Source organism: Phyllobates terribilis, unplaced genomic scaffold (assembly GCF_046119375.1).
Source record: "Phyllobates terribilis strain yellow unplaced genomic scaffold, ASM4611937v1 Scaffold_11__3_contigs__length_659146591, whole genome shotgun sequence".
Taxonomy (NCBI): Eukaryota; Metazoa; Chordata; class Amphibia; order Anura; family Dendrobatidae; genus Phyllobates; species Phyllobates terribilis.
In genome coordinates, this window is record NW_027362771.1 from 332,862,490 (window position 1) to 332,934,578 (window position 72,089).

At 44.3% G+C, this 72,089-nt stretch overlaps 1 protein-coding gene across 1 annotated transcript; it reads left to right on the forward strand.

Annotated features, from left to right (window-relative positions):
* The first annotated feature begins 16,188 nt into the window (after positions 1 to 16,188).
* Positions 16,189 to 51,776, forward strand: CA12 (carbonic anhydrase 12). Its single transcript, XM_073650777.1, has 10 exons — positions 16,189 to 16,328; positions 17,433 to 17,453; positions 32,630 to 32,809; positions 32,892 to 33,034; positions 38,460 to 38,552; positions 38,663 to 38,726; positions 41,437 to 41,594; positions 49,491 to 49,617; positions 49,701 to 49,788; positions 50,280 to 51,776. Exons 1-10 carry the CDS (start codon positions 16,238 to 16,240, stop codon positions 50,347 to 50,349), a joined length of 1,035 nt encoding a protein of 344 aa, XP_073506878.1. The 5' UTR covers positions 16,189 to 16,237; the 3' UTR covers positions 50,350 to 51,776.
* The last annotated feature ends 20,313 nt before the right edge of the window (positions 51,777 to 72,089 follow it).

The following is a 72,089-nucleotide window of genomic DNA, read 5'->3' on the forward strand; positions in this document are numbered from 1 at the left end:
GACTGTAGGAGAGCAGAGCAGCACCGACCCGTTGGTCAGGAGCCTGCTGGAAACAACGACCCCACTAGGCCTAGTGGAGGTCCTAGCACAGCTCCCCCGAGACCGGGAGTGTGCACAGACCGCTCTGGAGGGCCTCGCAAGGAGGATGGCCCGGGTGCAGCGAGAGACGTTGGCGGAGTGGAGCCGTGAGATGGCCCAGCAGACCGAGACCTGTCAGCGGAGCACGCCACCCGAGACGAGGAGACAGACCGCCTCTGAGGATGGCGCGGGAGGACCAAAGGCCGGAGACGGCGCCGAGAAGGGAGCCGAACGCATGGAGGCAGGTAAAGGGGACGCCTATACCCCAAGCCGGGAAACCGCCCACCTGTTCCAGCTCCCCGTCGCAGAGCCCGAAGTCTATCCTGCCGTGCCCGTCGCTGCAACGTCACCGCCGCAGACTAGGCCCCGACCGGAAGCCGCCGCAGCGACCCCTGTGACGTCACGCGCCTCGACCCGGAGCGTGACAAAGCAGGAAATACCACCAGCCTGGTCGCAAGGCCTAGTACCCCCGGGCGCCGCATCACCAACAGCGCCCCCTACCTCCGCGGAGCCTCCGGCCTGGCCGCAAGGCCAGGTAGCCCAGGGCGCCGCCGTCCTAACGGTGCCCTTCACCTTCCAGGTGCCCCAGGCCTGGCCGCAAGGCCTGGGCAACCCGGGCGCCACCACCACCGCGCCCGCGCCCGTAAAACCAAGGGTGCCACACCTGGGGGAGGACTTGTTCAGCCAGCTCACATGGCCGGACGGGCGGCCCTTCATCTGGCCCGAAGAATTCCATGAGCTGGAACGGCAGCAGAGACTAGGGCCCTTGTGTGAGCCCCTGATTCCGGCTCCGACGCCCGTGGCACGGATCTCGCCCCCGCTTGAAGAGGCCCAATTTGAGTGGGACCCCACCGGAGAAGACCTAATGGGGTTCACTCAGGAAACCAGGGCAGCTGCAGCGGAGCGTGCTGAGTGTTGCCGACAGCAGCTCGAAGAGTTTGCGAGGGAGCGGAGAGAGAGGCGGGTCCGGGAACAGCAGGCCCAAGTACGGAGTGCCGAGCAGAAGAGCCGGACCAGGAGGGACCCCCGTGCAGCGCATTGTCCCCGCACCATCGGGACAGTGATCAAGTTCAACCAGCAGCATGGGTGGGGCTTCATTAGAGACAACAACACCCCCGGCGACGTCTTTGTCACGCGCAGAGACGTGGAGTCCCATCTGCCGGAGGGGCACAGAGGTCGTGACCTCTACATCGGAGACGAGGTCACCTTCACCCGGCACAAGTGTGCCAAAGGACCTTACGCCCTCCACGTACACCGCCTGACGGAGGAGGAGTTGCGGTGCGAGGAGGAGGAGCAAGAGGACCCGGACGGGTCTGAAGTTACAACCAGCTACAAGCAAAGAGCAGGAGGAAGACACCGTTGAGTGCGGCAGAGCAGTAGATGTAAATAGTTACCCGACCGGGTACTAAAGAAACTGTTGCTACATATATAGTCCCCGTTGGGACCAGCATGAGTGAACTATTTACCCGTTATTCCGTAATCCATACCAGGCTGAGGACTGTGAGCAGCCATTCCCTTCCCTTTACCTGGCCGAGGACTGAGAGCGGCCAACTTCCCCTGTAAATAGTTGCGCTTCCTAAGGCGCCCCCTACTGGTTTTATGGGAAAACCAGTTTTCCAGAGAGACTGTCGCGCTTTGCCCGGTCACGCGTTGCACAGTGACCGGAGGAGGAGCCAGAGGCGACGAGAATGTTTTATTTGCTAATATATGTTGTTTTATATGTGTATGAAAAAAAAAAAAAAAAATGTATGTTTGGTGTTTATGTCTTACAGCCCGAGGACGTGCTGTGATTTACCAGGGGGGAATGTAGCACCCTGAGGATTCGGCTGCTACAGGGGTATTGCACCTCAACCCAGAGGTGTGATATTCCACTCCCGGGTAAGGAAGGAGTGTGGAACTGAGCTCGGTAGGCTGCATGCACTACATACATCCCATTTCCGAGGAGCAGACCGACGGTACTCCCACTTAGAAATGTGCAGGTACGACCGAGTCTGTTCCTGGCTGGAGTGGGAGGGGGGTGGTACATCCCAAGTAGTGTAGGGGCAGATAGGGGGAGCAGCCTGGGTAAAGATAGGAGCTCATTGGGTGCTGGTCACCTGAGCTCACACATAGAGGGTGTATATAAGGTGGGCACCATCAAAGAACAGGGTCAGATGCAGAGAACAAGTCAGTTGCAGAGAGGAAGTCAGCAAGCAGAGGAGAAGAGAGACCCAGAGTGAGAGAGGAGAAGAGAGAGAGAGACCCAGAGGGGGAAACAGCAGAAAAGGACTCCAAGATCCCAACTTAAATCCCCGGGTGAAGAGTCGGCATCAGGGTACCGGAACCCAAGCTGGTGGGGGCAAAAACACACCCCAGCCAGAGACCGGAGGCCGTGGGCAGCGTCTGCCACGGCCACCCATCACATCCACCCCGAAGGCACACCACATGAAGGGTCAGGGAACCCAAGGCCAAGGGTGTCCCAACAGAAGGCCCGAGGGAGCTGGACCTAGGTGGATCACTGGTGGGGACGGCCAGAGAACGGGACAGAAGGAGAGCTCAGGGCCACGCTCCGGACTTGTTTGGGGGTTGGCTGGATCCAGGACCTGGTGGACGCAGCACGGCTCGGGTGGTCACTCGAAGCTGGAGTGACCAGTACAACATCTGCAGTAAGTAAACATCCTAAACTGCACAACCCGACTCTGTCTTCATTGCCGTCTGCACTGCACCACCACAACCCCCATCCTCTGCACCTGTACCCCCTGAGGCTATACCCCTCCCGTTGGGGGTTATTCCACCAAGCTGCGCACCCACCATCAGCCTCAGCGGACCCTGCTGCAGCGGCGGCCACAGTGACCGCATCACAACGGGTGGCGTAGTCGACACAAAAGAACTCTTAATAACATCTGTAGGACTGCCACATAACACTGAGTTTGACGCCCTGGGCACGGGCCGGGTCACAGCCGCTCGGAGACTACAACCCCCCATCTGATCCGGTGCCGGGTATTCCCCTCAAAAAGGAATATGTCCCAGGGGGCGCGTCACTATCGCCTGGAAAGCGCTTGTCAATCTGCATGCGGAAACGCATGTGAATCCGCATGTGGATCCGCATGTATTCTGCAGGAAAACGCATGCACAATCTGCATGCGTTTTTTCTGCCAGGGAGATGCAGAAATGCTGCAGAAATTTTCTGCTTCATTTCTGCATCGTGGGCACATAGCTTTAGTCTAATATCCCGGGATCAGAACCCTGTCTCACTCTAGCTGCGGTTGAACTACAATTTCCAACATTAGACCCCTGGTCTAAGCTATGGAATTAATATAAAAGTTGCAGAAAATACTGTATATTGGTTTAAGTAATAGGTGCAGAAATGGTGCAGAAATTCTGCAGTGTCAAAAGCACACCAAAAGCTCATCGTGGGAACATAGCCTTACAGTCTGTTATCTGTTGTCCATGCAAACAAATATTTCTATGATGGCTTTCTTCGGTAGTGGATTGCTAGATTCCAATTCTATCCACAAGTCTAATTGTGAAGAATTTCTATTCCATGTTTATCACATAAGGTAATATAGATCAGCTCTTTCAGCCAGGTGAAGCTAGTATTTTATTACTCTGGTCGGGTACATGATCTTGCATATAATTAGCTAGTGAATAAAAGTGTCCTGAACACAGTTGAGAACCAAGCAACGCGGAATGGAGTTTTAAGCATCTAGTTCTGGTTCTCTATTACTAAGTATTACTATCCAAAAGAAAAAAAATACTTCATTAAGATGGAAATTACCCGTTAATATTAGATCGGTGAATGTCCAACAATCGGTATCCCATCTAATCAGCAGTTTGTAGAGGCTGTGGATTTACTGTGGCTACAGCCTAGTTCATTCAAGATATTGTAGCAATGTTACATTTGGTCAATATCTTGAATGATTGCTATAAAAAAAATGTGGTGTGGGTTAGAACGAACCAGCCTGTAGCTGAGCTAAACATTGAAAAGGCTGCAGCTATAGCCTATAAAACAGCTGATCAGACGGCATGTATCACGATGGTGTTAGGACTATGGGCACTAACCAGGTCCCTAGAACTAAGGGCACCCTGGTATATCCCTGTCCCCTGGATTGCTCCTGGAAATGGAGACGCCGGGTTCACGTGCCTTTCTTTGCTTCAATATCAAACCTTATCTGTCCCCTCCCCCACACAGGGTAGTGGGAAGCTGAAGTGTATAGGAACAAACTAATCAGACAAACTAGGGAAGACGGACAGGGATAAATGAAAATACCAACCGTATAAAATTCACACACGAAACAACAGAGTAGGACACGGGAGTTTAAGAAAGGAGAAATTAAATAGGAGTAGATGAGGAAGTGCACACAAACAAAACTCCAAGCAACAGTCTTCTGAACTATCTCCAAACGCCAACTCCAACCACAAACTACACCTCCAACTCCAGAACTAGGCAGTAAGAACTAACACTGGAAATCCCTAAGTGCCAGAGGCGAGCATATATAGCAGAGGGGAGTGGCCAACACTGAACAGCTGATAAAGTCCAGATAGGAAAGCTCCAGGAGATTCAACTGAACGGATTAATCTTTGAACTGCTGGCAAGTAAAAAACCTGCACTGTTTAATACGATGGTGAAGTACTTCTAACCAGTGGTGGAGTTTGTGAAACTGCGGTCTTCTGGCCCCTCTCTGTTGTGGTATCCCTGTGTCAGCATGTTGATAGACCACACCAAGCTAACACTGATTGCTTATTCTAAGAATAAGCCATCATCTTTTAAAGGATGATTAATTAATTTAAAGGAGTTGTCTCATGATAAGTGTCTGATTAGTGGAGATCCCACCACTCGGACCCCTACTAATCATGAGAACATGGTTCATGTAACACTTTTAATTGGAGTGGTGGTCAAACATTCAAGCTACCTCTCCATTTATTGTCTATGGGATGGGACTGATGGCGATAACTAAGCCATGGGATACAGGACCTCTTTCACCTGTTTGGCGACCATCCAGGTAGTAGGACCTGGCGCATTTTTCCTGCAATTTCAGAAAAATATGACTCACCCCCTGGGCCGTGGGGTACTCGAAACCGGGTCTTCTGGTGTACGGTGCTGATGGGGGTAGTAGTGGCAAACCGGTCCCGTGGCTCAGGGTGGTCAGACCAATGTTGTGGCAGCCTATTTATAGATTTGTGAATGTCCGACTACGCCACCCGTGGATTGCAGTCAAGGATAACCGCCGCTGCTAGGCAGACCGCTGAGGCTGGTGTTGGTGTGCAGCTCAAGGGTAGGATAACTCCCCACAGGAGAAGTGTGGCCTCAGGGCAGTGTAGGTGGATGCTGGGGGCGATAGTGCCGGCCGCAATAGTAAAAGTTCAGAGCCCGTTTCAAAACATTTCTGGGTCTTTATTGTAGATGTTATTAATAACCCAACAGTAGTACTGGTTAGGAATGGGCCTGGGTGTCTGAGAGCATTCGGGGGAGCCCCACTGGTCAGGGTGAGTGTGTAGGCCTACCGTTCTCTCTATGCTCTTTCTGACTATCCCCCTCTTCGTGGTGTAATAGCCCACGTCCCTGAGCTTGTCGTGTACTTCTCGCCTGTATGGCTTGCGACTCGGGCCTTGGGTACCTTTTGCTTCCTCCTCGCTGTACTGGTCCCTCTGTGTGGCGGAGCCTCCAGGCTTCTTAGGCCAAGGGACCTGAAATCCCTCTCGGATTGGTTCTTTGCTGCTGGGAATGATAACCCGGACAGCCTCGGACCCCAATGTCCGGTTAGATTGATTCTCTGCCAGGACCGGCTCTCGTCGCCTCTGTCCCTGGCTTGCAGTCTCTCCTCTGCCTCACGGACTCCTCAGCTGCTGCTGTCCTGTCCGTTCCTCTAAGAAACCCTTCTGGTCACTTCAGAAGTGGGTTCTGGTGTCTCTAACCCTGCCCCAGTTCCATCTTTTATAGGGCAGCCAGCTCACCCTACTGGCCTGGGACAGGAGGTGCTGCATGCTAATTGTCCCTAACCAGGGAACCTCCCTCCTGCTCTCAGACGCAGATTAATCACATTTGTGGCAACCAGGCCAGGGGTGCCACAAATACAATGAAGTTTCAACATGTGAGCACAGCGTTACAGCAGGCGAAATATTGTTATTGGGAGTACTATAAAATGGCTCGATGAGCAAATTAAAAATCACTTTGCAATAGTGCATGCTGTCTTCGGTAATATTGCAGGAAGCAGCAAGCACATCTGCTCTTTCTTGGAGCCCTTGTAGTTTTCTATTAGTGGTTGCAACAATGACATCATGCTATGATGTAACAGAATCACAAAGTGTGATGTTTACAATGCACAATATCACTTCTGAGCCTTGGGGATTTGTAGATAATGTAAGATACCTAAATTATTACCTTTGGTCTGCCCTAACTGCTGATACACAGAAATACACATAGAATATTGTATGAATAATTACGTACGTACGAGCGCCATCACTGGATCATGGTGTGAGGCATAATCTGCATGTAGATGACATCATTTACATTCACCTTATGGTATATAAATCTCTCCAGCTCGTCCTGTCAGCGCAATTTCCCTAGAATAACACTAAAGCTGGCACTCTGCCTGGAGAGGGCTTTACTGGATCACTGGTTGTGTCTACAACATATAGAAGTCTTGTGATCCCATACAATTATAACAGCTTCAGTGTTCCTTTTTAAGGATTTTTTTGTTTATAAATTGTAGCCTTCAAATGTTAAAATACAAAAAAAAAGGTTTCACAAATTTCAAATGTAATATGTTTGGTTCATATATACTGACAAAGAGTTTTTTTGGGGGACTTTTCCCAAACTCTACGACTTAGATATCCAAGTCTTTTACAGTTCAGTACAGTCTCAGCGTATAATACAGCCCTAATACAGCATCCATGGATAACTGTGGGTCCTACTATACCTTATTATGCTTCCGATTTCATTTGGAGACATATATAAGTTTTCATACAGATATGGATAAAAAAATGAATTGCCCAAAGTTCCAGATTCTGTATGTATAGGGAAGTATTCTCCACTAAAAGGCATTGCTACTGGGATTTCATTGTCACGCTAGGTATGGAGAGAACCCAGTGTATAAAACGGGAAGAGAGGAGGGAGCCCTACAACTAGGGAAAGGGGGAGTGGAGATCCCTAAAAAGATCTGACGACAAACCCTGACTCCCCTGTAGACCCAAAATAGGTTCTGCACCTATCCCAGAGCAGGAAACCTGGCCCTAGCTGACCCTAAGACTAGGCCCCAGGTAGGGAGCGGGAGGGGTGAGCGCTAAGTCAGCCCCACTACAACTAAAGTACACACAGGAGAAACAAACAGGGGAATACACATAGCTCCAAGATGACACCAGAAAAAGCACGGCAACAATTCACAAAGGAACTCCAAGGTAATGCTAGTCGACTACTAGAATCCCAGACCTGAATAGGTATACACGCTATCACCTGCAACTCTCTGCGGGTCTGAGTGTATTTAAGGACACAAGAAGGAAGTGCTGATTAACAGCAGAAAGGTGAGGATAACTCAGGGTACTAAAGAGAAAGGTATAATCCCCAAGCAAGGTGAGGATCACCGCTGGGTCCTAAAAAGAGAGCAATAAAGAAAAGCTCAGGGAGATGTTTGTAAGGCCAAACGCACTGACCTTCTACAGCCGGTCACCGTATGACTGTCTATCAACCCTGACATGAGTGGTCCCCGGACACTTAGGACCAAGTTTATCTGGATGAGAGGCATGGAATGAACGAACCAATCTAGGGGCATTCACCTCCGATGCTGAAACCCACATCCTCTCCTCTGGACAATAACCCCTCCAGTGCACTAAGTACTGAAGGGAACGATGCTGAAGACTAGAATCCACAATCTTTGATATGTAGAACTCTAAATTGCCATCAACCATGATTGGGGGTGGCAGCAAGGGGGACTCAAGAGGTACCACATACTTCTTAAGCAGAGACCTGTGAACCCATTGTGGATTCTAAGAGCCTGAGGTAACTCCAGACGAAACGCTGCTGGGTTAATGACGGTGGTTATTTTATAGGGACCAATAAATCTCCATAAAGGAATAAAGAAAATCTCAGGAAGATGTTTGTAAGGCTAAATGCAGTCACCTTCTCCAGGCAGACACCGTATGACTGTCTGTCAACCCTAACACACCGTGACATCCTTACAGCATTGTGCACTATCTTGGTATGTTCACATGTGGGGATTTTGCCATAGTTTTGGTACTGCTGTAATTTACTCTGTCAGTCAGGTATATCTTTGTAATGATGTTATAAAATCTGAATGACACAATGCATCTGGTGCGAAATGATGCAATATTTTTTAAAGCTGAGAAATGCAGTATGCGTTATGATTGTAACACAATTTTTCTATGCATTATTTCAGTTCTTGGCCCAGTAATTAATTTTTTGTTAATGATTTTTAAATTGATGATTGATATTGACTTCATTCTATATAAATAAGATTTTTCTTAGATTACACAATGATGATAAGGCAACAGTCCTCCAACATCTCTTGCAAAGGTAAATAAGGAATGGGAAGGCAGGATTGTACAGTCATGGCCAAAAGTATTGAGAATGTGACAAATAGTAATTTTTCCTAAGTTTACTGCTTCATTTTTTGTAATGGCAATTTGCATATACTCCTGAATGTCAAAGAGTGATCAGCTTAACAGCAATTACTGTACTTGCAAAGTCAATATTTGCCCAGAAAATGAACTTTAACCTCCAAAACACATTTCAACATCATTGCAGTCCTGCCTTAAAAGGAGCAGCTAACATCGTTTTAGTGATTGATCCATTAACACAGGTGTGGGTGTTGATGAGGACAGGGCTGGCGATCAATCAGTCATGATTAAGTAAGAATGACATCACTGGACACTTTAAAAGGAGGCTGGTTCTTGGTATCATTGTTTCTCTTCAGTTAACCATGGTTATCTCTAAAGAAACACGTGCAGCCATCATTGCACTGCACAAAAATGGCCTAACAGGGAAGAGTATCGCAGCTACAAAGATTGCACCTCAGTCAACAATCTATCGCATCATCAAGAACTTCAAGGAGAGAGCTTCCATTGTTGTCAAAAAGGCTCCAGGGCGCCCAAGAAAGACCAGCAAGCGCCAGGACCGTATCTTAAAACTGTTTCAGCTGCGGGATCGGACTACCAGCAGTGCCGAGCTTGCTCAGGAATGGCAGCAGGCTGGTGTGAGTGCTTCTGCACGCACTGTGAGGTGGAGACTCTTTGAGCAAGGGCTGGTTTCAAGGAGGGCAGCAAAGAAGCCACTTCTCTCCAGAAAAAACATCAGGGACCGACTGATATTCTGCAAAAGGTACAGGGAGTGGACTGCTGAGGACTTGGGCAAAGTCATTTTCTCTGATGAATCCCCTTTTCGATTGTTTGGGACATCTGGAAACAGCTTATTCGGAGAAGAAGAGGTAAACGCTACCACCAGTCTTGTCTCATGCCAACTGTAAAGCATCCTGAAACCATTCATGTGTGGGGTTGCTTCTCAGCCAAGGGAATCGGCTCACTCACAGTCTTGCCTAAAAACACAGCCATGAATAAAGAATGGTACCAGAATGTCCTCCAAGAGCAACTTCTCCCAACCGTCCAAGAGCAGTTTGGCGCCCAACAATGCCTTTTCCAGCATGATGGAGCACCTTGCCATAAAGCAAAGGTGATAACTAAATGGCTCATGGAACAAAACATAGAGATTTTGGGTCCATGGCCTGGAAACTCCCCAGATCTTAATCCCATTGAGAACTTGTGGTCAATCATCAAGAGACGGGTGGACAAACAAAAACCAACAAATTCTGGCTAAATGCAAGCATTGATAATGCAAGAATGGACTGCTATCAGTCAGGATTTGGTCCAAAAGTTGATTGAGAGCATGCCAGGGAGAATTACAGAGGTCTTGAAGAAGAAGGGGCAACACTGCAAATATTGACTTGCTGCATTAACTCATTCTAACTGTCAATATAACCTATTGGTACTCATAATATGATTGCAATTATATTTCTGTATGTGATATAAACATCAGACAAACACTAATAAAAAACAGAGGCCAGCTGATCATGTGAAAATATAATTTTGGTGTCATTCTCAAAACTTTTGGCCATGACTGTACCTTGTATGATGCTTTGTAGTCCAAGAAGACTAGATTTCAGATGCCATCTATATATATGGGAAACATTTTATAATGGTGTGGCCACCAATTAGCCAAGAAATGGGTGCAACGTGTTTGAAAATGTCCCTGAGTTTTAACACAAAATGGTGTAGTTTTCATATTGATTGTTAATGACCGCACATTGGCTGTTAACAATGCATTAACACTGTACAAATTGGCAGGAAGATGACAGGCTATGTGTGGCAATACCTTAGTAGTCTTAAAGGGATTGTACCACAAACAAAGTGCAGATCTTGGACTAATAAGTTCCACAATTTGATGTATTAAAAAAAATGTTCCTGTACTGAGAAAATCTTATCAATGTACCCCTGCTATGTACTGTTATTTCCTGTATCTAACCATGTAGAGCTGCTCCATTTCAAGTTCAGTGGTCAGGACATATCACAGCTCCTGGCCAGGAAAGGAACTATAAATCACTTATGATAAGTGAGTATACAGACGAAACAACAGGGACTTGTTTATAAGGCCACATTCACACACAAACAGCATCAGGATTATGGTTCATTTAGACGTCCGTGTTTCACATGCATGGTCAGTGTTTTTTACGAATAGAAAATATATCCATTATATTCTATGGGTATGTTCACTTTTTTGTTTTCTTTTTTTCAAACAATTATCCTAAAGAAATAAAGACATGTTCAATTTTGATGTGATTTGCGGATTGGATCCCCATAGACTTTAATGGTTGATTCTGATCTGCAAAATCAAAAAGATGCCAGTATGGCGTTGAAACACGTGCAGATAAAGAACCTTCAATGTTTACTTCAGCAAGAGACTTTCCAGCAGCACAGCCAATTTTTTTTATGTTTTTACTCTTATTTGTTTAATTTCATAGATTCCTTCCCCAGCCATAGGGTAGCAGCAGCTGGCATTTGATATTCTTACAGTGGTTGTATCTTGGATTCTTGGATCTGTGAATTTAACAGATGTAAATACATCCATTGTAATCTATGGGTCCAAATGCTGTATATTAAAAATTCGCAATCAAAAGTGTCACATAGATGTGTGAATGAAGCTTTAGTCATTTGCGATCTGGCAGACCGTTTTGTGCAGAACATGCAATCAAACTGACAGTATCGCTGTTAGGCCACAACCCCACTATCAGTATTTGGTCAGTATTCGGTCAGTATTTTTTCTCCAGGAGTGGGATCGAAAACCAGGAGTGGATGATAAATGCAGAATTGGTGACTTGTTTCTATTATACCTTTTCTCTGACTGTTCTTCACCTGGTTTTGGCTTACAAATGCTGAGGTAATACCGTGGCCTTAAAGGTAATATCATCCTGCTGTGACTGAGATGAGTGATGCGCCATCATAGGCAGATTATAATGAGGGCAATCTGGGCTACCGCCCGGGGCCTCGGGCCTCCATGGCCAGATTGCCCTCATTATATGTGCGGCGCCGCGGCACATACTGGCAGACAGTGGCGGGGGGGCCCGCGGACCGCTCCCCCAGCAGCAGCGCACGGACGCTGCTTCTTCTCCGGCCGGGCCAACACTGCAGCTGTTAACTTCCCTCTGCTGGCTCGGCCGCGTCACTGCTAGGAGACACAGCGGAATTGTGCGGCCTGCCCGGGGCCCTTGCTACTCTTAATCCACCCCTGTGCGCCATATATTCTATAATGCCCTCTGTTTCTTTCATATGAGTACTCTTGTCAAAGGCAAAGAAGGTCAATTCTGGCTAGTCATGCAGGTGTGTCGGAGCAGTTTTTGACACTGCTCACAGAACTCTCATTGCTGTTAGCGATGACTGTAATATAAAATGTTTTATATTTTATTATCGATTTATTTTTACATTTTTTTTTTTTCACAGCATACAGACTCTGGCTGAGGAGACTACTTCTCCCCTCAGCCGTGCCTGCTTTCGCTATTGTCAGAGGGAGCAGCCATAGGATGATGGGAGGAGTAGTCTCCCACGGGCAATTCTTTGTGCGTTTTTGCAGTGTTTTTGACTCATTGACTAGAATTGAGTCAGTCAAATACGCAGCAAACATCCGCAGCAAATCTGCAAGTATTTTTATCCCTGCGTTTTTGCTGTGGATTTGACTGGCTCAATTGAAGTCAATGGGTGAAAAATGCTGCAGAAACGCACAAAGAATTGACATGCTGCAGATTTATGACAATCCTGACAGAAATATTCCTGATCATGTGCACAGCACTTCAGGATTGTCAGTGCATTAGCTGGCACACGGATTGCCTAGCATTTTTGGCCCATTTCCGCGTGGAGAAAACGCACCAAAAACGCACCGTGTGCACATAGCCTAAAGGTTGTCCAATTGGACTAGTAAAACAGGAGTTCAAAAACAGATATGCACAGTTAGCGCATGTGCTATGGATGAGCGTATCGATCCAGGAAATTCACTGTTCAACATGAGTTCAAACACTTTAAGATTTGGTTCACAATTGGCAAACAAAAACCCTTGCCTGGTAGCATTTCCCACACTGCTGAAGCATCAGTGAGCCGGCTAATGGTGTTTAGTGTGGCAGCCTAGGTTGCCGGATTCCCCATAATGGCCTGCAGCTGTGATTTAGCTTGCACATTGGTGCCCTTATTATTATCATTATCATATTATCATGCCTTGTACATTGGTGGTCAGTACCTGGGTCATCAGAAATCAGCGGTTCCTATTGGAGCACAGGACTGGCAGTGTTGGTTTCCATCTCCAGATTCCAGAAGTAAGTGAAATATACATATACTATGGAAATTACTCTCCCACTCCCTCGCCATCACTTTTCCATTACTGAGATCCAAGCTGATTTATTCCCCACAAATTAAATTTTTGGGAAACATTTTTTGAAGCCGGTGAATTTGAAATTCAAAAGATCCGTTCAGTATGTGCACTCGTCTTTTTCAGACAGGTGAACTGCCGTGTTTTTCAAGAGGAAGATGCGTTAAGAAATGCCGGCGTTTTTTTCTTGGGCTTTTTTTTGACCACCAGCATGAGTTTTTTTAGGTGTTTTTACAGCATTTTTGTCGTGTCTTTATGGCGTTTTTTTTTTGTTTTTTTTTTAACTTCGCTCAGTACTAAAGAAATTGTTAGCCGTTTTTATAGTAAAAACACTGGCAAACCGCTAAAAAAAGATGCCCAGCCGTCTTCTCAGCTTACCTATTTGCTTCTATTAAAAGTATAGAGTGTCTTCAGAGTGGAAGATGCATGAAGAATACTCAGCTCACCTCTTTTACCAACTCGACATATTTAGAAACTTGAAACTTTTAAAATATGCTGAAAAGAGAGAATGTATGAACAGCTAGTCATTTTTTCATAGAAATGCATATGTTCATTTTTGGACCATTTAGGTAGCGCTTTTTCCAGCGGTTACTGAGCGAAATCCTATTGCAATAGATGTTGTGTGCACATACCCTTAACTGGCGACATTTTTTACATTTTTATTTTCAACAGAATGTAATATCCTTGCTAAAAAATACATAATAAGAAATGATACTTAGGTACATCACCAGAAAGCCAGCACCTGCAACATGGTTCTGTATTAGGGTGGTATGTACGGATGTAATATTTGACTAGTAAAACATGCAGTTCTTTGTGAGACAGTTGCAGTTAGATATCTTGATTTTTGGGGAAATTTATTTTGTATTTTAAAAATGAGTTATTCCCCTCTTATCAAAAATGATGGCACAAGAACTGCAAAAACTCAGCTGAGTTGCTTGAGACTTCCAAGCACACAGTTTGACATTCATTTAAGATTTTTACTATTTTTTTCTATATTGTACTGTTTTGTTTCTGCTGTTTAGTGCATGAATAATGTGTAATTGTAATGCAAATGCAGCTGGACAGATGCCAGCTACACAATATCACTGATCAATCACACTGTGTCTCACCTTGCTGCTGACACCTCCCCCATCTCTCTCCCAAACTATCAACTGAAACTCTGTATTATGCGCATACTACTACTCTCATCTTCTTCACTGCTGCAGTTTTTCAGCATATTATTGTCTGGAGTATTTGTTTAATGTTCCAGGCTTTGTCTCCCCATGTCTATTCATGCGCTGTAAACTCTGCCTTTCTCTCACTATCCGTAATCACCCTAAAATGTCTGGTTTATTCCCTGCTTAGGCTTTTATACAGGCTTCCTCCTGATTGTCTGCTCTATACTATTTGATGTGACAACAGCAAGGCATTATGGGTAATCCCGCACAACCTCACCTCAGAGCCTCATGAATATTCTTGACTACCTGGCAGCAGGTTTACTAGTCCTCTACTGATAAAACTGCTGTTTTATCAGCAATAGATTATCAAAACTACACAAAGCAAACCAGTAAGTGATACATCACTGGAATCAGGATCTTTGTATCTACATTATGTTGCTCTCAGATTAAGGATTTTTAAAGATTATCCAGGAAAACCTTGTGGTGAAACTCTGTATTTGCTCTCATGAAGTCGTCTCTTTTATGGTTGCCTTAGATACTGAAACACCTACTTCCTGGAGAGTGTTCTTCACTTGAGTGGATGTTGTCAAGCTGTTTTTCTTTACCATGGGAAGGATTCTGTGATCATCCACCACTGTTGTCTTCCTTGGAATGTCTAGGCCCTTTTTTAGTTCCCAACTCACCAGTGTGCCCTTTGTTATGCAAAAATTTTCCAAACTGCTGATTTGACAAGACATAGGATTTTTGCTATCTCTCTTCTTTTTTTTCAGCCTAAGGAAGGTCTGTTTCTCCTCCATTGAGGGTTCCTTTGACTGCATGTTGTGGTTTCACAGCAACTGCTTTCAAATGCAAATGCCACACCTGGAATCAGCTCTAGAACTTGCTTAATTGATGATGGATTAATGAGGGAATAGCCCATGCAACCCATTAAAGAGCTTTTGATATAATTGTCCAATTACTTTTGGTCCCTTGGAAAAGAGGCTACATATTTAATAGCTGTAATTCCTAAACCCTTACTCAAGTTATGAGGTGAATACCGTCAAATAAGGACCAGGGTCACACTTCCGTCGATTCTCTTATGCGAGAGAATTGGGCCAATTATGTAAATGACACTCGGCTCAAACTCTGTCAGAGTAATTTCTCCAATAGCCAGCATCCGTGGTAATCGGACGTCACTCAGATGACATCCGAGTGCAGTCCGATGTTTCACACGCACCCATAGACTTGTATGGGGGCGTGCAATCCGATTCTCAGATGCACTTGCTGCTTGCTGCAATTGTTTTCTCATGCCGAAACTGGCATGAGAAAATAATCGCTGATCTGCACTGCCCCATAGCATAACATTGGGTGAAGTGCTATCCGATAAAACATCGGATATTACTCACCTGTATTATACGGCAGTGTGAACGAGCTCTAAAGCTGAGGGTCTGCACTTTTAGCGAATAATTATTATATAACTGTATCTTGAATATGTTTTGGTAAACAGCTAAAATGGCAAAGTTTGTGTCCAAATATCTCTGGACCTAACTGTACTTGGCATGAGTAGGATTGCAGACTAATATATTATTAAGTGCTGTTAAAAATGGAAATTAGTTAAGGTCAATAGACACTTGGATCAGTTTTTTACATTTCTTTCCTATTAATTTTGATGATGAAAGTCATATTACAACAAAACAAAAACATTTTTTACGTTAATCACTAAATTAATTTTTAATCAATTGCAGAGAAAAAGGGTCTGACAATGTCAGCTCCAGCTTTGTATATGTTGTCATATGCGATAGACTTTGAACTTTTGCTGTATCGATTACTTTTTACATGATGAATGACCATTTTCTTTCTCACCGTTTCTATAACCGTTCATCAATGCAGAACAATGTTCAGGTTGTAAAGTTCAGCGTCTCTCAGGTGTGATCATTCTTTAGAGATGTAGAGGAGGTAGGAAGGAGGAGTCCGAGGCTGTGCCAGGTAACAAGCTGTGCTGTGTTATTGGTGACCGAAGACCCTGGGCTGAGCCTGACTGCATAGTCACTTGTATGAAACTGAGAGGTTATTGTGCAGGGACTGTGTATGAAGGAGGAATAGTGCCCAGAACAGAAGGGAATCAATGGCCCTACTGCTGTCACTGAAACTTGCACAGATGTACAGACTGCTCTTCTCCTTACTGGCATTGCCTGCTGCACAGGCTGCTTCTGAAGGTAAGGCATATCACTACTGATCTAAACTTACTTATGACTTTAAAATTATGGAGTTGTGTATATGTTGTTTTTTTGTTTTTTTTAAGTTTTCTTGAAAAAAAAAAATCGACAAATGTTGGAACACAGAAATATATCTGAACGTAACAAGATACTATTACTATAACTACTACTCAAATGCATTGAGGTTATTAGTAGTCCTATGTAAAGTTGGATTCAAACATAGATTATATTATAAAACTAAAAAAAAACGCCCGAAAAAATACACATTCAAAATGTGTTTAAAAAATTAATAAATCTCAGAATTTGAAATTCAAGGCATTTTTTTAACCCTGTTTAAAAGTGTTGAAATCAAATTTCTATATAACGGAGCTGTAAAACTATTGATCAGGCTGCATTCACACATCCATGTCTATTTTTATCTCGATGTCACTATATTTTTTATATCTATGTGACCATTTTTCTCTTGTGTCATATATATTGCCTTTTTGCTGCATCCGAGTTTTAAAAACTAAAGGAGGCATAAACTGTCTGAACTTTTATCCATTGGTTCTTTACAATGGATTAGTGAAAAATGAATGAAAAACTATGGAACATGGAAGGATAAAGTACATCTTCTGTGTTTTTTTACTGATCCCAATAGACTTTAATGGCCGAGTCTGATCCGCAAAACGAGATAACAGGACATGTTATGAGTCTCACGGATCTATTAGTCCATGTGCTGTTTTTTTTTCTCGGACAGGATAAGTGTGTGAATGTAGATTTACTCAAGATTTTTTTAAATCCCAAGCAGTGAAGAACAAAATCTTGAAATGTAAAATTTGTTACAGTCTCCATCACAAATTTCATCATATTTCCAAGGAGAAAAATTGTAAACAGTCAATGTGATAGAAACCTGATGGATGCAATTCTAGTCAATGGCACTACCATAAATGTAATTCTTCAGGTTTGTAATGCAACAGAATTGAATAGTGCAAATGTGACCAAGCTCAACAAGAAGAAACAATCTGTGCACAGCGAAGAGAAATTGTGCATTTCCTTGTAGTTTGTAAATGTATAACAAATCTGATGAGATGACAAAAATAACTAGTTCTCTTTTCTTTGCAGGACATAGTTGGTCATATACTGGTAAGTACCAACCTGGCATGGTTGTAGTGGTTCTAATATTACATCATAAAAATACTTAATTTGATATCGTTTTCAGACTATGAAAGTTAAAGAAGCACTCCCCTATACAGTGGGGAAAACAAGCATTTGAAAGACTGCTGATTTTGCAAGTTTTCCCACCTACAAAGAATGGAGGAGTCCGTGATTTTATCGTAGATACACTTCAATTGTGAGAGACAGAATCTAAAAATAAACTAAAAAAAACCCAGAAAATCACACTGTATGATTTTTAAATAATTAAATTGCAGTTTATTGCATGAAATAGGTATCTGAACACCTACCAACCAGCAAGTATTCTGGCTTTCACAGACCTGTTAGTTTTTGTTTAAGAAGCCCTCCTACTCTGTACTTATTACCTGTATTAATTGCACCTGTTTGAACTTGCTACCTGAACTCATTACCTGTATAAAAGACACCTGTCCACACACTCAATCAATCACACTCCAACCTCTTCACCATGGCCAAGACCACAAAGCTATCTAAGTACACCATGGACCAAATTGTAGACCTGAACAAGGCTGGGATGGGCTAGAGGACAATAGGCAAGCAGCTTGTTAAGAAGGCAACAACTGTTGGCACAATTATTAGAAAATGTAAGAAACACAAGATGACTGTCAATCTTCCTTGGTCTGGGGCTCCATGCAAGATCTCGCCTCGTGGGGTAAGGATGATTCTGACAAAGGTCAGGAATGAGCCCAGAACTACACGGGATTATCTGGTCAATGACCTGAAGAGAGCTGGGACCACAGTCTCAAATATTACCGTTAGTAACACACTACGCTGTCGTGAATTAATATCCTGCAGGGCACGCAAGGTCCCTCTGCTCACACCAGCACATGTCCAGGCCTGTTTGAAGTTTGCAAATGACCATCTGGATGATCCAGAGGAGGCATGGGAGAAGGTCATGTGGTCAAATGAGACCAAAATAGAACTTTTTGGTATCAACTCCAGTCGCCATGTTTGGAGGAAGAAAAAGGATGAGTACAACTCCAAGAACACTGTCCCAAACATGAAGCATGGTAGGGGAAACCTCATACTTTGGGGGTGCTTTTCTGCAAAGGGGACAGGACAACTACACCATATTAAGGGGAGGATGGATGGGGTCATGTATCGTGATATTTTGACCAGCAACATCCTTCCCTCAGTAAGAGCATTGAAGATGGGTCGTGACTTGGTCTTCCAGCAAGACAATGACCCAAAACACATAGCCAACTAAGGAGTTGCTCCGTAAGAAGCATTTCAAGGTCCTGGAGTGACCTAGCCAGTCTCCAGTCTTGAACCCAATAGAAAATCTTTGGAGGGAGCAGAAACTCAATGTTGCCCAGCAACACTCCCAAAACCTGAGGGCCAAAATCCCTGTTGCAGTGTGTGCAAACTTGGTCAAGAACTACAGGAAACATCTGACCTCTGTAATTGCAAGCAAAGTTTTCCATACCAAATATTATTTTCGGTTTTTCTATTGTATCAAATACTTATTTCATGCAATAAAATGCAAATTAATTATGTAAAAATCATACAATGTGATTTTCTAGATTCTGTCTCTCACAGTTGAAGTGTACCTTCTGTAAAAATTACAGACTCCATTTTTTGTAGGTGGGAAAACTGTCAAAATTGGCAGTGTATCAAATATTTATTTTCCTCATTGTATATATATTTTTTATTAAGTGTAAGTGTATTAATATACTCACTTACCGCTCTTCACTCCGGTATCTAGCGATGTTATTCTCCTCTTCTCAGTGATGTCCCAGCTCTTCAGACTTTCCGGCTCATGTTGCGCTCTGCGTGACCCAGAAGGGGCTTTTACAATGTAACCCTATTGAGCATCAGAACAAAACTCCATAGACTTACACTGTAAATGAGACTTCCGTCTCATGCATAGAGTATAGAGGGAGTCGGCTAGTCACAATTGCTTTGACATCATTGAGAAGCGAAGCAGAATGGTGCTCTACACTGGAGGGAGCAGCGATAGGTGACTATATTAACACATGCACATATACACACATTTAATAACAAAATATAGATGGAAGAGCTTCTTTAAGGCGATTTGAACAGCTGTAGTATTCTACCTTTGTATATCTGTTTCTTTTTTTTATGCACCCTGTGTAAGGCTGAAATCGCATTCAGATTGTTGCTGCGGTTTTTCATAGCCTTAATTTCTTTTAGACCAAAATACTGCAGCTAAAAGTTACTTTGTAGTATAAATTGAAAAGCCTACATACAAAGGGGCCGATTTATCAAACTGATTTCACCAAAAACTGTTTGAAATGTTATAAAATTATATATATTTTTTATGCTAGTTCCTGGAAGTTTTGCAAACTTTTTGAAAAGCCGAGACAGAGCATGGCCGAGAGCGCCAGATACATTCCTCATACACTTGATTGGAGTAGACTTCTTGTGGTGGCGTATGGCAGCAAACTATTAATACGGGCATAAAAAACACCAATCTTGATGAATCAGGGCCAAAGTGTTTTGGTTTGTGGCGTTTGTAGGGCAAGTAGTGAGGTTGTGTGAAGGAGGCCATTGACAGCTTTCCCTCTATCATAATATTGTAAATTGCTTTTTTCTGAGGAGGGCCCTCAGTATTTGTGAGCTAAAACCCAAAATAGGTTCAAGATATGGCATGAATAAAAATCTTTGCATTATAGCTTTTCTTTTTCATGTTCCACCCACTCCTTATTTTGGTTTATAAATTTTTATGCAAAAAACTAATTGAAATACTGAAGTGGCACAAATGAAAGCGAGCATAATTTTATCTACTAATTGTATGTTGGCCGGTTCCTAATTTCGACTCTCGTTTTATATTTGGCACTTCTATCTTGGTAACATTTGCCATTCACTGTATTCTGCATACACAAATCAAAACTTTCAAAGCATCCTGAGAGTTGTAGCTTCACAACAGTCAGAGTGTCGCAGGCTGCTGACAGCTAGTACAGGTAAACAGAGTGCCGTGTTGGGCAGAAGTCCTGTTCAAACTATGGCCTTTTTGAATTTTGGTGTTTGGCTAAAAAGGATCATGCTTTAGAAATATGACTCAATCTATAGTAATGACAATGGCACTTAAGGCCTCTTTAATCTTCTGTTGTATTTACACAAGGTTGTTAATTACATCCATATGCAAACATACCTTACATTTGGAAATGCTCCTAATTGATTCTGGATCCGTTAGAATCTAGATGATCATTATTTGTAGACCATCTGGTAATATATCTAACTTCTTAGCAGACGGGTTTATGGGCACCTTGTACTGTTATGGAGGATTAAGTGGCTGCAAAGTACAATGAAATGTGACCACTTTTGTAAGAGGACGATTTCACAAGACCTTTACCTAAGACCACAATTGTTTGTTTTGTCTATATGTGATGGTGTGTCTTCCATTGTATAGCAAGTAAGTGTCAGTATAAAATCCGGGAAGGATTATAATCTAGAGAAAGCTATCTAGTAATATACACTCCTATAAAACATGACAATGCACTTAGCCAGTGTTGGTATGATTAGCCAACAATTGTTGTGTTTTTGGCATTAGTCCCAAACTGTACTTGCACACAAGCTGAACATACGTGTTTTACATCACATTATTTCCTTTGGTCTGTGTTAGCCTCCTAATGGGGTTATCTGGGACTAAATTATTTTTTTTACTATGGGCCTAAGAACTAACCGTCAGGTGGCTGCTAACTTCCTGCCTTTTCTACTTGCCGCTGATCTCTGCCGGCTCTGAGTGGTCACAGGCCACTCCTGCTGGCGATCCAGCTGCTCCCGCTGATGTCACGTTGACTGGCGTGACTGTCAATGTCTTGCTGATATGCAGTGGGGAGCCGGCTGCCAAACTAAAAGAAGCTGACTGTCAATCAGCATGACGTTAGCAGTAATGCCCCATCAACAGAGCAACCCAGAAGAAGAAGAGCTGCTCTGTTAACGTGAGCAGCAGGATCATTGGTGCTGGGTAGAACAGACAGGTAGTTAACAATGACCTACCTGTCAGTTCTTAAGGCCATAGTAAAAAAAATAAAATTGTCCCGGAAAAACCCTTTTAAGTAATAAAGAAGTATTGATGGCATAACAATCAACTTCATTTTCTTACCTTGATGAAATCTGATCTCAAAACATAATTCCCTTTTATATACGAACACATGTGACCAATGGAGCTAATTATTTATTGGGGATACCTAGACATATAACTGTGAAATGCTGGTAACAGGGGCCATCATATGTTTGCCTAATTTATTAATACACATTCTCTAATCTCTCTTGTAGTGTCTAGGAATAGTAAGGGCTCAAGCACATGTCCATATTAGAGCTCTCAAGATCTCAGTAGTATCAAGCCATAATACAGCAATCACAGCCATCGATGAGTCTATACTTGGCCATCTATGAGGCTATACTGGGCCATCTAGGACAGAAATTATTCATGGGAAAATATAGCATGTGTGTGGTCTATTATATATCCAATTATAGAATAATATGTATTACATGCAAGTAATAAAATAGGACTCTTTTTAAACATGGCAGGACAAATCATCAAATAAGATACTTAGCACAAAAAGAGGAAAAAACACCGATCAAATGTCCCCAGTAATAGTCAAAATACAAAAGTTTATTGAAAGACCAGAAGTAGGAGTAGGGGATCTATCATTGTCTTTAATGTTTTCTACATTACATTCATCAAATTGCATTGGTGCCTTAAAAGGTTTTTCTCAAATCTGGAAGTTCTCCTATCTGTAGCACTCGGCTATCTCCAGCACTCCGATAAGAATGAATACAGTGTCAGTGCGCATGATCAACCACCATTCAATTCACATTCATAGCGCCAGTTCTCAAGATTGGTGGAAGTCCCAGAGATTGGAACCTCAGCGATCGGAAACTTATTTCCATAAAATGGATATTGGATGACTTCCAAACTTGAGAACTTAAGAAGACCTTCACCCAATATTTTTTTTTATTTAAAAAATTAAGCTACCGGTATTTATTTCATATGTTCTCCACTAAGTTTTTGATTTTTTTTTTCTTATTCATTACATTTGTAACATTCATTTTTTTCTAAGAAAAACACCAGAGAAAAATACCATACCTATTACGTGCTGTGTCTTATTTTCCAAAAAGCACCAAACACAAATAAAAAAACATTTTAATGTGTTTTAAATTTAATTTTGATGTAATATCTGCCGTGGTACTTTTTTTATTTAAAAAATAGCACAAAAACGCTCCCATTTTACCTCAAATGCTCTAAATCCAGTATGTACAGTATTTTAAGCAATTAAATTCATGGAAAAACTGACAGTTTTACAGTACACTATATAATATGCCTATGTACTGTAATAAAAAGTGCTCATAGATGAGAGAATAGCTTTCGTGTTATACAGTAACTCATCTCATAGACCGAACTTCTGTTATGCATCTCTTCCAGGTTTATATATTAACAGCGTGCATAAAACAGTGGGGTATGCCAGTCGTGAACTAAAAGCATGCGTGTGTAAACTTACTAAGAGACACCCACCTCCTAATAAATTGAATTGCCCGTGTGCTAGAAAATAAAATATGAGGCAGCTATTACACAGTGAATGTCGCAAAGTGACTAATAACACCCCCTTTTGCTAAACTCTACCTAGTTGTAGAAAAATGGCAGCAAAAAGTTGCAAGATTTCAAAAACTGTGCGGATTCCTTCTTGCACCTGGTTAAAACTTCTGAGAGCAATCAATCAAAATGTCAATGCAAATACACTTTTTGACACCAGAAAACTGATGTATAAGGCAGCGCAAGTCCCCTCCTCACTATGTTCTAAGGCATTCTTCTTATACTTAGACAACATAGGGGCCCAAGAGGTAAGGGGGTCCACTTTATCTTTCAAATCAGCAAGAAGGTCCTGTCACAGACACAAAAAGGGGCCCATATTCTTTTCTTGCACAGGATCCCTTTTCTATCTGTGGCCGCCTCAAACCAAAATGCTCTATTGCTGGGATGACGTCAGTCCCGACTCCCATTTTGGCACAATGCCTTGGTCTGTTTCATTAGGTGTCCTCTCTTGCTGTTTTTGACACCTAACTTTTACTGTTGTACCCATGCTTAGACCATGACTTTTTATCAAATAAAGATTTTTTTCTGCATTGATTATTGTTTTGGGCTTATTGTTATTACCATTCTCTTTTCTTTGTTTTTAAAGTACAGAAAGTGTCTAAAAAAAATATTTTGTTTTGCGGATAGAACACATAGCCATTAGGCTATGTTCCCACGATGAGCTTTTGGTGAGTTTTTGATGTTGCAGATTTTCTGCATAATTTCTGCACCCATTAAGTAAAATAGCTTTACTTTCATTTCTTTGAAAATACGCAGCGTAAAAAAAATCACCAAAAACTCATTGTGGGAATGTAGCTTTAAGCCACGTGCACACGCTGAGAATTTGTTCCACTCCCGGTTTTAGCTTACAAATACTGAGGTAAAAAAACCTCATCAAATACTCAACGTCTGCACATGGCCTTATAGTCTATGTGGATATTCACATCTCCATGTTTTTTTGTGGACCGTGTGTCCATGCAAAAATCAAGGAGATATGTCCATTTTTTTCCGCCATCATGGATAAAAAGTACCAATACAAGTGTATCGGTTCGTGATTAACATTACAGTGGATAGGAGATCTTTATAATTTATTTAGTTATCCATACAAGAAAATTCCTGATGAAACACTGATGGGAAAAACTGACACCGACCAAGAACAAATGAAAGTCAGATCCAAATCACTAATGAGCATTTTTGTATATGTGTATTTGACCAAACACAGATATCTGATTTAAGCCTTAAGGCCCCGTCACACTAAGCGATGCAGCAGCGATCCCGACAACGATACGACCTGTCAGGGATCGTTGCTGCGTCGCTAATACATCGCTGGTGAGCTGTCAAACAGGCAGGCTCACCAGCGATCAGGGGAGCAGCGACATCGTGGAAAGAATCGTTCCACGATGTCCTGCTCCCGGTTACCAGCCTGCTGCTGAAGCAGGAGCAGGCTCGTAACCATGATAAACATCGGGTTACTAAGTGCGCGTGTGCCCCTAGTAACCCGATGTTTACCATGGATACCACTCTGCTACGGTGCGCGGGAGGTTACCGTTCACCTTAGCAGAGCCGTATCCATGATAAACATCGGGTTACTAGGGGCATGCGCGCACTTAGTAACCCGATGTTTATCATGGATACGACTCTGCTACCGTGAGCGGTAACCTCCCGCGCACCGTAGCAGAGTGGTATCCATGGTAAACAGCGGGTTACTAAGTGCGCGCGTGCCCCTAGTAACCCGATGTTTACCATGGATACCAGCCTGATCGTTGTTCCCGCTGGTCACACACACAGCGACGTGTGCTCGCCAGCGGGAGGCCAACGACCAAAAATTGGTCCAGGACACTTTGCAGCGATCAGCGACCTCACAGCAGGGGCCTGATCGCTGCAAAGTGTCACACATAGCGACATCGCTGGTGAGGTCGCTGTTGCGTCACCAAAACCGTGACACAGCAGCGATCTCGCTAGCGATATCGCTATGTGAGACGGGGCCTTTAGGCTATGTGCACACGAAGTGATTTTAATGCGTTTTTGCAGCGTAGTTTCAATGTGAAAACGCATTAAAATTGCTTGTAATAAGTCTGCCATTTACTGCAATGCAAATCATGTGCTGTGCAAATCATGCAGAAATTTCCGCTGCGAATTCACATTGTGGTAAAAACCGCAGAAGACCAATTCTAGTGCGATTTCGCTGCAAAATCGCCGCCATTGACTTGCATTGGATCGCATAAGATCCGCATGACTACATGCGATTAATGCGCGGATAGTACCCGGGTCTGGAGAAGAGGAGACTCTCCTCCAGACCTGGGTACCATAGTACCTGTAGGTAAAAAATTAAAATAAAAAATAACCTTATACTCACCTTCCGATGGCCCCCGCTCTGCTCCCGACGTCGCTGCTGGCTCTGTGGCGGGTACCGTTAATGTAAAAGGACCTTCCATGACATCAGCGGTCATGTCATAGGTCACGTGACCGCTGACGTTGGCGGTCGCGTGACCTTTCATATGACCGCTGACATCATGGAAGGTCCTTTTACATTACCGGTACCCGCCACGGAGCCAGCAGCGACGTGGGGAGCAGACCGAAGCCGCCGGAAAGGTGAGTATAAGATTATTTTTTACGTTATAATTCTTTTTTTTTCTTTTAACATTATGTTGGTCACACAATATAAATCCATGCCGGTTGCATGGATTTATATTGTGTGACCAACTTTCAAGCACTTTATGCTAAAAACACTTGACAAGCGCTTAACCCTGGCAGAAAAAACGCATGTACAATCCGCATGCGTTTTTTTCTGCCAGGGAGATGCGGAAACGCTCAGGAAAAATCCGGAGCATTTCTGTATCGTGGGCACATAGCCTTAGACATTGTACTTAATGAAGATTGAAGTTTCCCTCCAGATACCCTACAGTATCCCTTTTTTCTCATTAATGTAATTTACCTTTCCTAGGAAAACCATGGCTCTTTTGTATTTATGGCTAATGATATTTTATACCAATGACTTGTCAGAAGTTGCTTTAAGGTGGAACTTCCTTTTAAAATCCCCCTACAAAGGTGACAGAAAATCAGTTTATAGAATTACTCAATGGGGTATTATATAATGGGAAAAATATCCATATAGATTGAAATAGAAAGGATTAGGGGTCTTGGATGTTATCCAATTAAATCATTTGTGCTTTTTGTCTTGCGTTTTTTTTTGTCACTTTCCTTTTATGTCTTGTGGTATTAGTTGCTGTTTTTAGCGACAAATTCTTGAAAATGTCGTGACTCATGAATTTGACACAAAGTCAAAAATGGTCTTTTTTGTTTTGCAAAATGATGCAAAAATTGCACCATAGACTGATGTACACAAAATACATTGTGGAATGGGGGACTGGAGTGGCATGCTGCCAAATTTTGTGACTTTTTGCAGTTGATAAATAAGGCGAAGACATCTAGAATTGCCAAACTCTGCCCAAAAAAAGTAGAAAAAGAAACAAAAAAAAAAGCAAGCACACATAACTTGGACTTCAAAAAAGGCGCAAATAGAATGAATTGTGTGCAAACAAAGAATCCTAAAATCACAAAACTAGACAAAAAACAGGTACAAAGGCAATGATGAATCGAGCTCTTAGTCTTTATTTTTTTGTATTGTAGAATAAGACTAAGCTCCTATAATCAGTATTTTTTGCATTTTTATATTTCTGCACCAATTAGTTAAATTGGGTTGCTTGCGTTTTTTTCGCTGCATTTTTAATGTGGATTTTGGTTTATGCGCATGTTATTTTTCAGCTGCGGTTTTAGTCTTTTAGGTATATCATGTCTTAAATAACGCTGCTTGGTTTTAGAAACTTCCTCTCACTTACTTTGATTTATTCATAAAGTCATTGTAGATTACATGTGTTTTTTTATAGAGTTTCCGTTGCGGAAATGCAATAAAAATACATACGGTTTTCATCTGCAGATTCTCATCTCATTTAAGTATATGCAGAAAATCCGCAAATAAGACCTATACGTATTTACAGCAAGAGAAATTGACTTGTTGCAGATTTAAAAACCGCACTACAGGTCAGCATAAACTACAGCAAAGTGGGCAAGAGATTTCTATAAATCCCATCCACTTTGCTGGAAACATGCAGTGGAAAAAATGCACCAAATACTCATTGTGGGAATTTAACTTAACAAAATTATCTAACAGCTAAAAATTTTATGTAATCTGTTTTCCTGCCTTAGTGTAAATTATCTTCTTTTACATGTGAATTACAGGAACAGAAAAAAATGCTAATTCTATTTTGGCTGAGTCTTTCCTTATGTAGCATCTAATAACACCCTTCACGTGGGTGATCACACTTTCCAAATAAATGTGGCAACTCTAAAATGTTTTACATAGCAATAAAAACCCACAGTTACTCTGGTGTAACATTAGCGGGAGTCTTTTATAGCAAATCCAAAGGCAGACCCTCCACAAACCGGTAGCAGAATGAATTGCCTACTTACTAAAGGTAGACTGAGAAGAAAGGGCTATTGAGATGTGAAACTTGCATTTGGATGCTAATCTTCCATCTAGATCTGCTTTCTGTGTGTTTCTTCTTTGAAACCTAATTCACATGGTCTTGCCCTCAGGTCTAGTCAGGCACACAACAGGTTTACAAGGATGTTTTAATCTGGAAGATGCTTGGTAAATCTTTGGGTTATAGTTAGAGCCTGTTATATCTGGACTTTTCTAGTAATCTGGTTGAAAGGAGTTTTATCTTTGAAGCACGTTGTAACTTTCAACTAGAACTATAGGTATGGACAGGCTACAATTTTACTATTACTGGAGAAAAAAAAAACCTTAACTTCTGTTATGGAAATAACTTGAATTGCTAGAAAATATCACGCTATGTATCTTTTACAAACAAACTACAATAAGCTGGTTTTCATGTGTTTCAGTTCTTATAAATGTATATAATTTCCTTGTATATGCCTGTATATGGATTTTGAGGCACACAGAGATACACTAAGGACCCTAACACTTTTATAGGTATCACATTATGGTAGGCATTAATATCATCTGTCATAAACTTCACTTTAAAACTGCGAGCAGGTGTCCTATGCAGCTTGCGTAATCCCTGTCTCCTCGCAATCCCATTATGTAAACTGTGTGGGGCTTTTTATATAGTATTGGATAGCACTAATTAATTAAGAAAAATAGTTTTGGCTATATTAATTCCTACACACAATTAATATCTACAGCACTCTGTAAACGTTTTATACAGGTGTGGCTAAAATGCTACAAAGTAAGAATGCTTTCAAAAATCGAAGTGTTACTAGTTTAGCTTTACCAAATAAAATGCAATGAACAAAAGAGAAATTGAAATCAAATAAATATTTGGTGTGACCTCCCTTTCACTTCAAAGCAGCATCAATTCTTCTAGGTAAATGTTAACACAGATTTTGAAGGGACTCGGGAGGGAGGTTGTTCCAAACATCTTGGAAAACTAACCATAGATCTTCTGTAGATGTAGGTTTATGTAAATCCTTTTGTCTCATGTAATCCCACACAAACTCAATGATGTTGAGATAAGGGCTCCATAAGGGCCTTATCATAATTTCCAGGACTGCTAGTTCTTTTATTTTTACGCTAAAGATAGTTCTTAATGAAATAGGCTGATTGGGGTCATTGTTTTGCTGCAGGATAAATTTGGGACAAATTAATCACCTCCCTGATGGTATTACATGATGGATAGTTTTCTTCATGTGTTTCTCAGCATTGAGGACACCAAGAAATGGGAAACATTGAGGACCATAGTAGCAGTGGTCAACCAAGGAAATTTACTTTAAAATCAGATGTCCAGCAGTGCCATCAGCTCAGAGCTGGTAACAATCAGTGGGACCGAGATGCACTCATCTACTATTCTGAGAAGTCTGGCAAGGAGTGGTCTTCATGGAAGAAACTAAAATGCCTTTGACGTGGATTCAAAGCCAAGTGACTCAACTATGTAGAAAATATAGGAAGTACAGTTTAGAAAAAATGTCAGCAGGTGCTCTGGACAAATGACACAAATTTAAATATTTAGCTGTAACTGAAGGCAGTTACTATCCCTAAGGAGTGGAGAGCAGTACAATGAGTGTCTACAACCAACAGTGAAGCATGGTGGAGGTTCCTTGCAAATTTTAAGCTGCATTTTGGAAAATAGAGTTGGGGATTTGGTTAGGATTAATCCTAAGAAATAAAGGCAGATTGGCTCCAAATTTATTCTGCCACAGGATGACTCTAAAAATATATCCAATGTCATAAAGGGCTCGTGCAGACGACTATAAAAATCATACGAGTACTATTCGTCATTTTGACAGACAGCACTTATCCCCATGCTATTTTATGGGACCATGCACATGTCTGATTTTTTTTTCCCTCGGACATGTCAATCTGAGGAAAAATTTATAGCATGCATAAGTTGCATCAGATTATTATCGGATCACACTCAGCCATTCAAGTTTATGGGTCCGTGGAAAAAATTGGGCCACACTTGGATGACATCCGAGTGCGGTCCAATTTTCACGTACTGCCAGTAAGGAGAAGATGGAGATTTTTTTATTTTTTATTCTCCACATCCGAGAAAATCGGGTCATACTCTGATCAGAGTTTGGTCAGAGTCTAATCAGAGTGTGATTAGCATAATCGTACCAATTTTCTCAGATGAGAGAAAATCGGTTGTGTGACCCTAGCCTAAGAGAAATCTTCAGTGAAAAGAAGCACAAGGAGTCTTGGAAGTGATGATATGGCCCCCACAGAGCTTTGATCTCAACATCATCGAGTCTGTCTGGGATTACATAGAGACACAGAAGGATTTGCACAAGTCTACATCCAGATAAAATCTGTGGTTAGTTCTCCAAGACATTTGGAATAACCTCCCTGTCAAGTTCCTTTAAAAAACTGAATGCAAACATACTTAGAATAATTGATGTTTTGAAGGCAAAGGGTGGCCACTCCAAATTTTGATTTAGATTTCTTCTGTTCATTTACTTTTCATTTTGTTAATTGATAAAAATAAGCTAATAAGTCTACTTTTGAAAGTATTCTTACATTGCAGAATTTTTTCTATAACTGCCTAAAAATGTTTGTTTAAGCCCTCAATGCACAGCGTCTCCAAAAATGATGGAGTTATAAAATTAAACTGCAAAAGTGAAAAATGTAAACCTGAATGGGCACTCTGCAAACACTGGGGGAGATTTATCATTAGTGACATGTAAATGCCTGAATTTACAAGTGGGCAATAATAAGGTCAATTTACCAGAATGTAAATCTTTGTACTAAGTACTAGGTGGTGTATACACATTCCATTTTTGCTCAGCTCCCCTGTTTTGTCCAACCACAGCATGCATATGAAGTTACGCATACAAAGAGTGATTCCTTGTGCTCAGCAATAGCTGACAATGACTCTTAGAAAAGTACACTAAGGCCTTTGTCATGGGCAATACAAAGATTTTACTCCTTAATTGGTATCAGTCCATAACAAATAGTATTTATTTCCAGCTAGGAAATAGTTATTTTATTCTACTCATAGTCTGACTATATTTTCAACAGAGAGAGCAATTGTATATTTATCAGAAAAAGGACATGGCACAAACGAGTATATGGGGCTGGGCACATAACTTGTGGGGGAACACTTTATTGTAAGGTTATTTAGAGTAGAGAGGTGATGTACTCCCATATACAATACACATAAAACAAGATGGAGCCAGTCAAGCTCATCGGGAATATATTAAAATTAAAATATTTATTGGTATAAAATAAAATTAAAACAAATTTAAAATACATATTTAGCTCCACCAAATAGAATACAAGAAGAATTAGGTCAGGCGAAAACCCAATTAGAAAGCAATGATAAATATAAGGCCAAGAATCGTGGCCAGAGGGGAAGTTTGAGGAAAGGCAGATATTCTCACTAAAGTTGCTTACTAATATTAATAAAGAGAGATGGTTTCCAGCTATCTGAGCCCCGACGCACGTTTCGCTTTTGCTTTAACAAGTGGTATTGTCCAGTGGGTAACAAAGTACCTTTTATATATCCTGATCCAAATATCAGGATATATAAGGTGCTTTATTACCCACTGGACAATACCCCTCGCTAAAACAATAGCGAAATGCACGTCGGGACTCAGACGGCAGGCGACCATGCCTCTTTACCAATATGGTTAAGCAACTTTAGTGAGTTTTACACTATATCTCTTTGCTTGGACTGTTTTGACCTGTATTTTTCTATGATGGCATATGAATGGCTACATACTATAATAGTGAAAACTATCATATATTGTGGAGATCTGGTGACAGAGAGATAACACTCTCTCTGCTTCTTTGCACCTGTACTTTATATACTCTCAATGATATTCAGATTATGCTAGGGCCAGACCTCAGTGTTCTACCTCATCCTTGTGCTTTTGTGCTTGATATAATACATATCTAATGGTACTTCTCTACATATGTAACATCACCATTACCTTACCATTTGTCATGTAACGGCTGTCTTTTCTCAAACTTATCCACTGGCCACGATTCTTGGCCTTATATTCGTCATTACTCTCTAATTAGGTTTTCGCCTGACCTAATTCTTCTTGTATTTTATTTGGTGGACCACAATATGTATTTTAAATTAGTTTTAATTTTATACCAATAAATATTTTAATTTGAATATATTCCCAGCAAGCTTGACTTACTCTATCTTGTTTATGTGCATATTTACTTTGTAGTGTCCAGCTACGTTCCAGTAGTCAGTAACTGCAGTGCAGGTTCAAGGAAATACTTGGGTATAGTGAATGGGTTAATCATCTTTTTTATCAAGATGGTAACAGATTGATCCATTAACCATGTGATGATGGGAAGAGAAGGTACAATATGAATGTATTTAACTTAAAGAAGCACTCCCATGTATAATTTTTCATTAAATGAGCGTGTAATATAGTGTGAGTGCTCTCTCCAGGATCCAGCGCCATTCTGCTCCTCTTCTCAGTGACATCACTGCCATTACTACTAGACTGCTCACTCTATACTCTGTGTGTGAGCCAGAAGTCTCTTTTACAGTGAAAGCTTATGGCTTTCACTGACCTATGGGGCCTTGTTCTGACATTTCATATGCTTACATTGTAAAAGCCACTTCAAAGTCACGCAGTGCTCTACAGAGCGGTGACATCACTGAGAAGAGGAGCAGAATGGTGCTGGACACCAGAGAGCGCGTCAGTAGGTGGGTATATTAGTACACTCACACTACACACCATTTACATAAACACACATTTAATGAAAAAATATATACATGGGAGGGGCTTCTTTAAACTCTTACTCAAAATGCAATATCAATTACAATTGGAAGGGGTCTCCAATTTATCCCTGAATGGTACTGACATTTTTAATAAGAGTATGCAGGATGTTGAATAGTAGTAATGGGGTTGATCGCCCTCCCTGTGCGTAGTAAGTTGTACAGTAACTTCTCTCATTCATTCACTCAGTATTAAGTGATAAAACTTCCCAATAGTAATATCACTGAGAATAAATCAAGGTTCCGGACCTTACTAGATCACAATGTAAATGGCAGGATTACAGTCTTTTTTTTTTTTTTAACATTTCTAAATTGTCTTACAGGCAATGAGGGGGAGAACAGCTGGGCAACAAAATATAGCTTCTGTGGTGGTGTCTACCAGTCGCCTCTGGACTTCCATGGCAGCATTCTGCAGTATGATTCCAACCTGAAGCCCATTCAGTTGTACGGATACAATGCCTCCAGCAATGATCACTTCATTATATCTAACAATGGACATACAGGTACAGGGGTGAAGTCCTCTAACCATCTGTAGCAACTGGAGACACATAATAGAGAAATGCTTATAGTATTTTCTTATTTTAGTGTCTGTGTCCCTGCCCCCAAGTATGTACATAGACCTTCCACCTTTCCGCTACATTGCTGCACAACTTCACTTCCACTGGGGCAGCTTGACCGGTCATGGAGGGTCAGAACATTGTGTTGGAGGCAAGAAGTTTGCAGCAGAGGTAAGTTATACTTTACAGCAGTTTCTTACCGTTGCACAGATTTTAAGTGTATTACAGAGGCCACATTACATTGCTGAATCAGTTGCATGGTAGGAAGCATTTGCTGACAGACCCAGTGGTGGAAAATACCACTGCGCTATTCTTTCTGTCAAGTCTTATGAGACTGCTACCGGAGACTCTGATGACAGCAAAAAATTGCAGCTATATGCCATTCCCTATATGCACACATTACCTATTCTTTGACTTGTATCTCCGCACCCAGTGTCCATATTAGAGTATCTTCACACAAGTTTTTTTTTTTCTGGCTGAAAAAGTTTCACTCCCAACAAATTTGGAGTTTTCCTCTTCAGGCAGAATTAACACAAAAATTGACATGTTCTTTTTTTTTTCCCCACCCTGGAAAAAACAGCACCATGTGAGCTGCAGATGTATTTTCCAATTGAAATGAACCGGATTCTGTTCCAGAAGCAATGTGAAAAATCAATGTGCGCACGATGTGTCTTTTTCACTTGAAAGCCACCTAAATAACGTATCAGAAAACGCTCAAAAGAATGAACAATTGCATTTCTATATAAAAACGACTTGCTGTGCATATATTCAGGCTTTTGAACATCTTTTAACCGCTTCAGGTTTCTAAAAACTCTAAGTGGCTAAGAGAAGTGAAATGTCCATTCTTCTGGCATTTTCTGCTAGGAAGATGCTATATACTTTACAATACCAGTCAATGGGAAAGCTCAAAAGATGGCCAGATGTCTTTTTGGAGTGTTTTACCATCATCTTTACGTAAACGCTTGCAGTTTCTTCATTATCCAATGGAGTGAAAAGAAAATGACAGTAAAAATGTTGTCACGAAACCATGGGAAAACCCTAAAAAAAAAAACAGACATCCATAACTGGCTGAAAAATGCTCTAAAGAAAATACACAAAAGAAAAAAACACCAGTTTTCGAAAGCGTCTTCTGCTTGAAGAGCTTGGCAGATTCGCCTAAGTTTAAAAGATGTTGTGTGCACATACCCTAGTGGTTCACTATATTGTTTTTACTTGTGGCTTCCACTGAGCCCTAGGCATCAGACAATCCAACCTGACAGCTGATATCAGCTTTGTGGGGATAGTAGTATAAAAAAATAAAAAGGATCTTGTGAGGAAAAACAAATCAAAATTGAAAGATGAGAAAAGTGGAGGCAGTAAAATCCCAGACCCCAAAGTGAATTCCGACCCTGGACCAGCGTACAAAAAAAATAAAATAAAATAAAAAAATCCATTTAGACTCTAGATCTGACCCTTCCATTTACTTACTGCTGATTGCACACAGGTTTTGACATTGGTCCTTGAGTTGTGGTAGATCAGGGAGCAAAGCGATCTAAATAGAGGCATGTTCAACAGCAGAGTTACTGAAACTATTCAGATCCCAATTAAAAAAAGTGAGCATAGATTTATTAGTTTGGTCATCTGAGTGATGTCCAATTTTTGTTTCACTGACCTATAGAATTGCATTGCCGATTCTGATCAGATTGAACATGTCTTCGCAAATTTGCATGAACCATTCATGGAATCTTAGAATCATAAAATGTTAGAGTTGGAAGTGACGTCCAGGGTCATCATGTTCAACCCCCTACTCAATGCAGGATTCACTAAACCATCTCAGACAGATGTCTGTCCAGCCTCTGTTTGAAGACTTCTGTGTCACCCCAGGCCTAGATGCCACAAACTTGTAAGGCTGTGTCTGAGAGCAGGAGGGAGGTTCTCTGGTCATGGACCATTTGCATGCAGCACCTCCTGTCCCAGGCCAGTAGGGGGAGCAGGCTGCCCCTATAAAAACTGGTACTGAGGGCAGTGTTAGGGAGACCAGGACCCACTTCTGAAGCATCCAGAAGGGTTCCCAGAAGAGAGGGACAGGTCAGCCGCAGCTGAGGAGTCCAGGAGGCAAAGGAGAAACAGAAAGCCAGGGACAGAGGCGACGAGAGCCGGTCCTGGCAGAGAGAGACTACACAACCGGACACTGGGGTCCGAGGCTGTCAGGGTTGCAAGCCCTGCAGCAGATAACCAACCCGCAAGGGATTTCAGGTCCCTTGGCTAAGAAGCCTGGAGGCTCCGCCACACAGAGGGACCGGTACAGCACGGTGAAGCTACAGGTACCTAAGGCTCGAGTCGCAAGCCATACAGGCGTAGTACACGGCAAGCTCAGGGACGTGGGCTATCATACCACTAAAGGGGGAGATAGTCAGCAAGGGCAGAGAAAGAACGGTAGGCCTACCCACTCACCCTGGCCAGTGGAGGTCGCCCGAATGCCCTCAGACACCCAGGTCCATTCCTACCCTGTACTCCTGGTGGGTCTGTGATAAGATCTGCAGTAAAAGACCCTGGACTGCATTATTGGACTCTGTGTGGTTACTGCTGCGCCTGCACCATCACCTCCAGCATCCTATTACACTGCCCTGAGGCTACACTCCTCCCGTGGGGAGTTGTACTATTCCCTACTGCATCCCCAACACCAGCCTCAGCGGTCTGCCTTGCAGCGGCGGTCCTCCCTGACCGCAATCCACGGGTGGCGTAGTCGGACATTACCTAAAACATATAAAAGGCTGCCACTGGTCTGACCACCCTGAGCCACGGGATCGGGTCGCCACTACTACTCCCAGCATTGCCCTGAAGTCCGGTCCCGAGTGCCCCACGGCCCAGGGGGTGAGTCACTTCCATTGAAGGAGACCTCACCAGCCTCTCGTGGCTGCCTGTTCCGCTCATTGTCAAAAAGTGTTTTCTAATATCTAATTTGTATCTTCTCCCTCTCAGTTTCATCCCATTGCTTCTCGTGTTTCCATGTGCAAATGAGAATAAGGATGATCCCTCTACACTGTGACATCCCTTCAGATATTTGTAGACATCTATTAAGTCTCCTCTTAACCTTCTTTTTTGCAAACTAAACATTCCCAGATCCTTTATCCGTTCCTCATAAGACATAATTTTCAGTCCGCTCACCATCCTGGTAGCTCTTCTCTGAACTAGTTCCAGTATTTTTATGTATTTTTCAAAATGTGGTGCCCAGAACTGGTCACAGTATTCCACATGAGGTCTGACCAAGGAGGAGTAGAGGGGCATAATTACTTCACATGATCTAGACTTTTTGCTTCTCTTAATAAATACCAGAAATGTGTTTGCCTTTTTAGCTGCTGCATCACACTGTTGACTCATGTGCAGTCTGTGAGCTATTAGTATACCCCAGTCTTTTTCACATGTGCTGTTGCTTAGTTCTATTCCTTTCATTCCGTACATGTAATTTTCATTTTTCTTAGTCGCTGCCCATTGTTCAAGCTAATCTACATCCTTCTGAAATCCTTTCTCTATCTTCTGTAGTGTTAGCTATCCCTCCTAACTTTGTATCGTCTACAAATTTCAATAGTTTACCTTCAGTTCCCTTATCTAGATCTTTTCTAAAAATGTTGAACAACACTGGGGCCAGGACAGAGCCTTGTGATACCCCACTTGAAACACTCTTCCAATTGGATGTGCAACCCTTTATTACCAATCTTTGAGTATGATCACTGAGCCAGTTATGAATCCACCTAACCGTAGCTTTGTCAATCCCATACTTCAATAAGGATAGTATGAGATACTTTATCACTTATTTTTCTGAAGTCAAGATATACTAAATCTACCGCATTTTCCTGACCCACCCAGACAGTGATTCCATCATAGAAGGAGGTTAGATTAGTCTGGCATGACTTGTTTGCTACAAACCCATGCTGGCTCTGGTTAATTACTGTATTCTTATCCAAGTGCTTACATTCATGCTGTTTAATAATTTGTTCAAATATCTCTCCTGGTATAGAAGTAAGGCTCACTGGTCTGTAATTTCCTGGCTCCGTCTTCTTTCCTTTTTTGAAGATAAGGACAATATTTGCCCTTCTGCAATCTTGTGGAACTTCTCCTGTTCTTCAGGATTTTTCGAAGATTCTGGCTAGTTGTTCTGCAATTTCCTCTGCTATCTTTTTCAGAATCCTAGGATGAGATTTAAATTAATTTAAATTAGCTAATAGGGTTGAGCGAGTATGTTCTCTCCGAGTATGCTCGGGCCGAGCTCCGAGTATTTACAGCTGCTCGGTGATAAGGTTAAATTGCTCCCGTGTGCATGATTTGCAACTGTTTGACAGCTTTATTACATGGAAGGCATGTGTAAGAAATAGACATTCCTCACATGTAATAAAACTGTCAAACAGTTGCAAATCATGTACACGGGAGCGATTCAACCATATCACCGAGCAGCTATAAATACTCGGAGCTCGGCCCGAGCATACTCAGCGAAAGGGTTAATAGAACATATTCGCTCAACACTATTGGCTAAGTGTTCCCTCACCATCTCTCTGTTCTATCTCTATAGATAGTGTGGATTCTTTTATTCCTTCAATAGCACAGTGAAGATCAGTTGATGTTACATTTGCTTTCTTAGAGAACACGGATGCAAAATAGGAATTTAAAAGTCCAACTTTCTCAACATACTTTTTGACCGCTTCACCCTGTTCATCCTGTAAAAATCGTAAAGCATCTTTGACTTTTCGTTTGCATTTGATAATACCCCCAAAATCCCTTTTTATTGTTTTTGGTCTCCTTTGCAAGCCTCACTTCATTACTGGCTTTAGCTCCTCTAACATTTGCCCTGCATTCCCTGCAGACAGCATTATATTCTTCTTTAAATATGCCCCCCACTTTCCATTTTATTATACATTTCTTTTTTCCTTTGTAGCAATTGTTTAAGTTCTGTGTTCATCCATCCTATTCTCTTTAAATGCTTCCAATTGTTCCTTCTTTTCGGGATTGTTACTGATTGTGCAGTGAGAATTTCATTTAGCAATGTCTCCCGTCCTTCTTAGCCATTTCTGTACTTTAGAACATCGAGCCATTGGACCTTTCCTACCCTCTTTCTGAATCCATTAAAATCTGCCTTTCTGAAGTCCAACCTTAAAGGGGCTGTCCGGTCAAGAGTGATAAGTCTGCGGTCATCTGTGTGACTGCAGACTTATGAATTCCCCTAGCGCACACACTGTGCGCTGCAGGGATTCGCCGGTATGAGACCCGGGACCGGAGGATATGTATACCTTATACATACCCCCAGCCAGTGGGCGTGGCCTTGCTCTCCATACACTTGTATATGAATTATGGGTGAAGGATTATCAGCCAGTGTAAACGGACCTTAAGTGCGAGGTTGGGCGACTAGCATAGTTATTTGGGAGGTAGGAACAATATGACCTGTAGTGATTGTTATACCCTAAACCAATTCCAAGCCAGTGTAAGGCATGTGAATACTAATGTGGAAGAAGAAGCTGTACTATTTCCAACATTATTATCCACAGTTTCAGGTAAGATGTTTTCTGTTGCACCTGGACCGAGGTCAAATATGTGCTAACATATATTTTGATTTATATTTTTTCAGATGCATATTGTGCATTATAACTCTAAGTATGCCAATGTTGGCACAGCCATGGAGGTATCAGACGGGTTGGCTGTGCTTGGAATTTTCATAGAGGTGAGACACAGCACGCTTATTTTCTGGAAATGTAAAAACCCTGAGTACATTCACTATATTTACACATTTTTGCATAAATTGTAGGTAAATTATATATATTTTTTTTGTAGATTGGCTCTTTCAATTCTGCATATGATAATATCATTTCTCGATTGACACGGATCAAGTATAAAGGTGAGTAGGATATATATATATATATATATATATATATATATATATATATATATATATATATATATATATATATATATATATATATATATATCAGAAATCATACCGCCAATATCTGGCTCTAAAATGCTGCGGCGTCTCAAAGAAAAACATCTTTAAAAACCGGTGGCTTCTCTCTGACCGCTCTCCTTGAGTGACAGGTCCTTCCCTGCATGCGTGTATAGGGAAAGAACTAAGTAAAAAACAAGAAGGGAAGAGCGTGTGGAATAGGCCTGCATAACCCTGTAATATCAAAGACAGCTTGAATAATAAACAAGGATAAAAAAAAACATTTTAAAACACGGAGATTAACTTGGTCTCCATAAATGAATTTGTGGAGAACCAACCCTTACCCCTGCGAACCAGTACTAAACTGACAATGTCACAGTACATGGGTGAGATAGTAAATGAGCAATAAGGATACAAGATAAAAAGCAAAACAGCTATATAATGGCTATAGCAAACCAAAAGATCACATAGATAGGAAATGAACATATATGAGTATAAGGCCACGGCCCCACTATCAGTATTTGGTCAGTATTCGGTCAGTATTTTTTCTCAGGAGTGGGAGCCAAAACCGGGTGAGGAACAGTCAGAGAAAAGGTATAATAGAAACAAGTCACCAATTCTGCATTTATCACCCACTCCTGGTTTTGTCTCCCACTCCTGGAGAAAAAATACTGACCGAAGACTGATAGTGGGGCCGTGGCCTTATACAAATACCAGGTTTTGGAAGGCGTGTGACCTAATGGTGCTACCCAATGAGAATATGCAGTGAATAAGGTGTAAACCCCACCCATTACGGCAACAAGTGTGGCTTCATCCACACCCCTGATCTCATTCATGTATTTTGACATTGTCAGTTTAGTTTGTTGTTTTTTACTTATTTTTTTGGGTGTATGGCATAGTTCCCAGATTATTAGGAGGTGCTGGTCAATTTCCTTTTCTCAGTTTTATAGGCAAAGACCTGTCACTCCAGGGTAGCGGGGGGTGAGAAGCTATGTAGGACTGCCTGTCCGACTAGTCTCCTGTGCAGCTCGGTCTTTTCACGTAATGTTTTTCTCTGAAACACCACAGAGTTTCAGAGCCAAACATTCATGGCTAAAATCATACAGCCAGTGTCTACTACATACTGCCCATGGATCGGGCAGCATGTGACTCACCCCCTGGGCCATGGGGTACCCGGAACCGGGCTTATGTACGATGCTGGAGGTAGTAGTGGCAACCCGATCCCGTGGCTCAGGGTGGTCAGACCAAATGTTGTGGCAGTCTATTTATAGATTTGTGAATGTCCGACTACGCCACCCGTGGATTGCGGTCAGAGATAACCGCCGCTGCGAGGCAGACCGCTGAGGCTGGTGTTGGGGTGCAGCACAGGGGTAGGATAACTCCCCACGGGAAGAGTGTAGCCTCAGGGCAGTGTAGGTGGAAGCTGGGGGTGATGGTGCCGGCGCAGCAGAAATCACACTGAGTCCAATGATGCAGTCCAGGGTCTTTTACTCACAGTTGTTATCCAAGTCACTTCTGTCAGCAAGGACTGCCCGAGCCGCGCTGCGTCCACCAGGTGAGGAGCTTGGTCAACCCCCAGGCAATTCAGGAGAATGGCACAGGACCCCCTTCTGTCCTTTCTCTGGCCCCTCATGCCCCACCAGTGTCCTGACTTCTGTCCGGCTACCGCGGACTGTGTCGGGTAAGCGTTGGCCTTCACTTCCCGCTATCCTATATGGTGCCTTCCTAGCAGGTTTAGCGGGGGGTCGCACCAATAAATGGTCACAACCTCCGGTTCTTGCCTGAGGGTAGATTCGCCTCCACCAATTTAGGGATCCGGTACCTTTCCACAGCCTGACCCTTCCACCCGGTATAATGGGGTATGCAATGGTTGCTGACCGTTCTGCACTCTTAGGGTCCCTTCTGTCTTCTTGTTTCTGGAGCCCTTCCACTCCTCTGTCTCTTCTCCTTCCTTCCTTCTCCTTCTCCTCTCTGGCCCCGGCCTTCTATCTAGGCCTGCCTCGTGGAGCCAAGCTCAGTCTGAGCCGCTGCTCCCTGTCGGCTCTCTCTCCTTCTGCTCTGACTGAACTACTCCGTGACTTAAGATGGCTCCCACCTTTTATCTGCTTCTCTGTGTCTGAGCTCAGGTGACCTGCACTCAATGAGCTCCTTCCTGTGCTCCAGAAACCGACCCCTTTCTGCTCCTACTTCACTGGGTTCTCTTCCCCCCTCCCCACTCCAGCCAGGGACATGGTCAGCTGTGCCCGCAGCTGGGAGCACCATCGAGCTGTCCCCCGGAAATGGGGTGTGTGTGTGTGTGTGCAGCTAACTGAGCCCTGGTCCACACTCCATCCTTACCTGGGAGTGGAATATCACACCTCAGGTTGAGGTGTAATACCCCTGTAGCAACCGAGCCCTCGGGGCGCTACACATGCATCAGCTGGCAGTCTCCCTCTAAACTATACATGTTTGCTGAACAACTTTTGCATTACATCTCAATGTCAAAACTATATTTTAAGTGTTTATAAAAAAAAAAAAATCATCAGATCACCCATTCCTTACAACTATTTTTACCTAGTTTTTACATTACTGTGCTAGATTAACAGGGTGTATTTTTTTCAATTTTTTTTTATCATTAATTGTGTTATGTAAACCTCCTTATGCAACTTTCTTCCTTATAATTTAGGGCAGTCGTTTCAGATTCCAGGGTTTAATATCCGCCATCTTGTCCCTGAAAGCCTGGATGAGTATTATCGCTATGAAGGTTCTCTTACCACCCCACCTTGTAATCCCAGTGTGTTGTGGTCTGTTTTCCGGAATCCCATCTTCATTTCAGAGGAGCAGGTAACCTACAAAAGTGTGAATCTCAGTAGATGCATGGATCTTATTTATTGGCATTTTCTGTTCATTTAAACAGAGCCAAATCTCTTTCAGGCATCCTTCACATTCCACTATGGGGGGAATTTGCTAAGAATGGGGTTTCACACGCCATTGTCAAAGGCTGGTGGAAACGGGCAAAAATTCATATGTTTACACAAATTCCTCTTGCACCAAATCTAGTGACTTTTTGATGTAAAAGGAAAATAAATCTCCCTTTATTTTCAGCATTTTTAAGTGCATTCATTCAGTGTTTTGTTTTGTTTTTAAACAAAAATTTTTTCGTTTTTTTATTTTAATAAATTTAAAACCTCCTTTTATTGCTATTACTAAAAAGATGCCGCAAAGACAAAAAAAAGTTTGAATAATATCATAGCTAGATAACTTTCTGGGTGCAAGTCAATTCTCCCCCTCCCAATAGTTGTCTTTCATATTAATAATCATTTGTTTATTGTCAGTATGGTGTTCCTTATATCTGTTTTTTTGGCATCCATTTTTTTACAAATACAACATAATAAGAATAAAGTGCATAAACAATTGTAATCAAGAGGGAAAGAGATCACCTCTTTCGGGACATAATAGATCAAGCATTGTGTTTGTGCAAGTGCATCTTCCCTTTGTCTTTTCCACTTCCTCAGTTGAACTTGATTGACATTGTCTTTTTTCAACTGTTCTATGTAACTACCTATATGTACGGCCTCATTCACACATCTGTATTTAAACACGTATGTGAAAAAAATGGTACTGCTGTCATCAGAGTTTTGTATCAGTGTGTCATCAGTGTGTCCATTTTTACTATCCGTGTCATCAATATTTTCATAGATGGATAAATAAATAAATTACAAAGCTTCTCTTATACTTTGCAATGTTAAATACGTACAACATAGAGATGTCACACAGATGCTATCCGTGTGCTGGACGTGTTTTTTACGGACCCATAGATTTGTATTGGCTCTTTTCATTCTTGCTGCTGGAAAAAATGAACATGTATTCGTGTGTTTTGCACGGACACGCGGTCCGTGAAAAAACATGGACATATGAATAGCCCCTTAGATTATAACGGGTACTTGTATCCTTGAAAAAAAGTATACAACACGTACTTGCTTTAATTTTCTAATTTTCCTATGAAATCTGTTAAATTAATCCATTAAAAACAGATGCCATTTTAAAATATGCATCCGTGGAATAAAATAGTTATGTCTCATCTGAAAAATAGATAACTAGTTCATGACGTGAGTTTTTCTCATGAACCATCAGTCAAACTCATCAACTTTCATTGGTCTGTGTGCTATCCACGTGTTCTACACACGGACTGAAAATACATTATTATTATTACACCATTTATTCCATGGCACTTTACATGTGAAAAAGGGGGTATACATACCAAAAACAATTATAATAATCTTGAACAATACAAGTCAGCGACTGGTCCAGGAGGAGAGAGGACCCTGCCCACGAGGGCTCACAATCTACAAGGGATGGGTGAGGATACAGTAGGCGGGGGTAGAGCTGGTCATGCAGCAGTGTGGTGGAGCGAGGGTTACTGCAGGTTGTAGGCCTGTCGGAAGTGGTAGGTCTTCAGGTTCTTTTTTGAAGGTTTCCATGGTAGGCGAGAGTCTGATATGTTGGGGTAGAGAGTTCCAGAGTAGGGGGGAACACACAGGAGAAACCTTGTATGCGATTGTGGGAAGAGCCGATAAGAGGCGAGTAGAGAAGGAGATCTTGTGAGGATTGGAGGTTGCATGCAGGTAAGCATCGGGAGACTAGGTCACAGATGTATGGAGGAGACAGGTTGTGGATGGCTTTGTATGCCATGGTTAGAGTTTTGAACTGGAGTCTCTGGGTAATGGGGAGCCAGTGAAGGGATTGACAGAGGGAAGAGACCTGGGAATAGCGGGGGGACAGGTGGATTAGTCAGGCAGCAGTGTTTAGGATAGATTGGAGGGGTGCGAGAGTGTTAGAAGGGAGGCCACAGAGCAGAAGGTTGCAGTAGTCGAGGCGGGAGATGATGAGGGCATGGACAAGGATTTTTGCAGATTCTTGATTAAGGAATGTGCGGATCTGGAAACTATTTTTGAGTTGGGGTCGGCAGGAAGTGGAAAGGGCTTGGATATGTGGTTTGAAGAAGAGATCAGAATCCAGGGTTACCCCAAGGCAGCGAGCTTGCGGGACTGGGGAGAGTGAGCAGCCATTTACTTTAATTGATAAATCCATTGGGGAGGTTGAGTGAGATGGGGGAAAGATGATGAATTCTGTTTTGTACGTGTTAAGTTTTAGAAATCTAGCAGAGGAAAGATGAAATAGCGGACAGACATTATGGGATTCTAGTTAGTAGGGAGGTGATGTCGGGTCCAGAAAGGTAGATATGTGTGTCATCAGCATAGAGGTGATACTGAAAGCTATGGGACTCTATGAGCTGTCCCAAGCCGAAGGTGTAAATGGAGAAGAGGGGGGACCCTGGAACTGAACCTTATGGGACAGCGACAGATGGGAAAAAAGGTGAGGAGGTGGTGTGTGAGTGGGAGACGCTGAATTTCTGGTCCGTTAGGTATGACGAGATCCAGGATAGGGCCGAGTCTGTAATGCCAAGAGATGAGAGAATCTGTAGTAATAGGGAATGGTTCACTGTGTCAAAGGCAGAGGACAGGTCGAGGAGCAGGACAGAGTAGTGTCGCTTGGCTTTCGCGGTTAGTAGGTCATTAGTGACTGTAGTGGAGGCAGTTTCAGTGGAGTGATGCGTTCGGAAGCCAGATTGTAAGCGGTTGAAGAGAGTGCAGGAGGAGGGGTGGGAGGACAGTTCAAGATGGACATGTTCCAGTAGTTTTGCTGCTTAGGATAGAAGTGATATGGGGCGATAGCTGGAGAGAGAGGATGGTTAAAGGGAGGGCTTTTTGAGGATGGGTGTGATTGAGGCATGTTTAAAGCATGAGGGGAAGACACAAGTTGCTAGTGATAGGTTGAAGAGGTGGGTTAGGGTTGGGATGAGGACTGTGGTGAGGTTTGGGATGAGGTGGAACAGGATCGGATCGAGTGCACAGGTGGTGAGATGTGATCTTGAGAGTAAAGTGGAAAGTTGATCTTCTATAATGGTGTAGAAGCTGGTTCTGGAGGAGGAGGGGCTGTTGGGGTTGTCGGCCAAAGTTTTCTCTGATGTTATCAATCTTCTGCTTGGAGAATGAGGCAAATTCTTCAGCTGAGATGGGTGAAGAGGGAGGAGGTGCTGGGGGATGAAGGAGAGAACTAAAAGTGTTGAATAGCGGTTTAAGCTTCTGAGACAGGGAGGATATGAGAGATGAGGAGTAGGTTTGCTTTGCTGTAGTGAGTGTGGACTTGAAAGTAGTGAGGGATTGTTAAAATGCAATTAAGTGCTCATTGGAGTGGGATCTTTTCCATCTCCACTCAGCAACCCTGGAAGCCCTCCTCAGTTCTTTAGTCAGACTGGTGTGCCAGGGTTGCCTGTTGATCTTGAGAGCTTTGGTATGTGTGAGAGGGGCGACTGATTCGAGAGCTGCAGATATTGTGTTGTTATATAAAGCGGCAGCAGCATCAGCATCGTGTAAGGAACTTATGTCTGTAAGAGGGAGAAGGGATTCAGAGAGTGAGTGTAGATCAAAGCATGGGCGTACCCAGGATCAAAACTAGGGGGGGGGGGGGGCAAGCCATGGTCACAGATACCGAACAGAAATATAGATATAGTACAATGCAAAGATTTCACTTCTTACATTACATGAGTGATATCTATTGTAAATTCCACAATAGCTCAGAAACAGGCGAATCGCTCCACACAGTATACTGGCCCCCATAAAATGCTCCATACGGGATACTGGTCCCCATATAACGCTCCATACAGGATACTGGCCCCCATATAACGCTCCATACAGAATACTGGCCCCCATATAACGCTCCATACAGGATACTGGCCCCCATATAACGCTCCATACAGAATACTGGCCCCCATATAACGCTCCATACAGAATACTGGCCCCCATATAACGATCCATGCAGGATACTGGCCCCCATATAACGCTCCATGCAGGATACTGGCCCCCATATAACGCTCCATACAGAATACTGGCCCCCATATAACGCTCCATGCAGGATACTGGCCCCCATATAAAGCTCCATGCAGGATACTGGCCCCCATATAACGCTCCATACAGAATACTGGCTCCCATATAACGCTCCATACAGGATACTGGCCCCCATATAATGCTCCATACAGAATACTGGTCCCCATATAACGCTCCATACAGAATACTGGCCCCCATATAACGCTCCATACAGGATACTGGCCCCCATGTAACGCTCCATACAGAATACTGGCCCCCATATAACGCTCCATACAGAATACTGGCCCCCATTTAACACTCCATGCGGGCTGTTCCCCACACATACAGTGCTGGCCAAAAGTATTGGCACCCCTGCAATTCTGTCAGATAATACTCAGTTTCTTCCTGAAAATGATTGCAATCACAAATTCTTTGGTATTATTATCTTCATTTAATTTGCTTGCAAGGAAAAAACCCAAAAGAGAATGAAGCAAAAATCAAATCATTGATAATTTCACACAAAACTCCAAAAAAGGGCCGGACAAAAGTATTGGCACCCTCAGCCTAATACTTGGTTGCACAACCTTTAGCCAAAATAACTGCGAACAACCGCTTCCGGTAACCATCAATGAGTTTCTTACAATGCTCTGCTGGAGTTGTAGACCATTCTTCTTTGGCAAACTGCTCCAGGTCCCTGATATTTGAAGGGTGCCTTCTCCAAACTGCCATTTTGAGATCTCTCCACAAGTGTTCTATGGGATTCAGGTCTGGAGTCATTGCTGGCCACCATAGAAGTCTCCAGTGCTTTCTCTCAAACCATTTTATAGTGCTTTTGGAAGTGTGTTTTGGGTCATTGTCCTGCTGAAAGACCCATGACCTCTGAGGGAGACCCAGCTTTCTCACACTGGGCCCTACATTATGCTGCAAAATTTTTGGTAGTCTTCAGACTTCATAATGCCATGCACACGGTCAAGCAGTCCAGTGCCAGAGGCAGCAATGCAACCCCAAAACATCAGGGAACCTCCGCCATGTTTGACTGTAGGGACCGTGTTCTTTTCTTTGAATGCCTCTTTTTTTTTCCTGTACACTCTATGTTGATGCTTTTTCCCAAAAAGCTCTACTTTTGTCTCATCTGACCAGAGAACATTCTTCCAAAACGTTTTAGGCTTTCTCAGGTAAGTTTTGGCAAACTCCAGCCTGGCTTTTTTATGTCTCGGGGTAAGAAGTGGGGTCTTCCTGGGTATCCTACCATACAGTCCCTTTTCATTCAGATGCCGACGGATAGTACGGGTTGACACTGTTGTACCCTCGGACTGCAGGGCAGCTTGAACTTGTTTGGATGTTAGTCGAGGTTCTTTATCCACCATCCGCACAATCTTGCGTTGAAATCTCTCGTCAATTTTTCTTTTCCGTCCACATCTAGGGAGGTTAGCCACAGTGCCATGGGCTTTAAACTTCTTGATGACACTGCGCACGGAAGACACAGGAACATTCAGGTCTTTGGAGATGGACTTGTAGCCTTGAGATTGCTCATGCTTCCTCACAATTTGGTTTCTCAAGTCCTCAGACAGTTCTTTGGTCTTCTTTCTTTTCTCCATGCTCAATGTGGTACACACAAGGACTCAGGACAGAGGTTGAGTCAACTTTAATCCATGTTAACTGGCTGCAAGTATGATTTAGTTATTGCCAACACCTGTTAGGTGCCACAGGTAAGCTAGAGGTGCTGTTAATTACACGAATTAGAGAAGCATCACATGATTTTTCAAAGGGTGCCAATACTTTTGTCCACCCCCTTTTTTAGGTTTGGTGTGGAATTATATCCAATTTGGCTTTAGGACAATTCTTTTTGTGTTTTTTTTCATTGAAGACAAATTAAATGAAGAGAATAATACCAAAGAATTTGTGACTGCAATCATTTTCAGGAAGAAACTGAGTATTATCTGACAGAATTGCAGGGGTGACAATACTTTTGGCCAGCACTGTAATGCCTCATGCAGGCTGTTCCCCCCCACATAATGCCCCACGCAGGCTGTTCCCCCCACATAATGCCCCATGCAGGCTGTCCCCCCCCCATATAATGCCCCATGTAGGATGTCACCCCCCCTTATAATGCCCCATGCAGGATGACACCCCCCCCTTCCTTATAATGCCCCATGCAGGATGTCACACACCCCCCTCCCTTATACTGCCCCATACAGGATGTCACACCCCCCCTCCCTTATAATGCCCCATGCAGGATGTCACACCCCCCCTCCCTTATAATGCCCCAAGCAGGATGTCACACAACCACCCTCCCTTATAATGCCCCAAGCAGGATGTCACACACCCACCCTCCCTTATAATGCCCCATGCAGGATGTCACCCCCCCTTATAATGCCCCATGTAGGATGTCACCCCCCCTTATAATGCCCCATGCAGGATGTCACCCCCCCCTTATAATGCCCCATGCAGGATGTCACACACCCCCACCTCACCCCCCTCCCTTATACTGCCACAGGCCTCCATACAGTAAAAAAAAAATAAAATCAAATACTCACCTCACGTCTCACCTGCTGCCGCTGCTCCGGACTCCAGTGTCGCCAGCCTCATCCCGCTCTGCGCTGTGACTGCTCAGGAGAGAGCGCGGTGTAAAGACGTCACTGCTCCCTCTGACCTGAGACGTCACAGTGCAGCAGCCGCGGAAGAGACAGGACCTGCTGCGGAGGCACGGGGAGGGGTAAGTATTCTGCCGGGGCCCTGAGCAAGCGGGGGGGAGCAGGCGCTGACGGTGAGGGCCCCCCCCGCCTGCTCAGTGCCCCAGCATTTGCCCGGGTGCGCCGGGTGCTGATGCTGGCCCTGGTGTGTGGTGTGCGTCCCTGCTTCTAGGGGGGGGCAGCTGCCCCCCGGTGGGTACGCCCATGGATCAAAGTGTTTAAGATTTCTGCCAAGGGTGTGCAGAAAGAGGGAGAGGTGAGTTAGAGAGGTTAGAAAGGGAACAGAGGCGGGTGAAGATGAGGTCCAGTGTGTAGTCATCTTTGTGAGTGGCTGCGGAAGACCATTGAGTGAGACCGAAGGAGGAAGTGAGAGATAGAAGCTTAGAGACAGCTGAGAGGAAAGTGTCAATGGGGATGTTGAAATCGCCCATGATGATAGTGGGGATTTCAGTGGAGAGGAAATGAAGTAGCCAGGTGGTGAAGTGGGTGAAGAAGGTGGTGGCTAGCCCTGGGGGGCGGCAAATGACAGCCAGTTGGAGGTTGGAGGGGGAGAAGATGCACACACAGTGCACCTCAAAAGAAGGGAGAGTAACCAAGAGTATCAATGGAATTGGGGTGAAGGAGCAGTTATCTGACAAGAGAAAACCAATTCCTTCACCAAGATTGCTGCTGGGGCGGGGGTGTGAGAAAGATTGAACCCAAAAAAGGAAAGTGCAGCTGGGGAGGCTGTGTCAGAGGGGGTGAGCCAGGTTTCAGTGATGGCGAGGAAGGAAAATTTGTTAGTAATGAAAAGATCATGGATGTAGGAAAGTTTGCTGCAGACAGAGCGAGCATTCCATAGAGCTCCTGTTAGTGGGACTGGGGAAGTGGGGGCTGGGCGGATGGGTATAAGGTTAGAGAGGTTGTGTAAAGTAATAGATTGTGGATGCGTTGTATTAATTATGCCAATGGCAGATATCTGGGGTAACAAAGTAAAGTATTGTGCATGTTGGATTTCTAAAAAAATTTAACTTCGATTTCTCAGAGAAACTTGAAGAGTGTTTGTTAAAAATAATTTCTGAGGGTAAAAAGAGTTTATTTTTTTCTTAAAATATCAGCCTAAAAATTTGTCTATCTTGTAGCTTCTCCTGTTAGAGTCGGCCCTGTACTGCACAGAACGGAACAGCTCCTCTTCTGTAGAGATGATTGATAACTACAGAAGGTTACAGCAGGAAGGGGACCGACGGGTGTCTGTGTCTTTTCGGGAAGGTAAAACTTGAGTTAGTATGTCCAAGAATTCATTAAAAAAATTGTGATCCAGAATATTCTCATGACAAGCTGTATTGTTCTAGGCATTGTTCTTGCAGTCACATTGGCTTGTCTACTTGGAACTCTCATCATCATTGCCGTGACCTGTTGGCTGTTTCGGCGGAAAAAACAGTAATTATTATTTTTTAATGTATTGTGTTTTAAAACAGACATAATAATTTAGAACCTGACCATAACCAAACCTTTCTTATTCTGGGCAAACAAAGGGTAATAGCCTTTTGGCATGACACCCTGGTCATATTTGTAGCAGATTCATAATGACGGCCATAGAGGTCCAAGACAAGCTTTTTGACCTCATTACATAATAAGCAAATAGATGTTGGTAAATGTGGCTGATCTTCAGTACTTGATACGACCACTGAACAACAGTTGTGCTATTTTATGAGAAATGGATAGAGGATGGTAGTATTGCAAATTTTACATGGCTACTAGTTAACAGTGACTTGTGTTTTGCTGCAGAATATGAAGTACAGATTTTAGCATCTACTCAACCAACCTTCCAATAACTAACACTCAATCATATTTTATGTACTAGCTGCATGTCTATATTTGCTAGCTTTGCTTTTTCTTTGACAATAACTTGATAAATTTGTACATTGCAGGGCAAAAAATACCAAGAAAGTTGTGTATACGCCTGCTGTGCCCATGTTGGAAACCACATCCAAAGTATGACAGCCGGCTGCGGCCTACATCACTTACGACAGACCTTCATAGAAATTCTCTTCTGTACATGACAAATGAACATGATTTGATCCACATTTTTGTAGTTATCACCTCTGCCATTTATTTCATGCACAAATACTTGAATGGAAGGTTAGCGTTCATTGCAGTCTAGTAGCACTTTGCAAATCCATTTTTGAGTCTGGATGATGACGCATTAGCCCATTTCTCGTCTTAATACAAGTGCTGATTAACAATTGTTCCTTTGTTAATGAGGAATCTAAACCAATGTCTGTTGTTCTTTCTAATCTTGTGCTGCCCAGTAATTTACTGATATTTTCAATTTTGCCCATGACTACTTGAGCCTAAAGATATAGAAAGAATCTAATGTATTCCACTGGTACTCGCTGATGAGATGTTCCTCATTCCAGCTAGATGCAGGGGGTCTCACTGCAGCTTGTTTCTCAGAACTTTTGGATTTCGGAGCCATGAAACTCTCTTTTGTACTTGCATTTATTTTTTTTCTTCTCTAGTCTGCTCTTCCATTCTTATGAAATGATTGTTAATAGACAATGTAGCTATAAGCTGCCTACACAGAACATTTTAATGCTGCTGAATTGCTTTTAATTTATATTCTCAATGCCCATGTATTTCCCCCACTTTTAATATTTTCTCAAAACTCAAGTATAAATATCAATTGCCCCTTAGAATTGCATAACATGGCATTTTAAAGGGAAACTGTCATAAGACTTTCTGCTACTTGAACCAAGGGCAGCATGAAACAGTAACTGGCTCCCTGGTTACAAACACCTACTGTATGTTTTACTCTGAAATGCTGCCACATCTCATAGAAAACATAGGAATCGATTTATGAAGGTAGTTTTCTAGAGTAAAACACCTTCAAATGTCACAAAAGTTTTGTACAACTCAAAATTGTTCAGAAACTTTGCGACTTTTGGCGCTTTTACACAAGTTCCAACCAAAATGGGCGGAGAATGGGTGGGATCAATGGAGAACACAGACGGAAGAGGCCCTTTTGCAAGAACAGGATATGGACCCCTTTTTCTGTATGTGACAGAAACTGCTTGCTGATTTGAAGTGGCCCCCTTACCTCTTGGGCCCCTGTGTGGTTGTGCAGGCTGCACCAATGATATGTCCGCCCCTGGATGGGATGAAGTGTGACTAAGCCTGCCCGTCTAATGAATCAAACTTTACCCCACTTCAGTCCCTGACTGGATTACATTTCTGGCAGAGGCAAACGCCAGTTGTAAGGTGCGCCTAATTCATTAAATGGCATGCACCTCTTAAAGTGGTTGTCCAGGACTTTAACACTGATGGCCTATCCTGTGGATAGGTCAGCAATGTCTTATTGGTGGGGGTTGCGACACCTGGCATCCCCGCTGATCAGCTATTCCCAGTGTTGCCAGTGGCCCAGCACTACTCAGTTATGGAGTTGTGCTGTGCCACTGCTGACACCAGGAATAGCTGATCAGCGGGTGATCCGCACCCCCACCAATCAGACATTGATGACCTATCCAAAGGATAGGCCATCAATGTTAAAGTCGCAATCAACCCCTTTAATAATTTGGGCGCATCCCTCTCCAACGATTTGTGCACAACTTAAGTCTTAATGAATCAGGACTATAGTTTAAAAATGAGACTTGAATTGATGAGGGTAGAGAGTTAAGCTGTGGCTCTCCATTCTGCTCAGTCCGACAGGTCTCTCCCTGTGCACAATTAGGGAGATCCCGGTGACCAGTCCCCCATTTTCTGCCTCTTTTCTTTTTCAAACGGTTTTCTCTAAACTCTACTGTTTCAGTACAAGGCCAGGGTCACAAGACTGTAGATTCTCTCATCCGAGAGAATCAGGTCCATTATGCTGACACTCTGATCAAACTCTGATCAGAGTTTCATCAGCTTGTCAGCATAGTGCGATCTGATTCCCACTCCATTGTGTGAGAACGCGGAAATCAGACTGCACTCAGATGTCATCCGCGTGCAGTCCGATGTTTTCCATACCCCTTTAGATTTGAATGGGTGAGTGGCATCCAATTTCAGAGTGAAATCGCAGCATTCTGCAATTTTTTTCACACAGATTCTGTAAGTGAAAAAAAATGGTCTTCAGCACTGCCCCATTGAATAAAATTTAATTAGAAAATGATTAAAGTATCCTGGTAAGGTTAGGCCGTATCAGAGAAGGGGGGAGGTTTTTAGGACAAAAATTAGTACAAGATGTGGACAGTAAGAGAAAATATTTTAAAAAGGTTTTTATTTAGGATAGTAGATCTCACATAAGAATGACGTTAAATCCACAGTAAAGGTTTAAAATATTAAAATATTAAAATGGGGGTAGATGGTGGGTCTTTTGGGGTAGAGGCTCTGTGTGAATTCCTTGTTGTTGTAGCCACATGAGTTTCTAGGCCAGTTTTGGAAGGGTTGTAGTCTAGATGGTTCCTGGGTGTAAAAAAGAGGGGAAAAGGAGGGGTTAATGGACAATTTGTTCCCCGCAGGGTCGGAGTGGCTGATCTCACAGGTAGAAGATGAGGTTTACCTGTTGTCGATCTGAGTAGATTTCAAAGTATGGATGGCTGGTGCTTGTCTGGGTGGGTGATGATCGTTCCTTGATGTTTAGGCAAATATTTTCTCTTACTGTCCACATCTTGTACTAATTTTTGTCCTAAAAACCTCCCCCCTTCTCTGATACGGCCTAACCTTACCAGCGCAGGATACTTTAATCATTTTCATTTTGAACATTGGACCTTTACAATATTGTCAACCTGTGGTTGGTTGTCTATCCCTTGCAGCAGGTAAAATCCAGGCCTACCTACCAGCGCCTACACACAATTTTATTTGAACATTTAATTCGAGTGCTATCCGAAAATAAAAAAAAATCGGATAGCACTCATGATTTATACGCTCGTGTGACCCTGGCCTGAAACACAGCATTTTGTAACCTGGGATCCTGCCCCTGTTTCATACTGCCTGGACAACATAAATGTCTTGCCAGATTGCTCAGTATGTGATTAGGTCCTTGTACTATAGCATGATCTTATAACATGGGGCTGGATGCTGTACTGTAGAACATTAGCTTTTTACACTGTGACAACCACTATTCAGTGAACATGAAATTACAGAATAGAATTCAGACCTGCAGAAAACTTTTGAAATATCCAAGACATTTGGAGGTGAACTGATGCTACATTTCTTGCCACGTACAGTATATGTCATGAGTGCAGAACACAGATCCCTCTTTAATCAGTATTTTTCCACTTTCCGTTATTTCTCAGTGCTCTTTTGGCCTACGTGAGAAGCTGCACATTTTTTTTTCGTACTCAAATATAGAACAGTCTTCGAACACTTCACTTTCTCAGTGTTTCTTCTCAAATTCTCCATAACTGTGTATTGAGCCAAGGATACAGTGTATGTATCTGAAAAGAACGTGTCACTCCCATACAGTATTGCAAGATCTGACCTCTAGTTACCATGTTTGATGTAATTGTGATATCATCTGTCTTTTAATCTTAAATGCCTAGGAATGCATATTTTACTAATCTGTAAATGTTATAATAAAATATTTTTCATCTAAAATAAAAAATGGTATTTCCTATTTTCACTATGAGATGACATTTCTGAAAAGAAGGTATTGCTTGACCCTCTTGGGTGCCATGCAAAAGCTTTACCTCGTTCCAACACTCAACAGGCAAAATTTTGCATTCAACCATATAAGATGATGTAACAAGTATTTATTTTCAATAATAGAATAGGACATACAATTAGGATAAATCACATATATCATGGAGGTTCACTGCAATCAGCTATCACTGAAGTCCAGGCTGTTTCTGGTAGTAGGATGGCTACATTCTCCACTAATTTGTACCCACACTAGAATAACTAGGTAGATTTCGTATTGCACCTGATTTTCTAAACCTATCCCAGCTTCATGGCTACATCTTCCATATTTGTGCATGACTAGCTACAAACAACAATGACATTTAAGAAATCCCGTTCTATAGTATTACTATAATATAGTGTTACCAGCTAGATTGAGGAATTCATTGTTCTGGATAAAAAATTGTAAGATGGAAAAAGATCCCTCCTGATGATACAAAGATTCCTTTCTATCTGATGTTCGCTGTTGAGTTGACCTGTCCTGACAATTACATGTTACATCTATTCACATCATGTGCAGGGACTGAGAAATAAGAATAGCCGCTCCATTTACAGGGAACGTCCAGTAACTATCGGCACTTCCAATATGAACTCTTATCTGAAAGTATAAGATTTATAACCAGTGCTGTTTTTCTTTTGTCTTTCTGCATAATAAGAAATTTTCTATACAAATTGCCTCTTCAGAGAAAAAGAGGACTTGAACTCTATAGCGCCACCTATTGGAAGCAGCAATCCTACAAGTCACAATCAACCCTTTAACGAGTCGTGCAATATGACTTAGCATAAAAGCCAAATCAGAATCTCAATTTGCAGACACGGTGTTTCAGGATGTTGGCCCTCATCAGTGCAAAGTATGAGAACTGATTTGGGTAAATGAGAGGCTCTGCACTGAGGTCTAAGGGGTAATGTTTGTTCTTTTGGAGAGTGACATACCGGCTCTGGTATGTCAATAGGTGGCGCTATAGAATTCAAGTCCTCTTTTTCTCTGAAGAGGCAATTTGCATATTAAATTTCCCAGAGGAGCATTGCATGGCGAATAAGCCTCCTTACCTTGACATGCCAGAGCCGGTGTGTCACTCTCCACAAGGAGAAACGTTACCTCTTAGACCAAGAAATTCTCTGAAATTTGCCTGCGCTGTTGCAGAGCACAATTTATACATGTGTGGGATGACAGATCTCTATAATCCTGTGTGATCTACAACAATATAGTAGTGAGAAATAGATGATACTCCATTTTTCTTTTTTTTTGAGCTTCAAATTTCTCAAAAAGAAGGGTGAGCAAGTTGATGTCAAACAAATGAATAGGATATAGTACTATACTGTCACTGTCCGAGCATTGTGGAATTAACCTAGGGAGACCCTAGTCAACTGAGACAGCAGCCATGTATGAATGGTTTGATTACGAATATGCTAATAAACGCTCAGGTTATAAGGGGAGGGGAGAAATTACTTAGATTGGACGCTACTCATTTTTTGTACTTGATGTTCAGGTTGAAGCTTCCATCCATCAGTAGAAAAATGGTAACAGATGCACAAAGTTAAATCAACAAAATTGGTCCAAAATTAAAGACAGGGTCACTAACAAGACTATGAATCAAAATTGCCGCCAAAATATCCTACACAAAAAGTTAGGAAAAGTGAACACCCGAAGGAATATATATTAAAAACAATTATATTTTATTAAATAATCACAATGACACATGATAACACATAATAAATATTAAAACAAATGCCTCCAGTGCGAGGGACAATGAAATATAGGCTAAAGCAAACAGCGATGTTATAAAAAGCATGCCGGAAGCTCATATAGCAGAAAATTCTAAAAATTGCCATAAAAAATGCAAGTGCATATAAATGGACTCACTTTAGATGTCACTGTGGAAAGTACTTAGGTTATCAGTACCTATATGTATAAAGAGTAAACTGTGGCGCCCCTGAGGGTTCGACCGCCACAGGGATGCTGCACTTCTCTAATGGAGTGTGGTGTTCCTCCTCTGAGGTAAGAACAGTGTGATAGTCAGGACTAGTGTTGAGCATTCCGATACTGTAATATCGGGTATCGGCCGATATTCGCGGTATCGGAGTTCCGATACTGAGTTCCAATATTTTTACAATATCGAATACCGGAATCAGAAGTTCCCATAATGCCTGCGCTCTGCAGTGTCTCTGAAGGATGACAAGCTGGATGGCAGCGCTCAGCTGCGATCCAGCCTGTCATCAGAATGCCATCACAGAATTCTCCTGATTGTTTAAAAGCCGGCGGGCGGTAAAAAGCCGCCGGCTTTTAAACAATCACACAGCCCCATACTGCTTCCCCGCAGCCTACCACCCCGATCCTCCGCTCCCCTCGCCACCTCCCATCCCGATCGTAAGTTAGGACCGGGCGGGGAGCGCAGCACCAGGGAGCGGGGAGCGAAGGACCCGGGCGGGGAAGCCGGCAGTGAAAAGACTTCACCGCGACTTTCCCGTTCTGTGCTGCGCTCTCCCGCCGGTTATTTCAAATGAACAGCTGAGGTATCCGATCAGCTGTTCATTTGAAGTAGCCGCGGTGCGCTCAGAGGGTTCATGTGAGTTCATGCTTGACTGCATTGCATGAACTCACATGAACTTTCCCACGGCCGCACAGGTCAGCCTCACCTCCCAGACCATCAGCCCGTCATGATTGGTGTGTGCGGGATGTATGCGTGCAGGCAGACATAGGCCGATGTGACACTACTACTCCCATCGGCCTATGTCTGTCCCCCGTCCACTCGTGCCAGCAGGATCAGCTTGATGGGAGTAGTAGTTCCCATCAGCCTGATCCTGCTATTTAAATTGCCCTTTAAACTGGCCCATATGTTATTTTGTCCCCCATAGTTTTCTATTTTTGCCCCTATACATGTTTTATTTAGGCCCCCATTTTTTTGGGGGGGGTTGTTGGTCCCCAATAAATTTTAAATACATTTCATTGGTGGCCAGTGGTTACCCAAAATAAATTAGTTTATACATTACCTGTCCCCGCCGTTCGCCACCTAAAATAAAGTAAAAAATAAAAAACTACAACTATACTCACCTAGACACCTAATTCCCCGAAGCCATCGATCTCCTGTAATAAAATATAAAATAATAAACCACAACCTTATCCTTACCCCTCCGTAGTAGTCCACGAGTGTCCCACGAAGATCTCCAGTTTAGAGCAGCCACATAGAATGTGACCGCTCTAAACCGCTGCCGCCGCTGCAATGACGGGGCCCTAAAGCAGCCCCATCATTGCATGAGCGGGTTCGCTGGAGTTCAGGCAGCGCTGCTCCGGTGACCTCCTTTACGGCCCTGCTGTACCGTGAGAAATTCCCACGGTACAGCAGTGCCGTAAAGGAGGTCTCCGGAGCTGCGCTGACTGAATGGACTCCGGTGACCTCAGTCAGTGGCTCACGCTGCCGGGAGCGGACGTGTTCCCGGCAGTGTGAGCTTACAGCAGCCATGCACAGCTGTCACCATCTCCAGATGTGACAGCTGTGCATGGGAGATCAGCGCAGGAACGTGGACAGGTAACTATTTTTTTTAGTAAACTAAGAATTAAATAAAATGGTGTGTTTTATTTCAAATAAATTATTTTTTTCTGGGTGTAGTGTGTGTTTTTTCTTTTTAACACTTTGTAGGTTAGTAATGGGGTGTCTTATAGACGCCCATCATTACTAACCTGGGCTTCATGGCAGCTGGCGCTGACATGAACCCCACCACCACTATTACCCCCTGCCACCGCACAAGGGGGTAATAGTGGTGGGGTTCATGTCAGTGCCAGCTGCCATGAACCCCTATGGATGCGCCATTTCTGGGGCGGCTGAGGGCTGGTGTTTCTAGCCTGGGAAGGGGCCTATATTCATGGCACCCTTCCTGGGCTATTAATATCAGTCCCCAGCTGTCTGCCTAGCCTTTGCTAGCTATTAAAATAGGGGGGACCCCACGTCATTTTTTTGGGGGGTCTCCCATTTCAATAGCCCCCAGCTGAATACCTAGCCTTTACTAGCTGATATTAGTAGCCTGGGAAGCTCCGTGGGTATTTACCCCTCCCCAGGCTTCAAACATCTGCCCCAGCCATCTGCTTAACCTCTGCGAGAGACTAAAATTATGGGGGATCTCACGCCAATTTTTTTTTTAATAAATCCTTTATTTTAACACTAAATGACACTTGAGGGGTTAATAAAGATGCAGTCCCTAAATTATTATTTATTTTTTAATTAATTTTTCCCAAAAATTTTGACGTGGGCTTTGCCATATTTTTGTATGCCAGCCAGGTACAGCATCCAGGAACGGGCTGCCCCCAACTCCCAGCTGCCTATTTGTACCTGGCCGGACACAACAATATAGGGAAGCCCTTTTTTTTTGTATTATTTCATGAAATAATTAAAAAAAAAATTGATGTGGGGCTTCGCCCTATATTTGTGTCCAGCCAGATACAGCAGGCAGGAACGGGCTGCCCCCAACCACCAGCTGCCTATTTGTACCTGGTCGGACACAACAATATAGGGAAGCCCTTTTTTTTTAAATTATTTCAAGAAATAATTTAAAAAAAAATTGACGTGGGGCTTCGCACTATATTTGTGTCCAGCCAGGTACAGCAGGCAGGAACGGGCTGCCCCCAACCACCAGCTGCCTATTTGTACCTGGTTGGACACAACAATAAAGGGAAGCCCTTTTTTTCTTAATTATTTCATGAAATAATTTAAAAAAAAAATACGTGGGGCTTTGCCCTATTTTTGTGTCCAGCCAGGTACAACTAGGCAGCTGGGGGCTGAAATCTGCAGCGCAGGGAGGCCCAAGCTTTCTGGACCCCACCCACTGCAAATTGCAGTCCGCAGCCACCCCAGAAAATGGCGCGTTCATAGAAGCGCCATCTTCTGGCGCTGTATCCAACTCATCCAGGGCCCTGGTGCGGTGGCTCACTGGGTAATAAAGGGGTTAGGGCCAGCTTGGCATTATCAGCTGGCCCTAAGCCCGAAATTCATGGGGTCACGCCAATATTAGACATGACCGCCTTGAATTTCTAGTAAAGTATTTTAAAAAAAACACAACACCCAGAATAAAGTCCTTTAATTGAAATAAACACACAATTCTTTATTGTTCTAAATTAAACCATACTTACCATCACGCCCATTCCAGCTGAAGCCAACGATCTCCTGCAATAAAAGAAAAATAATAAAGCAACATCATCCTTACCTTTCCATGGTTCCCAGGACAGCTCCAGCTCTGCTACATCGAGATGACAGGCTGGACCGCAGCAGAAAGCTGCCATCCAGCCTGTCATCCCGCAGACCCTGAGAAGCGCAGGCATGCTTGCGCTCCTCAGTGTCAGGCTGTGACGGCATCCAGATGAGCCGAGTCTCTCACGCTCACCGCATGCGCAGGAGAATTCTCCCACGCTGTCAGTGACGTGCATGAGGTGAGCTGAGTTCATTGTCGGCTCATCTGGATGCCGTCACAGCCAGACACTGAGGAGCGCTAGCATGCCTGCGCTTCTCAGTGTCTGCGGGATGACAGGCTGGATGGCAGCTTTCTGCTGCGGTCCAGCCTGTCATCTCGATGTAGCAGAGCTGGAGCTGTCGTGGGAACTATGGAAAGGTAAGGATGATGTAGGTTTATTATTTTTCTTTTATTGCAGGAGATCGTTGGCTTCAGCTGGAATGGGCGTGAAGGTAAGTATGGTTTAATTTAGAACAATAAAAAATTGTGTCTTTATTTCAATTAAAGGACTTTATTCTGGGTGTTTGTGGGTTTTTTTTAACTTTGACTATGGGGTTAGTAATGGGGGTGTCTTATAGACGCCTCTCCATTACTAACCAGGGCTTGATGTCAGCTGGCATTATAAGCTGACATCAACCCCAGCCCTATTACCCCACTGCCACCGCTACAGGGCAGTGGGAAGAGCGAGGCTAAGTGCCAGAATTGGCGCATCCTATGGATGCGCCATTTCTGGGGCGGCTGACGGCTGATGTTTCTAGCCTGGGAGGGGGCCAATATTCATGGCACCCTTCCTGGGCTATTAATATCAGCCCCCAGCTGTCTGCCTAGCCTTTGCTAGCTATTAAAATAGGGGGGACCCCACGTCATTTTTTTTGGGGGGGGTCCCCCATTTTAATAGCTAGTAAAGGCTAGGTATTCAGCTGGGGGCTGATATTAGTAGCCTGGGGAGCTCCGTGGGTATTACCCCCTTCCCAGGCTTCAAACATCTGCCCCAGCCGTCTGCTTAACCTCCGCTAGAGCCTAAAATTACGGGGAACCCCACGCCGATTTTTTTTTTAATAAATCCTTTATTTTAACACTAAATGACAAGTACAGTAAGCAACACTGTCACTGTACTTCATATATATGTGACTGACATGTTTCTATCTATCTAATCTATGTGTGATGCTCTATTCTTTCTGTTATAAATTGTCGGGTACCGCTGCTGAATTGCCGGACGGCTTTTTTAAAGAGACGGTGCATGAAAACACTGTTATTTTTTTTAAATAAATCCTTTACACTAAATGACAAGTACAGTAACCAACACTGTCACTGTACTTCATATATATGTGACTGACATGTTTCTATCTATCTAATCTATGTGTGAAGCTCTATTCTTTCTTTTCTAAATTGTCGGGTACCGGTGTATGCCGCTGCTGAATTGCCGGCTTTTCATGTTTCACTGTGAGCACTGTTCCCATCGATTTGGGCAACCACCTCCCACAATACATTCTACATTATTGTTAGTTGTTTTCCTTCATGTAGAATTAACCTACAAGGAAAGAAAGGGTTTATTTTCATTCCGATATTTGTGTCCCATTGACTTGCATTGGTTTCCGGTATCGGAATCGGCGATATCCAATACTTTTTGGGTATCGGCCCGCTCCAATCCGATCCGATATTTCCTGATATCGGAAGGTATCGCTCAACACTAGTCAGGACCCTACCTCCACATCCAACACCACACTTCTCCCACCAGAGGGGGCTAGAAGGCACTAGGTGCTGCCCCTACTGGAATTGGGAGACTGGGGAACCAAGAGATAGGGGAACCAATTAGTGGGTGAGGGTGGAGGATTCACATTTTATTGACACTTTAAATTTCATATTCAATTCACAGCCATCTTGCTTCATGGTCTTTTGATGGTTCTTAGACTGTTCCTTATCGTGACCTTCCTCATTGAGCGTGGATCTTGTGTGGACCTGCAGAGGACGGAGACATGGCCCTCGTACCCCGGCGTTGGTTCGAGGGGCAGGCTGCAGACAATGTATGTCTCAGCCCGATCAAGGACCATGACCAAGAAGGCCCGGAGCTTAGGAGTGTAGCTCCACCGCAAATTGATCCCAGGGGGATGCAGACGGAGCGGTATACGCCACCTGTCCTCGCCAACCTGATTTATTCAGAGGGATTCCGGCTGCAAGAGGGGTACCAGCCCCCGACACCTGACCATGCTACTCTACGTCCTGGACAGGGAAGTCCTGTAGGCTCTGAGGATCCCACCGGGTAACGGAAGGAGCGGAGCTGCCACCCGTACCCTTTTTCTGAGTGAAGTTCAGAGGGAGACCCGGCCTATCTACACACACAGACAGGAAAGGACCCGGTCTGAAGTCTAGGAACACTCTGGTGCGGGGTCCTGATTGAACACTGGACTTACTCGGAGGTTGTCGGACCCCCCCCCCCCCCCCCGTCTCTGGTGACCGCAGAACTCCGCGAGGATCAGGGAGACGCCTTCCTACTGCCATCTCCATCGTGAGTAAAAACCCTGGAAGTTAACCCCTATGGCCTCCGGCCTTTTATTCTGCATTACACCACACTACGCAGCACCAGACCTCCTAGACTACAACCCCCTTCATCCTGGCTCTCTGCCCTGAGGCCCTGCTCCGCCTGTGGGGAGTAGTAACAACGACGGCTGCCATAACACCATGCCTCGGCGGACTGAAGCAGCGCTGGTGGCCTTCACCAGGTGCCACAGGTGGCGTAGTCGAGATCAGCCACTCAACCCGGATAAGCCCATATCATCCTTTTTAGAGCGACGGCCCTGGGCACGGAGCGGGTCCGGGCCACGGCTGCACCCCATCTACCACACAGGACCCGGCTCCGAGTCCCCCATCTTCCAGGGTAGGGCTTTCGAGCGGCAAACAACTTGGTGTAGTCGGCAAGATCGCGTGCCCGCAGCAAAGGAAGGAATTACCCATTACTACCGGGTACTGTGTGCCTTACACCTTGGACTGTTGTTTTCCACTTAAAATGGTGCCCGCCCAAGAAGAACAGGCGCCATAGTGCATCAGAAAGACGGTCTTCTAACACCTCCTATCGTGGGCCACATGGCGCCAAAAGTGCGGACCGCCCCTTCCATCAGAAACTATCCGCGGGGTAATGCCCGTCAAAATGGATGGGCTGGACGAAGGCATGCCTGTCAGCATACTGCCCTGGAGCCGCCACGAAAGAGGAGGAAAAAGAAAAAACAAAAAGGTGCGGCCATTGCAGTTGGAGTTTGGCGACCTTCAGGAGCGGACATGGAGGCTGCTGGAGTGCAACAAACGGAGCCTTCCGAATCCGGCCCAGGTCCTTCCCCCGGCAGGGAGCAAAGCGGCACCAGACTTACAGCGGGAGATATTGAATTTCTCCACCAGGAAACCCCGGGTCTTGCACGGAGACTGGATGAGGCCCAGAAGGCGGCGTCTGCTGCGTGGCGGGAAGAAATGCTGCTGCGCATCTTGACCCGCCGCCAAGGAGCTGAAGCTTAGGGAGAAGTGGTGACAGAGGTCGCGAATGGCCCAGAGACGGGTGAGTGTACTGCCCCTGCCCCGGCTGCTGAACCTACCGTACCCATACTGGACCTTATGGCCGAGTATCTCCTGCACGGCGCGGTCACCTGGGAGCAGGTCTTTGCCCCGGAGCTGCAAGCTTCAGCTATAGGCGGAGACCTGCACTGCCGCCCAACTCCTGAATTGGAAGTACCTGAGGCTGCTGGGGGATCCACCGACCTCAACCCGGACTGGTCCACACTGGCAGAGGACCAGCAGCAACCCCTGCTGACACCGCTGCCTGCACCGACAGTCACCTGGCCGGAGGCTGAGGAGTGGGCCTGGGACAACCAGGGGGGGGGGCCTGATGGGCTTCCCCCGGGAGACCCGGGCTGAAGCGCGCAGGAGGAGCGAGCTGTGCCATCAGCAGATACTTCAACTCAGCCGGGAGCAACGCCAGAGGGAGATCCGCTGCGAGCGCCTCGAGGTGCGCGCCAAGGCTGCCAAGTCCCGGACCCGCCAGGAGGAGGCGACCCGTCCAAGCCCCCGTGTGGAAGGGCAACTTGTCCGCTTTCACCATGAGGCGGGGTGGGGATTCATTCAGAGTTCCCAGCACGAGCACGACGTCTTCGTCAGCCGGCGGGACGTCGAGCCACGGCTGAAAAAGGGACACCCTGGCCGGGACCTCTTCCCGGGTGACATAGTCACGTACACCCGCCACCACGGGGAGCGAGGGTGGTACACCCTGGATGTCCACAAGGTGTCCGGAAGCGAAGCCCCCTCACGCTCGGCCTCAGAGGACCGGTCAGCCTCCATTTGGAGGAATGAGCCTTTTCCCCGGAGGGGACCCGAGAATTAAGCAGCCCCGGGGGCTGTAACTTGTTTAAAAGTTATTATGTTTATGTTTTATACTTATATCCCCGGTTTCTAGAGACATTGGTCCCTGCGGACTTGCAGCAGACAGACTCCTACCCTGTAAATAGTTTGCATCTCTTTAGGTGCTCCTTATTGGTTTTATGTAAAACCGCGGATATTTCTACCTCAGGCCTCGGAAGAAAAACCTGTCTGGGTGGCTCTCCTGGAGGTCCAACTCGGGATCTTCATGCCCTGCAGCCACCCCAGGGCCCACGTTGGGGGTTTGGGACAGGTCCCTTGTGCTTCTGAACTGCCTTTAAGTCCCTGCACTTTAACCAGGTCTGTCTGTGCATAAATGTCTCTGGATGATTCTAGCACTTTATATTTTTATACCTTTGTACTTTTATATTCTATACTGTTGGAAACGTTAAAGAAGAAGTGCCTCCCATAAAGGGAAGATTGTTTATTGTTTATTTAAAAAAAAAAAAAAAAAACCTGTACCAGGTATTGCTCTTTTGCAGCCCGCGGACGTGCTGTGTTTCACCAGGGGGGTATGTGGCACCCCTGAGGGTTCGACTGCCACAGGAATGCTGCACTTCTCTAATGGAGTGTGCTGTTCCTCCTCTGAGGTAAGAACAGTGTGATCGTCAGGACCTTACCTCCACATCCAACACCACACTTCTCCCACCAGAGGGGGCTAGAAGGCACTAGATGCTGCCCCTACTGGAATTGGGAGACTGGGGAACCAAGAGATAGGGGAACCAATTAGTGGGTGAGGGTGGAGGATTCACATTTTAGTGACACTTTAAATTTCATATTTAATTCACAGCCATCTTGGTTCATGGTCTTTTGATGGTTCTTTTACTGTTCCTTATCGTGACCTTCCTCCCTGAGCGTGGATCCTGTGTGGACCTGCAGAGGACGGAGACACGGTCCTCGTACCCCGGCCTTGGTTCGAGGGGCAGGCTGCAGACAATGTATGTCTCAGCCCGGTCAAGGACCATGACCAAGAAGGCCCGGAGCTTAGGAGTGTAGCTCCACCGCAAATGGATCCCAGGGGGATGCAGACGGAGCGGTATACGCCACCTGTCCTCGCCAACCTGATTTATTCAGAGGGATTCCGGCTGCAAGAGGGGTACCAGCCCCCGACACCTGACCTTGCTACTCTACGTCCTGGACAGGGAAGTCCTGTAGGCCCTGAGGATCCCACCGGGTAACGGAAGGAGCGGAGCTGCCACCCGTACCCTTTTTCTGAGTGAAGTTCAGAGGGAGACCCGGCCTATCTACACACACAGACAGGAAAGGACCCGGTCTGAAGTCTAGGAACACTCTGGTGCGGGGTCCTGATTGAACACTGGACTTACTCAGAGGTTGTCGGACCCCCCCCCCCCCCCCGTCTCTGGTGACCGCAGAACTCCGCGAGGATCAGGGAGACGCCTTCCTACTGCCATCTCCATCGTGAGTAAAAACCCTGGAAGTTAACCCCAATGGCCTCCGGACTCTTTATTCTGCATTACACCGCACTACGCAGCACCAGACCTCCTAGACTACAACCCCCTTCAACCTGGCTCTCCGCCCTGAGGCCCTGCTCCGCCTGTGGGGAGTAGTAACAACGACGGCTGCCATAACACCATGCCTCGGCGGACTGCAGCAGCGCTGGTGGCCTTCACCAGGTGCCACAGGTGGCGTAGTCGAGATCAGCCACTCAACCCGGATAAGCCCATACCATCCTTTTTAGCGCGACGGCCCTGGGCACGGAGCGGGTCCGGGCCACGGCTGCACCCCATCTACCACACAGGACCCGGCTCCGAGTTCCACATCTTCCAGGGTAAGGCTTTCGAGCGTCACACAAAACCATATCAAAATACAGGGAAAAAGGGGAAATAAAAAATGGGTTAATTTGGAAAAGAAACCTTGTAGGTCGCGATCAGCGGGCGGTCCTTTGGTCTACAAAAGTCGGGGAAGGAAAAGACGAACCCCCACCCTTCCTTACTGAAAACCTCCTCTTATTTATCAAAAAAGGTAATAAGGTTCTTCATTAGTGATGAGTAGCATACTAGCAAGTACTCAGTACTCACCCGAGCATCTCAGTACTCGAGATGCTCGGAGCTCGCTGATTACTTGCGAGATACCCGGGCGGATCCTCGGGTCCCCTCCCTGCATGTTTGGCGCTCTTTAGAGCGCCAATCAACATGCAGGGATTGCCTGCCACTCATTGTAATGCCGCAGCCATGGTGGTTGTGGCATTACAGTGATTGGCTGGCCGCACAGCATCATCAGGTTTATATCAGACCTGGCGCTGCTGTGCTCGTCAGTCTACTCCGTAATCAGGCAGTGTAGGGAGAGGTGCTGCTGAGCTAGGGAGAGATTTAGTTGTGTATTAGGTAGTGAGAAAAAACGTACATTACACATATCCATCTCAACAAACAGTCCTTCTGAGGACTAATCCATCTGCAGAGATATCAGGCAGGCAGTGTAAATAGGCAGGCAGGCAGTGTATATAGCAGACTGCAGTGCATATAGCACAAGAGGCTCCATTCCAGTTCTGCCTTCTGCTGCTATTAGATATTTCTAGACAAAGGTCTCAGGGGCCAGGAATAATTTTTTTGGGATATTAATCCTCATTATTTGCTTAAAAAGCAAAACAGAGAACACCGTTTTTCTGCATCATTTGCTTGTTGGCACTGCAGAATACAGCCAGGTCCTTTCCATATTACAGCACTAAACATCCAGCTATTTAAAACTGTGGTTTGTTCGTCACACGGATCACATATAATGGCGCTGAAAATACTGCCATTTTTGGCCTCCATTCAAATTTTATTTCACTGTGTCAGCAAAGTTTATGACACCGGTTTGCAGTTCAAAATACACCGCGTGCAGAATTATTAGGCAAATGAGTATTTTGATCACATGATACTTTTTATACATGTTGTCTTACTCCAAGCTGCATAGGCTTGAGAGCCAACTACCAATTAAGTAAATCTGGTGATGTGCATCTCTGTAATGAGGAGGGGTGTTGACTAATGACATCAACACCCTATATAAGGTGTGCTTAATTATTAGGCAACTTCCTTTCCTTTGACAAAATGGGTCAGAAGACAGATTTGACGGGCTCTGAAAAATCCAAAATTGTGAGATGTCTTGCAGAGGGATGCAGCAGCCTTGGAATTTCCAAGCGTGATCACAGAACAATCAAGCGTTTCATGGCAAATAGCCAACAGGGTCGCAAGAAGCGTGTTGGCCAAAAAAGGCGCAAAATAACTGTCCATGAATTGAGGAAAATCAAGCGTGAAGCTGCCAAGATGCCATTCGCCACCAGTTTTGCCATATTTCAGAGCTGCAACGTTACTGGAGTATCAAAAAGCACAAGATGTGCGATACTCAGGGACATGGCCAAGGTAAGGAAGGCTGAAAAACTACCACCTTTGAACAAGAAACATAAGATAAAAAGTCAAGAATGGGCCAAGAAATATCTTAAGACTGATTTTTCAAAGGTTTTATGGACTGATGAAATGAGAGTGACTCTTGATCGGTCAGATGGATGGGAGAGAGGCTGGATCAGTAAAGGGCAGAGAGCTCCACTCCGACTCAGATGCCAGCAAGGTGGAGGTGGGGTACTGGTATGGGCTGGTATCATTAAAGATGAACTTGTGGGACCTTTCGGGTTCAGGATGGAGTGAAGCTCAACTCCCAGACCTACTGCCAGTTTCTGGAAGACAACTTCTTCAAGCAGTGGTACAGGAAGAAGTCGGTATCGTTCAAGAAAAACATGATTTTCATGCAAGACAATGCTCCATCACATGCATCCAACTACTCCACAGCTTGGCTGGCCAGTAAAGGTCTAAAAGAAGAAAAAATAATGACATGGCCCCCTTGTTCACCTGATCTGAACCCCATAGAGAACCTGTGGTCCATCATAAAATGTGAGATCTACAGGGAGGGAAAACAGTACACCTCTCGGATCAGTGTCTGGGAGGCTGTGGTGGCTGCTGCACGCAATGTTGATCGAAAACAGATCAAGCAACTGACAGAATCTATGGACGGAAGGCTGTTGAGTGTTATCATAAAGAAAGGTGGCTATATTGATCTCTAATTATTTTGGTCTTTGTTTTTGCATGTCAGAAATGTTAATTTCTAAATTTTGTGCACTGATATTGGTTTACCTGGTGAAAATAAACAAGTGAGATGGGATTATATTTGCTTTTTATTAAGTTGCCTAATAATTCTGGACAGTAATAGTTACATGCACAAACAGATATCCTCCTAAGATAGCCAAATCTAAAAAAAAACCACTCCAACTTCCAAAAATATTAAGTTTGGATATTTATGAGTTTTTTGGGTTGATTGAGAACATAGTTGTTGATCAATAATAAAAATAATCCTCTAAAATACAACTTGCCTAATAATTCGGCACACAGTGTAGTTACCTACAGGCCAGGTATTTAAAACTGTGTTTTCTCCGTCACACGGATCACATTCACATATAATTGTGCTGAAAATACTGCCATTTTTGGCCTCCATTCAAATTATTTTTCAGTGTGTCAGCAAATTTTTTGGCACAGGTTTGCTGTTCAAAATAGTTACCTACATGCCAGGTATTTAAAACTGTGGTTTCTCCATTACACGGATTACATATAACTTCGCTCCAAATTCAGCCATTTGTAGTGAGCGTGGAAGATATTGTCCTCCATTTAAGATAGGCAAGGCACGTGGCAAGGGACGGGGAACTGGACGTGATGGTGCATGCAGAGCCCGAGGACAAGGCAGTGGGCAAGCTGAAATTGTGCCACAACAAACGCCCACATCTTCTTGCCCGACCTTCCTGTCCCAATTCCTAGGGGACCGCAGCACACCACTATTGAACCCAGAGCAGTGTCAAAAGGTTGTTGGTTGGATAGCGGATAATGCTTCCAGTCACATAGCCACCACCAGCACCACCCTGTCTTCCACACGGTCAAGTCTCAGTAGCCGTCAGTCTGGACCGCATATTCCTCACCCTGATTCTCCTTCTTCCCACCATGCCGAGTGCCCGGAGACAAATGATCCCACACTTGGACACTCTGAAGAGCTGTTCACTTTTCCATTTATAGATTCGGGCCTCTCGCCCGGTCCACTTGAAGCGAGGCAAGAGGAGATCGCATGTAGCGATGCCCAAATATTTGAGCAGCCACGGTCACACGAAGGCGACGGTGGGAAAGTGTCACAAGAGGTGGACGATGATGAGACACAATTGCCAGAAAGTCAGGAGGAGGACCAGAGTGCGGAAGTGGAAGACGAGGTGGTGGATGATATAGTAACTGACACAACCTGGCAGGAGGACATGCAGGTCAAGGACAGCAGCACACAGGGGGAGGGAGGCAGAGCACCCCAACAGGCCGGAAAAAGCAGTGTGGTGGCCGCAGACGGAAGGCAGGCAACCGTTCCCCGTAACACCAACACAAAGGAAGTTGCCAGTACAACTGTCTTCCCGAGTCTGGTTGTTTTTTAAAGACTCTGCCGATAACTCCAAAAACGCAATTTGCGCCACCTGCCAGGCCAGTATCAGCAGGGGTGGCAAAACTAGCAGCCTGACCACCACCAGCATGATCAGACACATGGCAGCAAAGCACCCGACTTTGTGGGCCAAACCCCACGGTCCAGGAACAGTGTCTGCGGGTGGCACCATTGCTTCTTCCGCTGTTGTGCATGCAAGCCAATCCCCTGTCCATGGTGCATGCGAAGATGCCTCCTGCCCTGCACCTGCCCAGCATCAGGAAGCGCGTCCATGTCCTTGTCCCAGCGCAGCGTTCAGTTGTCCATACCCCAGTCCTTGGAACGCAAGCACGAATACGCAGCCACAGGCCACACTACTAAATTCTCACATTTCAAGACTGCTTGCACTCGAAATGTTGCCTTTTAGGCTCGTGGAGACGGAAGCATTCCGCAACCTGATGGCGGCAGCCGTCCCTCGGTACTCGGTCCCCAGCTGCCACTATTTCTCCCGGTGTGCCATCCCCGCATTACACAAGCACGTGTCCCAAAACATTAGCCGTGCCCCCAACAACGCAGTTACCGGGAAAGTCCACGGACACGTGGACAAGGGTTTGTGGGCGGGGACGGTACATCTCGCTGATGGCACACTGGGTTAACATAGTGGAAGCCGGGACCCAATCAGATCTTGGGATGGAACACGTCCTCCCGACGCCAAGGATTGCGGGCCCTAGGTCAATCAGGGTTGCCCCCACGGTCTACAGCTCCTGCACCTCATCCTCCTCAGCCTCCTCCTCCTCTTCAGCCTCCATCTCCGATATGACCCCATAAGTCACAAGCTGGAAGCACTGCAGCACTGCCTCGGCCAAGCGGCAACAGGCTGTGCTGAAGCTAATATGCTTAGGTGACAAACCACACAATGCTAAAGAGTTGTGGACAGCTCTGAAAGAGCAGGCAGATCTGTGGCTCACATCGCTGAACCTACAGCCAGGCATGTCATGTGTGACAATGGACAGAACCTGGTGGCGGCTCTGAGGCGAGGCGAGCTCACACACGTACCATGCCTGGCCCATGTGCTTAACCTCATGGTTCAGCGGTTTCTCAAATCCTACCCGGAGCTGCCAGATCTGCTTGTTAAAGTACGCCGCCTGTGTGCCCATTTTAGAAAATCACCTACAGCTTCCGCCTCCCTTGCTGTGTTTCAGCGGCGTTTGCAGCTTCTGGCTCACAGACTGGCGTGTGATGTCCCCACGTGTTGGAACTCTACACTGCAGATGTTGGGAAGGATTTGTGAGCAGAAGAGGGCAGTTGTTGAGTACCAGCATGAACAAGGCCGTCGGTATTCAATTCAGACTCCACACATAAGACCTCAGGAGTGGACATGGATGTCAGACATATGTACCATCCTCCAAAACTTTGAGGACTCCACCTAGATGGTGAGCAGCGATGATGCCATAATTAGCGTCATCATCCCTCTTCTCTGTCTTCTGAAATGTTCCCTGTTCACAATCAAAGAGGATGCATTGCAGGCAGAGCACGATGAGATGGAGCAAGGAACCATATAGGGTGATTGCACACAGCCCAGCCTCATCTCATCCCAACGTGGATTGGGTGACAATGAGGAAGAGGAGGAGGAGGAAGAACAGGAGCTAGTTTCATGTGGTATAGATGGTACTACCTGCACAGCTGTCATACCGTCTGTTCAGGATGGATGGCCAGAGAAAAGAGAGGAGGAGGAGGAGGAGAGCATCGTCAGTCATCCTCTTGTTGAGGACACGAAAGTCTTGCCTGTTAGCAGTCTGGCACGCATGGCTGAGTTTATGTTACGCTGCCTTTCCCATGACCCTCATGTTCTCAAAATTTTGGGTGACAGTCATAACTGGTTGGTGACACTTCTAGACCCATGCTACAAGGAGAACTTTATATCTCTTATTCCTGGGGCGGATAGGTCTACAAAAATGGGGTTGTACCAGAAGGCCCTTGTTGCGGAACTATTAAAAAAATTCCCATCTGAAAACGCTGGCGGCAGAGGGCACACTTTGTTGGACAACCAAGGAGTACACGCGAGAGAGACAAAACTCCAATCCAGCAGAGGCAGGGGAGCACTGTCAAAGTTCTGGGAGAGTTTTCTCAGACCCTCCCATCGCACAGGCCCTGAGGTGCGGGGTACTCTCACAAGGAGTGCAAAGTTTGGGAAGATGCTGAGGGAGTACCTTGCCGACCGTACCAACGTCCTCCGTGATTCCTCTGTGCCTTATAATTATTGGGTATCCAAGCTGGATACGTGGAATGAACTGGCTCTCTACGCCTTGGAGGTCCTGGCCTGCCCTGCCGCCAGCGTTTTATCAGAGCGGGTTTTTAGTGCTGCTGGTGGAATTATAACTGATAAGCACATCCGCATGTCAATTGAAAATGCTGACAGGCTGACTCTTAAAAAAATGAACAAGGGCTGGATTGGGCCAGACTTCTCAACACCACCGAATGATAGCAGCATAACATAAACTCAAATCCAGCGTCTTCTTTTGGGAGGTGTATTCCCATGCACCTCCTCACACCCAAAAAAGTGTGAACATAGCCCAAGGTGTGGAGGAGTATTTTTGTTTTTGGTTATTTATTTTGCTTTATATACAAGTCATTACCCTGGAAAGGATGTTCCTTAACATATTTCCCAGGAAAATCCATTTTGGTTTCGTTTTGGTATGTTTTATTGTGAGTCCGTAAAAGTGGCGTAATACTCTGACAACGTTGTTGACAGAAGTGACCTGGGAGTCAGAAATGCTTCCAGGGGTCTTCCCCATGCTGTTCCCATGTCATTTGAGCACTGTTCCCATCGATTTGGGCAATTTTTAGGCCCTCTGCAGACCGCCGGGGGGAGCCACCTGAAAAATGCTCGAGTTTCCCATAGACTTACATTGGGCTCGTTGCTCGGGTCGAGCACCCGAGTATTCCAATGCGCTCGACATGAGCATCGAGCACCCGAGCATTTTAGTGCTCGCTCATCACTACTCTTCATTAGAGATGAGCGTTGTTCTACT

Coding starts and splice junctions, on each gene's coding strand:
- CA12 (XM_073650777.1), top strand. CDS start 16,238: ATGGCCCTACTGCTGTCACTGAAACTTGCACAGATGTACAGACTGCTC. Junction 49,618..49,700: donor GTCTGTGTCTTTTCGGGAAG/GTAAAACTTGAG, acceptor GTATTGTTCTAG/GCATTGTTCTTGCAGTCACA. Junction 49,789..50,279: donor CTGTTTCGGCGGAAAAAACA/GTAATTATTATT, acceptor TGTACATTGCAG/GGCAAAAAATACCAAGAAAG.